General features: G+C 34.9%; 1 long non-coding RNA gene across 1 annotated transcript; it reads left to right on the top strand.

Moving 5' to 3' along the window:
* The first annotated feature begins 9,780 nt into the window (after positions 1–9,780).
* Positions 9,781–36,008, top strand: LOC118500666. The gene is made up of 2 exons (XR_004903243.1): positions 9,781–10,979; positions 34,136–36,008. It is a non-coding gene; the product is annotated as an uncharacterized LOC118500666 (long non-coding RNA).
* The last annotated feature ends 36,081 nt before the right edge of the window (positions 36,009–72,089 follow it).

The raw sequence follows: 72,089 nt of genomic DNA on the forward strand, positions 1-72,089 counted from the left end.
AGAAGTGTAATGCTTAGGAGTGAATCATCTAACTTATTTACATTTAAAAATATTGAGCTACAGAAGTCCATTACAATCATCTTGTGTCAAAAGGTCATGACCTGGGTGGCTAAAGATAGTTTCTGAGATAAGAGGATCAGAAGAAGGCAAAGTCAGGAAAAGACTATTTATGCCAGAAAATGGTATATGAACTTGAAAGGAAAAATGAAGAAAGAGAGAAAAATTGTGAGTGTTTTGCCATGTTTAAAAATGTTCTATAAGACTAGGTAATGAGATGAGGGGCAGAAAAGAATGGAAATGTGCTGCTAAAGTCATGAAAGACAAATTTTCAGATGAAAAGAATCTAAAGTTGAAAATAAAAATAAAATTTTCACTTTCTATCCTTTGCATTTCTTTCAGAGCACTACTCTGGTGGACAAGAACATTAACAATTGGAATGCAAAGTGAGTTGGTATAATAAGAAATATCAAAACTCTCATTTTAGTAATCAGAGGCTGAGTCACAGAGGAGAGCCCTGCTTGAAGCCCATTAACACATCATAATAACAACCACCTGATGTAATGAAAACAAATGAATTCCAAAGAAATAGAAAATGTAAGATTGGGTCATTATCGCACAAGCTAATGAGGAACAGACTTTAGCTGTTGTCTTGGGTTCCAAGGAAATTTTTCAGTCCGCCGAGAGCATTTTACACCAGGAAATATTTCATTCTGTTTTGGAATTTCTCCTTGGAACATGTTACAAGACTATTTTCTTGCCTTCAGCCTTCGTGTTTTAGTTTAGCTAAGCTGAAATCTCTGTCTGTTGCTCATTACTTTATGTGTGACTTTACAGAAAATGAGGATGTGAGGGAGCTGGGAGGAAAGGCTTAAAATGTTAGTCTTCTAACTCAAAATGCTCAAGTGACAAAGAAAAAGAGATATGCTGAAAGGACCTTTTACTCTTATTTATCACATCCCCACCCTTTATTTTAGAGCTTAATCATTGCTACTGACAACCACTCCCAGCACAGTGTATTGAAAAGGGATGTGTACAAGTTGAAACATATATGACTTCAGGTAACTCAGGATTCTAATCCATATGTGGTAATGGTAATAATTCATGCTGTTAGGAGGATAAAATTGTTATGACGATAAAATTATGTGTCTTCCTATATATTTCTGCCTAGCTCCCCACACCACAGGTAGCATAGATCATTCACATTTGGACCACTTCAAAGACCCTCTACCTTTTGTCCTTGCTTCCTTCTTTTTTCCAATCCAGCCCACTCTCACCACCATTTTTCTCATATTGTAGTTTAAAGCTTGTAGTTTAAAGCTCCTCCCTCTTCTGCATTTCTCCCAACCATTTCTTAGCCAAGGGGACATTCTCAAATATATCACATATTCCCACTTTTAAAAAAAATCTGAAATATAGGCAAATCTGAAATATACTACAAGTAATGCCCATTTTCTTCCCATGTAGTTACAGTTCCACTTTTTTCTTCTGTATAATTAATTTTGTTTTAGCATTCCAAGTGCTTAAATTAGCTCCTAGAACCTATTAGATGCACACAAGTTTAGATAATAAATTGAAAATAAACTAATTCAGAAGCTCTAAAATACTATATGAATGTTAGCAGTCTTATTCAAATATCAGATCTTCTTTTGGTGTATTAGTAGTTTCTATCCAACCCTGACACCCTGGAATGTCACAAGCTTATAAGTCTGACTGATATGAGTCAAGTTCTAATTTTATTTTTTAAATTTATATTGCTGGACTAGTTATGTAACCAATCTCAAACTTAGTTTCCCAATCTATAAAATGGGGACAGCTATACCTTCAGGATAAATAATAATGCCTACTGCATAGGGATACTGAATAGTGTATAGTAGCTTATATAGCAGCTGACTGATGGAAGGTACTCAGCCTACCTTCCTCGTCTGACTAGATTAGTCTGGGTATAAATCTCGGAGACCATGAAATCTTTTCCCATGGCTTGCTAAATACATCCTGTGCATTTTGTTGTACCATTGTATTCTGGGCTAACATTACCTGTGACCAATTTTTACATGAAGACTTACATGTACAATGAGACATAAAGCTTCAAAACAAAGCTTGTTTTTTGAAGCTTGCTCAAACAAAGCTTGAGCATGTCAACCTGCTCAAAACATTCTACATTGGCTTTTCACAATGTCAATCAACAATCAATCCTCACCTTTGATTCTTTGAAATCCTTTCTTTTGCAAACACACCCAGAATATAAATTGTTAAAGTGCTGTAGAAATTTTAATGTTAGTAAATAATGCAAAATAATCTCAGAGTTTGAAGGTACGTTAAACATAGGAAGATAACACATCCTCCTTTGCTTGGGATTGATCTAGTTTATGCATGTTTTTCTGGCACAATTGCTTAATAACACCACTTACTGCTCTCATTACTCTGGTCCTGGTTTGGATGATAAATTATAGGGTTATCCTACATAAATATATTTGTCTAAATTCTATCTCATGCTTCACATCTTTTTGCAATATCCTTATCACATGGTTATCAGTTCGTTTGAACTACTTTTCTGACAGGGAACTTACTACCTCCTCAGGCAGCCTAATACATTGTGTTTTGGTTCTGATAGATCTTTCTTAAAATAAGCCAAATTAGGTCTTTTTTTTTTGCTTCCACCCACTGGTTTTCACTATACCCTAGGGTTATACAGAACAAGTCTAACACTTCTGTGACATGACAGTCCCTCAAATATTTGAAGACAGCAATCATGTCCTGCCTGAGGGTGCTTATTTCCTGGTTTTGCGTCTCCATCTCTTAGTTCAATTGCTGCTCATACAACTTGGCATAAAATTTTCTCACCATTCTGATTGCTCTTCTCTGAATGCATTACATTTTATCTTTATTCCTAAGTGAATTGCCCAGAACACAGAAACATAATACAACTCTGGTTTGGCTAATATCAAGAGGAATAGAGACTGCTGTTGTTGGGTACTATGCTTCTAGTAACAAAATAAAAAATTCAGTAGTTGTTTTACCACAACAAACTACATATATTTTTTATAAACTTATAATAGCAAAGTCATGTTTTCTCCATTCCAGTAGTTGTGCAGTTGGATTTTGGCATTCAGAGTGCACTGTGAATAGTGACTTTCAAGGTAGTGAAGGCTTAAACAGAAATGATTATTTGGGGGAGTATAGTTGCCAGTTCAGATTCTTGTTTGGGATTGGAAAGTCTGGATGTTTTCTTTGAGAGTATAGTAGAAGAACCAAAATCAAAAAAGGATAAAAAACTTGGGTTTAGAGATATTATTAATACACACCAATGCTATTGATTCTTTCTCTTTCCTGGGGTAATGGGAGATTAAATTTTGCAGTTCCCTGTGCCGTTGAGCAAGGTCATAAAACTAGTGGTGGACAATGGTTTTGACAAATGGTGATGAGTATCACCTATATGTTGAAGCACCAAAGCAGAGGCATATAGATTTTCATGTTTTCTTCCACTGTCAAGGGGAACTTGGAAGCTTCATGTTGAAGTAGAAGTGACATACTATTAACACAGCCTGAAATACTAACTTATCACAGGGAGACAGCTGCCATGTAACATCATCAACTTGTATAGTTGCTAAGTTCTGCACTAACTGTGAACTTGTTACCGAAAGAAAGCTTGAGTCTATACACATGGAAAAAGTTGTTAACAATGATTCATGGCTTCCGTTTAATAAGCTCACTGAATAGTATGCACTGTGTCAAGCGCTATGCACAGATTTTTTTCATCCTTCAAATGATACCATCGATTATTACTACTGGCTCTAAAACTGTATAGATGATGAATAAAGATAAAGTTACTTATCAAGGGGATAGCTGGTTAGATTTTAACAGGGTTATTGGTTTTGAGCTCTGTGTTCTTTCTACTTTATTATGGTTCTCTTAGTATTCACATAATATAATTTTGATGTCCCTATAGTCATTCAATCTTTCTTTTAATAAGCTATTATGGAGCACTGATTTTGAAACAAGCACAGATATTAGATATTAAGAAAATTAAGACAGGTTTCATGTTCTCCCACTTCTCATTCCCTTCCTTCCTTCCTTCCTTCCTTCCTTCCTTCCTTCCTTCCTTCCTTCTCTCTCTCTCTCTCCCCTCTTCTTTTTACTGGGGGTTAATTCTCTTCCATCCTTAATATTATATTCTTATGAAATTAAATTAGTGTAAAGGTCTTGGTCTCTAATGTTTTCTTTGCTGTGATTCTCAGGAAATAGAATGAGGTAACTGATTGGTCAATTTGTGAAAACTAACAAAATTTTTAGACTAACTCCACCTTACCTCTTCTTGGGAGAGAACCTGACTTCTATTGAGCTCAGTTTTCCCTGTGTTTCAAACTAGAATGCTGGATAGAAAATTATGTGTGTGTGTGTGTGTGTGTGTGTGTGTTAATTTCCATCATCTCACATAGTTAATTTTTTCTTTTAATTTAAACTTTTAAGTTTACAATACTTTCTTCTTCTTATCTCAGTGGTGTATGTCTTCCTTTTTAATGATAAAAACAAAAGATAAGAGAAACTGAACACACATTTATAAAACATGCACACACACAACACACACAAACACTTTCTATCTAGCATTCTAGTTTGAAGAAGAGAAAATTCCACAGATTAATTGATATTGAAGCAATTGGTAGAAATGGAGAGGAATTACAAGAGAAAGAAACACAGGGCAACTGTTTTATCCATAGTATCTGCCTTCCCCTTTTTTTCTGCTTGGAATCAGAATCAAATGGTTGTCCAAGAAGCATTAGCCAGTATGTATGGCTCGTCCCTTTAGCCTGAAGAATCATTTCACAGTTGCTTAATAGATTTCTTACCAGAAGGCTTACTGCAACTCTCTTTCTCTACCTTCAATGAATTATTTAGAGTTTTCTGAAAATTAAACTCCTAGAATTTAAGGAACTTGAAAATGAGTCACTTTACATTATCTCTATATTTTTATGTTAAATTCTGTGTGTGTGTGTGTGTGTGTGTGTAATTAGACTATGTACAAACTTATAATTTCAGGTCTGGCAGGTCAGTTAAAAAAAGGCCATGATTTATTTTTTCAACAAGCTATATAATAGATAGCTAAAGCTACTTAAGAACTGTGTTAGAGCCTGCATAGTAGAGTTTCTTCTAGTTATCATAGAAAACTAGGCCAAAAACTTCGTGGCTAGTCAGAAGTAAGAAAAGACAATAATGAGTAGCAATATATTTTGTTTTATAGTAACTTTCCTGTTCACTGGAAGAAAGTAGCAATTTAATAACTGAATTGAATATAAATACCAAGTTGTATGCTTTTCTGAAGAGTTTAAATAAGAACAAATTGCCTTTGTTTATGAAATGCAAGCCATCCATTCATCTAAACTTATAAAACCAAAGAGATGCTATCTAAAAATATTTCCTGTATAAGGTAGGTATTGCTGGCTGGAGACAGATTAATAGCCAACTTGATTCTGCTCTATCATTTAAGCCCATAGTATAATAAATGACAACATTGAATAATCAAAATAAAAGATTTTTTGTAAAAGCTTTTATTAAAAAAAAATGATTGAATGATACTAGAAAATCAACTGAGGTATACTGATGGAACTTATGATGATTTCAGAAACCTTGTGCCTCAGAGTTTGTGAAGCAGCATCCAACATTACTAAGTTGCGTACACATGCCAAGAGGTAAGTTGGCAAATCATCTTCTGGACCGAGTGGTGTATTTGACAACTGAAGAGCATACAGCCATAGAATCAAAGCGAACAATAAAGTCCTTTCCTTCCAGACTTGTTGAAAAGAAATGGAGACTTGCTCTCTTTTTCATGCACTCTAGGATGATGTTAAAGGACTGCAATAATTTGAGTCCTCAGAATCTTGTCAAAATTCCTGAATTGATTCTTCATGGCTGTGCCTCCTCGTGCTGTAAAATACCAGTCATGCTGCAGCGCAGAGCGGGTTGCGCTTCCCACTGACTGCGGGGTGTTAGAGCACCGGCGCCACTTCAGGACCGCCGTGATGGTTTCTGGTGCTGCAGGGAAAGTGTGCTTCCTCTTTATGTTGGATGAAGTGTCTTAAATAGGCATTTAATTTATTCATTGTAACAGTTGCTTTTGTTGAATAAATACCAACTGCTTATTAGAAACCTATTTATTAAAGACGGGCAGTTATGTCATAGACACATATCAAATTTATGGTACTAAATCTCACTTAACGTTTTGAATATTCTATTGGGCATTAACATGCTGTACTAAGATGCCTGTATTTATTCTATCCCTTCAAATAAAAATAACTGCTGTGGAATAAATATAGATAATTTTTTCCTCTTGGGCTTATTTATACAATGTTAAAAACTATGTAATAGTTACCCACTTTAATTTGTAATGGTTGAATTTTTTAATAAATGTGTTTTTAATATTCAATGATTAATAATCAACAGAGATCAGGTACCTTATTAAAGCCAAACTAAAAGCTGAGATATTTATGACATTTATTATCATATGTTAGTCCAAATTCTCTTCGTTTCCCAGGAGCTCTCCTGGGAAAAGGCTGAAACTCAGTCACTAGAAAAGGAATTATTTAACAAAATCTATGTGGTCAGTGATTCAGCTGACAAATTGGTAGCTAGGATTCTCACCCAATAAACAATGAATGAGAAAGTTTTGTCTTTTTAAAATGTGCCATGCTCTCTTGTTCAAGCAGCTGACAGTAATTCCACATGCCTCCAGTATACTGATGGATAATTGAATTAGATCTTTTCTAGGATACAGCACTGATATTTTATTAGTAGTATTATTTTGCACTTCTACATATGCAAGGAGGAGAGCCTCTCTGTACTGAGGCTGATGGGGCTTTTTATATGGCTGCTGACATTTCCCGGCCTTCACCACGAGAAGGGGCTACCTAAGATGTGGCATTTCCTATACCTACCTGAAGTCTATGAGTTCAGACATTGTGACTTGTTTTTTACTGATTCTTGCATTTACTGATTTAAAAAAAATGCTAGAGATGTGTTTCTGTTTTGTTTTTTAATCCATCTTGCTGGATTCCTTTTTAGAATAGAGCTGTAAAAACAAGTAATACAATTTATAAACATAGAATATATAAATTCCAGTTGTTGAAAACCATATAGTCTGTGTTTTAGGATATCAAGAAACTAACTTTTATTACAAGATTGGCATTTTAAAATGGAAGTTGGAATTGAGTAACTAACAGAAAACAAGACATTTAGGGTAAAACTAATCAAATTAGTACTCAGTCCTATCTGGCCTCCAAACTAACTTCATTGAGGGTAACTGTCTCCTACTGGGCATTAGAATATTTTCATGAGATCACTCAAAAATTTTTAAAAAATCATTACAAATATTGCTCAAAATTCTTCCAATATAATTTATTTCACTACTGAGAAATTTGATTGGAATAATCTTTTGTAAAAGTCACAAAAATTTGTGTTTTTTTTAATCCCTGTGATTCACTTGATCATCTTCTCTAGACAACTCATGTGCAGTATGCGCTGTCTGGGACTGGAGCATTTTCCTGGCAAACCATGTTACATGGTCAGTAGAGTACGAGCTGCCCCCCAGCTGGTTAAGTGGAAGCAAACCTAGGCACTTCAAAAGAGCCAACGACCTCTTTTTCTCTTACGGAGTTCAGTTATAATCGATGGATGGAAAGATTACATTCCTGCTTCTATTCACACACTCCTTTTTCTTTTCATTAATATTGATTTAGTTGTTCCTTTAACCATTAAAGAACATTATTGTATTTCCAAATCCTACCTTTAAAGAAATCTAGAGTGATCTTTTAAGAACTAAGAGAACAGATGGGTCTACCTCTCTTAAATTATAGTGGATTGGATTCCTGTCGGAAAAACCACCACTGGGTTTTTCTGTGCACTTCATGCAGGAATTGTTGGACATTTTTTGAAAAAGCCAAATGGCTGTTTCAATTTTGGAATCATAATTGTAACACAAATAACCATATAGTTATTAAGTATGTGAGTCAGGTCTTATAATGAACATCTTACATATATTATGTTGTTTAATCCTCAGAACAAATAGATTGCATCCCATTTTTTGAAAAAAATTGACACTTAGACCAATTAAGTAACTTATGTAAGATCACATGACTATTAAGTGTTGACCTCATATTAGGACCCACATCTGTGTGAAGCCTAGGCTAGTGTTTTTACCAACACTTTAAAATACTTTATTAGTGTTCAGAAAAATCTAGTTTTTCTTTTGTTTGTTTTGTTTTGTTTTAACATGACTATAAAAGCTGTTGACCACTTTTCTGGTTTGGTACTAAGTGTTTCATTGTAATTTGGAGTTTATGTAACTTCCCTGAAGTACAAGCAATCAGAATAAACTACTTAATTGTGTTTACCACCAAGAATTTTTAGCACAGTAGAAGAAACCCATGTGAAATAGTATTTATCACATTGTGTGAAATCACAATTACTCACTTCTCTTGCTAATAAGTCTTATTTGTTTTCCAGTGCCCAAACTCGTATCTGAAATAACACAATATGTGCTCAAATATTTACTGAAGAGAGGATAGGGGGGAGGGCGAGAGTAGGAGGTGAGAATAGAAGGTAAAGAGACAGAAAAGGGAATTTGGAGGAGAGTATAGAGCCCTGGAATGAGATTTGGCTCTTGAGTGTCATTCTTTGAATATGTGACCTGACTGATTACATCTACTAGGCTTTATTAGTGTGTATACAAAAACAGTGAAAATAGATTTTAAAATAAAAATAAGTTACTGCCTCATGCCAAATATTACATCTTTGATATTACCAGAGAAATGCAATAACAGCTAATTCATTTTAATTGATTATTTATTCCCTACTTGGCACAAATCCTTCTACTAATAGGTTCAATAATTACATGAATACATGTGTTAAATTTATATGAATAGCTTCATTGTTGGAAAAAAATAACCAAGTATCCATAAGACTCTGTCTCATTTAATATTTTATAGGAATTTTGAAGAGATAACAGCAAGAGATAGTAAAACAATAAAATACCTGTGTGTTAAGACAGATTTTATATCAAATGGACTTAAGATTTTAAGTAAATGAAGGCCATGAACAAGGTAAGAAGTTGGGAGAATTGTTAAGTTCTAAAATAAAAAGATGGAAAACAGAGAGTGAACATTTAGCAGGGAAGTGCACATGTAACTCAAAGTTTGACAAGTTGTCTAATAAAATGAATCATATTTTCTCTCTTTATTTGAACCAGATGGCCCCTCCTTAATTAAAATGAATGCATGGTTCCAAAGAGTTCACTGCAGTCTCCCCACGGCCCATCTGTGCCACAAATGATTCTCACTTCTGGGAGAATATATTGTCTTCCTGCTATCACCAGAACTTTCAGAACAACCTTCATTACAACTCTGTCTCCTTCTTTTTCTTAGTCTAATTATCTTTCAAAAATAATCAGAGTTGTAATTTAAATACTACAGTACATAATTAACCACACCAGTTAACAGAGAATGAGAAATAGTCGCTCTAGGCAAGCATCAAAATTAATACGTACAATCGGGAATACATCTTGTGGCGTAGGAGTATCATCTGGCTAGTATGCAGAGAGGAGCAGAGCTGAGCAGCCCGGCCTCCTTTGACCAAGCTGCTGCTTTGGGTAAGGTTTATGAAATCCCCGACAGTCAGCCTGCTTTTTTCTAATGCTTTGTCTTTCTGTTTCTCTAGGGGAAATTTTACTGCAGCTCCCCCATGACCACCTCTTTGATGCTCTTAGAAATCTCTAGTTCCTTTCAAGTGAGAGCATTTACAAGTATTTATTGCTCTTACTGTTTCAGTCTTAGCTCCATGGCCATTTGTAAAGGGTTCTCTGCCGGGCTGTCTCCCAGGCATAGTCTAGAAAGGTGGCTTAGTTGTGAACCCTGAGCCTAAAGCACTGGGGAGGAGGAAAGAAGGGGGAATGAATGGCAAATAAGCTATAATTAAGTCCCTATGGGCCACACAACCAAGATTCACATTAACACTGCTAATTGTGAAATGGCGCTGAACAGAAAGAACCCCAGCCCAGCTAGGAGGTTCTCTCTGCCTTTCACCCAAAATCGAATTTACCAAGAGTTCTGTGATAGTGTGGGTTTTCAATACTAGTCAGCTGAAAGAAATTTATTAGGGTGATGCCAAAATGATGCTTCCCTCAGTCATCGTCAGGAAGAACTTGTCTTCTGAAATTACTACTGGAGGGAAAGTTTCATTCCTCCTTAATCTCTTAAGAGAGCAAAATGTAATTCCAGGCTGCAGCCCAGGGTTCCATAAGAAGAAAAAGAAATCAGCTGAAGTATAAATTGAAGAAAAGAAGAAAGTAAAATAAGAAAAGAAATGGAAAATTGGTGATGATTTGACAATCAAGTAAAAACACTTGGTTGGCTACATTGTTAATTTTGTGAACTTTATAACAACCTTTGCCCACATGGGCAGCTTCCCTGCTGATTCAGTATGCTCAATTTGCTGCTCTCTATTCTTTTTGGTTGTTGTTGTTATTTTGCTATTCCCTTGTGTTCCATTGTTGTTATTGTTGTTGTTGTTTCTTAAGAAAGGGCATAACTCAATGGATCCATTTGTGGGATTTTTTAATTGGGTCCATTGCTTCTGCCATGAAAAGGAGAGGGAACGCTGGCATTTTTTATCAGAATCCTGGTGCACCTTTATTGAAGGTGAAAGCTATTTTCTAAAAAGGTCTTCCCCTTAATGACCCTAGAACGTAAATTAGAAAACATGGCTACAGTTGGTGTTTCTTGATCGGGTCCATTCTTCTTGCCCAGAGGCTGTAAATGCTACCTAGCATTGTTCAATTAGATACCACCTTTTTCCTTAGAAATTGAATATTTTTGTGCAGATTTCACTTTAAACTGCCTACCGACGTGGATGCCTGTACCTGACTGTACCCTAATATGATAAATGTGCTGAACTCACGATGGGAACAACCATTTGTTGCATTTGCCTTTGACTGTGTAAGTAGTACTAATATCTCTTTTCTTCCAGTATTTTCTCAAAATTAAGATTTTTTTGTTTAATACCTCAAAAATACTCATTTATCTGTTTTTTAATATAAACAATTTTAACAGATGACTTCTTTTTCTAGTATTTAGCAACCAATTTTACAGACAATTAAATTATACTAACAAGAAGACTAATCAACATTTATTGCGAAACTATCATTGATTTCATTGTATATGCATTTTATGCTACTATCAAATATGCCAACTAGAAGTTTGTGTATATTAAAATACCTATACCAACTTGTACCCATGGCTATTAAACAATTAACCCACTTTTCATGGGTAATCAACCCACAATAATTTGGTTTGGGTGTTCATTACCCAGATTAATTCAAATAAAAAAGACACAGTAAGGCAGAAATTGGATAAGTGGATAGTATCTAATCCCAACTGTCTTAATTTTCCACAGGGATGTCTGAATTGGATTTTGACTAAATACCTTTCTTTATCACAGCCCCCCAATCAAATACAATGTGATTTTCTCTATTTTCTAAAATAAGTTTTTTTCTTAAATTCTATGAAGTTAGTAGTCTTCAAAATTCTCAAGGACTGAGGTTATAAAAATCTATAACCCCCAAAAGACTCTACAGAATTAAAAAATAGTTTTATTTACATATATATTTTATATAGGTAATGTACAAAATGATACATATAGAACACACATTGGAGGCTTCTTAAAGATATAATCAATTTTAGATTCTTAACAAAATTCTAGCAGTAATGCTGAATTCTTTTGATTTTTAAAGGAAATTATATGTCATTTCAGGGTATTAGATCTGTTTTATAATTTAACTCCTCTCAAAAGACCAACGCATCTGCACCTTCTAATAATTATATTTAGGAAGATTGAGTTTTTACCTATATTTGGCTCTATCCATATGTAAATATATAATTAAAAATAACCTAAATGTCTAACACTAAGAGAATTTTAAATAAATTTTGGTATGCTTATGCATTGCAAGCACTCACTTAAAACAATATTTATGAAAATTAATAACATGGACAATGCTTACATGTGATACCAGTGGTTTCCAGGCTTGGCTGCACTTTACACTCACCTAGAGATCCCTTCAAAAAATGAATGCAACTGACTCCACCTCTAGGGGTTTTGATTTAATTGGTCATGAGTGGGATCTGAGGATGAATATACTTTAAAATGTCAGCAGATGGTTACTTTCCGTGATAACTAGGATGCCAATTTATAAATATAGTGTAATTAAAACTGTGTTAAAAGTCTCCAAATCTTGTTGGGAATGAACAGATAGAGAAAGAAATGATTTCAAATAATATGTTATTATGTTTAGAGGGTGTAAGTTTGGATGATATTTATTTTTTTATTTGATATGTTTAAATACTTTGTATAGCTTTTGATGAGCTTGTACTTATTTAAAATAATAGTAAAGGCAAATCATATTCAAAATATACATTTTAGGAAAGAAACTCTTAGAGATATAAACTTAGGACAGATTCAAATATACTGACATAAAGATTTATTAGATGCTATAATCTTCCTTCTGCAGACACATGAAAACAAACACAGACTGTTGTACTCAGAGGATGTACTCACAGATGGAAATGTGATGTTGTGTTTTGAAGACCTGAACTGTGCTCATTCGTATGTCTTCTGGGCAGAATATAGGAGCCAACATTTAAGTGAATGTGACATGGGTAAGGAGGAAAACACTGGTGGGTCGGCAAGTAAATGAGTTTTCAGGGCCAAGCTGCTCTACCTGGACCGAGTGTTACCTACTAAGAACAGGAAATGGTTTCCAAAAAAAAATTCTGAGACATGTTAGGAGTGTGTCAAAATAGCACACAAGCTAAATACTTCCTGCTCCACCTGAAATGAAAGATGTTTAGAAAGCCTTTTTCGTAATGGTAGTATAACATAGATGCATAAATATTTGGTACATGGCATTGATATTATGTTCTATAACTACAATGAAGTCTTCTGGGTTTTGTTTAATAATAAAAAATAAAGCCTTTATATTATTGTAAAGATTAATTTTATGGGTCAACTTGACGGAGTCATGGAGTGCCCAGACATTTGTTTGGTCAAACATTCTGGGTGTACCTGTGAGGTAAGGGTGTTTCTGGATGGTTTGCTGGTAGAGTGGATAAAGCACATTGCCCTCACTAATAGTCAGCCCTCATCTAGGGTACTGAAGACCTGACTAGAATGAAAATGCAGAAGTAAGAGGGAACTCTTCCTGCCCGAATGAGCAGTGATTTGGGCCTTTTCAGGTTTTAGCTGAATGTAGAGCTTGTCAGCTTTTGGACTTAACCTTATAACAATGAAGATATTTTATTTTCACTAATGTTTTTGGTTCCTTTTCAAATCTGCTTGAACATTTTCAATAGTCATTGTTTTGGAGCCCATTGTTTATTTCTTTGAATATTTTTGTATAAACTTTATACTTTGTATTTGATGATTGTATTATCTGAAGCCCTTGGGGATCTAAATGTGATATTTATTGTTTATGCTCTTAATATTTTTCTCACTCATGACGGCTCATTTCTTTGTGTCTCTGATGTTTTTCTTTCTACTCAGCCCATACTTGTGGCAGGAAAAGAAAACTCCAAAAGTTTCTTATGCTCTGTAACTGTAACACTTGCAAAATTTCACACAGGACTGTAGAAGCTGACAAGTCCTAACCAAAGCAACGCCAGTTACTCAAGGTCCTACACAGACTCCCAAGCTCCTGTGCTCTGTAGCTTCTGCAAATTCCTCCTGCGTTTTCCCTGTGTCTCCCATATAAGGTAGCTGGACCTAACTTCCGCATTCAGCTTCTGTAACCTTGCTTCTCCACATAGGTAGGGAGCCCGGGACTAGTTAAACCCCGGGAGAGTGAGGATTGGTGCTCAGAGGATTTGGATGTTAACCACCCCCTCTGGGCCCCCGGGTAATAAAGTTTGTGCTTCGTTATCTCCCCGCATGTGGGTGGATTTTCCACAACATACTTAGCAGGACTTAATCTGGATATATCCCAAGAAGACAAAATTGAGATGCTTCCCTTCTAGGTGGAGTTTTGTTTGTTTCCATTGGCCATAGACAGTCTAATTTTGATTCAGTTTTTGTCTTGCAGTTTCTCCTGCTACATTTGTTCTCTGGTCACCATAAAAATGAGCTCACCTGACCTTAGACCTATAGTCATATTGCTCAGAGCACACAAATACCCCAACAAAATGGTTTCTTTGGCAGAGACAGACAGACATATTGTTTGGCTCCCCTTGCTACATACAGGAGAACATATTAGTAACCACACTTTTACTAAAAATTTAACTCTAGAATTTATGTGGAGGGGAGAGGGATCTGCACTTTCATCCTCTCTCACTACTTTTGAGAGAGCAAAGGCTGGTCTGCTTTTCCTAAATGCTGACCTTTAACAACCCGTTCTAAGTTCTGGAATTCAGTTTCAGCCTGCATTACCACAACTTCAGTATTTACTTATCATTCTGGCTTCAGAATTCTACTCATTATTTTTTAGTCTCTGGGAAATTAGTTTTCATGTTTTGAAATTAGTTCATTTAAAGTAAGTTTCTAATACTTAACTAGTATTTAAGTGTTTTTCAAATGAAGGGCTTTTTTCAGATGATTTATATGCCACCATTGTACCACATAGAACCGTGAATGCTATCTCTCCAAGAATGGTCTTAGAACAAGTCAAATTCTCCTGTACAACAAACAATACTTCATGTATTTGAAAATAGTTACTGAGATCAATTTCATTGTGATTTCTTTCTTCATAGGATCTTTCTTACCCATCATTTTTTTTCCCATTTTATATTGTTTCAAGACCACTCCACATATTGGCCTATCACCTCTGTGTATATTTCAGCTCAATTTGTCTTCCAAAAACTGAAGAAATATATATATAACTACTACAAGTAGGGCTGGAAAGCACAGAGGAGAATACCACTATCCCATCCTCAAACTCATTAACATTCTTAAAGGTAAATTTGCTTTTGTGTGTATGTTCACAGAAACATAGCACTTCTCTTGTATTTATGATCTCTTCAATATGTCTTTTTCTAGATTTTTGCTAAGCCATACTTCTAGATCTCATACTTGTAGAGTCATTTCTACTGTGCTGAACACCGTAAATTCATATTTGTCTTTATTAAGTCTCATTTTATTAGGTTAAACTCATTGTCTCATCCTACTGTGATCTTTCCATTCTTTAAAGAATTTGCAGTTAGTCAATATTTTACACCCCCCCCACAAATTTTCCTCAGTTAAATTTCATGAATATCAATTTTTAATATTTTTGTTCCTAACTTCAAGTTACCACTATGAAGATATTTCCAAAGCCATTGTGTGTATTTTGCCTAGCTACAGAATTTTAAAGATAAAGTCCTACTTAAGCCAAGGTGAAGATTTAAGTCTCAGAATATAACTGTATAAAAATAAGATACACATGTAAATGTAAACACTGCAGCCTAGATTAAAATGCAAATTTACTTTAAATTTTATAACTACCACAAACGTGCTGGGCTGGCTGGTTAAAAATTTATTTAATAACTTATAGCATACATTTAAAATGTCTTTGAAAATATAGTGCCACAATGAGTATTAGAGTTGCAGAAAATTCACTACATCTCTAATAACCTTTGTTTCCAAACCATTCTTCTCTCTCCTAACCTTAATTAATTTGGTTAAATCAAAACACAGTTTTAACTACATACATGAAAATAATTTTTTTAAAGATTTTATTTATTTATTTTTAGAGAGGGAAGGGAGGGAGGGAGGGAGAGAGAGAGAAAGAGAGAGAGAGAGAAACATCAATGTGCAGTTGCTGGGGGTTATGGCCTGCAACCCAGGAATGTACCCTGGCTGGGACATGAAAATAATTTTAATAACAGATCCTATTCAATTTTCCAATCCCTCCATTATTTATTACATATTATATTTCTGAGACTATTCTAAGTTCTGGAGATAAAACAGTCAAAATCCTTGCCTGGATGGGCCTAGTGGGAGGGCATATAGTAAACAAAAAATCACAGAATTGAATAAGTAACAAGAATATATAATATGTCAGATTAGGGAAAATACTATGAGAAAAGGACAATAAATAGGCAATGTCTTTGGGGTTAGAAGCTGTAATTTAGATTGGTTTGTAAGAAAAAGCTTCATTGAAAAAAATGACAGTCAAGCAGAAACATGAAGTAGGTGAGATAGTGGGCACATTTATATGTGGGGAAACACAAAATACAGAAACCTTAAGGCATTAGAGTATGTGGAATATTCCAGAGTATCTGGTATAGGTTGAGCAAGAGGGAAATGTTTAGAGTATGAAGTTTCAATGGAATGTGGTCAGATTTTGGTTATAATTTGAAGGTAAAAATAAATAGAATTCATCATCAGATTGGATTTATCATATGAATGAATGAAATCAATGAGGGCACCAAAGTTTTGGATCTGAGCATCTGTGTGAAGGAGTAATCGTTTATTGGGATGGGAAAAGCTGGGAGGAAATCATGCTTCTTGGAGAAAGATGGAAGGTTTATTTTTATTTCTCCTTCAGCTTTGAAGAATAAATTTGGAGGGTGCAGATTTCTAAGTTGTTGTTTTTTTTTCTCTCAACATTTTAAATATTTCACTTCATTCTCTTCTTACTTGCAAGGTTTCTAGAGAAAAGTCAGATGTAATTCTTATCTTCATTCTATCAGTAAAATAAGTTTTCCCTGTCTACTTTCTTGTTTTATCTTTGGTTTTCTACAATTTTAAATAACATGCCTAGGTTTGACTTTTTTTTTAATTATCCTGCTTAGTGTTCTCTGAGATTTTTGTGTTTATGGTTTGGTATCTGACATTAACTTGGAAAAGTTCTCTGTCATTATTGTTTCAAATATTTCTTCTGTTCTGTTCTTTTTCCTCTCCTTTGGCATTTTAATTATACCATTTATAGTTGTCCCATAGGCCTTAAATATTCTTTGTTTACCTGTCTTTGTTCTCTATACTTTTGGATTTTGATTATTCTACTGAATATTCTTTAGCTCAGAGATTCTTTCCACAACTGTGTCTAGTCTACTAATGAGCCCACCAAAGGCATTTTTTATGTCAGTATTTTTTTTTATCTCTAGTACTTGGTTCTTTCTTAGAACACCTATCTCTTCTTTCATATTTTCTACTTTATCCAGTAGCCCCACACCGTATAATATTAGTTCTTTTAAATTCTCTGTCTGATCATTCAAACATCTCTACTATGTCTGGTTCTGATGATCGTTTTGCCTCTTCAATTTGTGGTTTGCTGCGTTTTGGGGTGCCTTGTAATTTTTTCTTGATAACCAGACATGATGTACAGGATAAAAGGAACTGCAGTAAATAGGCCTTTAGTAATGTGAGGGTGAGCTATGGGGAAAGAAAAAGCCTTCTATAATCCTGTGATTAGGTCTCAGTCTTTTAGTGAGGCTGTGCCAATGGACTGTGAACTTTGTAAGTGTTTCTCTGTTGTTTTCTCCCCACCCAGATGGAACAGCATTGCTGGAGCCAGCTGGAGTTGGTATTTTATTTCCCCAGGTCAGTGAGGCTTTGATAATACCCAGCAGGTTAGGCTCTGCTAAGCTAGTTTCCCTTGATGGCAGGCCCTGTTAAAAAGAACAGAGTGCTCTCTTGTATTTCAAAATGGTTCCTTTCCTTTCCCCTTTCCACTGACAGAAGCTTCAGGAGTTTTTTCCTCCAATATTAACCATGGGAATATGGTTGAGCTGCTGGAGATATATCTCATGATATTGTGGGAGTCTCTCTGGAGTTTTTAACTCTCTGAATTGTTCTCACCGAGCCTCCAGCAACTTGTCAATTACATTCAGATTTTACTTCCCTGGCATTGGTTCCCATGGTGGCTTCTGTGCCTCAGTCCCTCCCTGCTCAGGTAAGCTGTGACACCCTGTTTCTCAGACCTCGGAAGGCAGCAATTTGCCCTGTGACCTCTCTCTCTTTTGGATCAAAAAGAGTCGATTTTTTCTGTTTGTTAGGATGTAGTGCTGACTTTCAAGCTCCTTACATGTAGAACAAGAAACTGGATTTTTAAAAATTATATTGTTAAGAAATGCTAAATGTCTAAAACTCATTACACATCGTTATAACAATGATGCAAACTCTGACTATATTCTAGTTTAGGAATGTTTGTGAAGATAACCTGTGCTATTAATTTTATTAAAATTGCTGTTCTTTTCCTTTGTTAATGCACTTATTAATTCACTTATTTATTCACCAGAATTTGTAATAAGTAGGTATAGTCAAGGAAACCAGGGTTTGCATTCTGAACAGATATATGCAATTTAAAATATTAACAGGTAAGTAAAATAATTTTAATTAGTGGCAGAAAGGAGGCAAACATGATTTATAGATTTTTTTCTTTTCAGGAAAATTTGGGGTTCTGTGACACTTTTACCCATTTTTGTGGGGATATTATGCTACTGCTTTGAATATGTGTGTGTGTGTACACACACATACATACTGGAATGTGCATGTGGTCAAAAGGAATTTTCTTGAGTATAAATTGCATTGTAGAGGTGTTCTGCTCTGTGGCTAAGAGAAGTAGCCTAAGGGAAGACACCCCCATGTCGTCAGGCATCACCTGCACCACCTGCCTCCCTGCAGGCAGGTGTATAACCTCCCAGGAGGAGGAGGTGAAGTGGAGTAGTTGGCTCCATTGGCCAAGGCGAAGATTCAGAGATGAAAGAGTCTAATTTCAGCTGAGAGATATGTCAAAGACTTTATGAAATGTAACTTTGGTTTCCCTGCATAACTAGAGTTTGCAACTGAGGTCCCCCTATGTCTGCTACTCTGCAGAATTACTTGTGGGAAATACCAGAATTTTTTGGTAATGATTTTTTTTTGTTGTAGCCAGTAAAATAAATTCAAATAACTCACTTCCGGTTTTATAGGCATATTAGTAGTGAAAGTTGTTAGGTTATCATGAAGAAATATGACACATGAAACAAGAATATTTTATGGTCCAAACCTTTATAGTTTCTTTCATTTTTTTACTACTGTACTGTTATGCAGTTTTGAGTTTATGTGTGCTTTATTTCTGTGGGGGAATGCATTTTTCTGTTTTGTGTTTCTGGAACAAGTGTTTTAAAGATCTTATTTAGGACAGTCTGTTTTTTCCTTGTATCTACATCATGGTCTCATGATTTAATGAGAAGAGGGGGAGCTATCTTGTGTTGGGAGTTGGTAAAATTTCTATGGTTAAGAGAATTAAGTGTGTGGGCAATGGGGAAGTCATAATCCACCTAAAAATTATCCCCAGCATTAAAATAGATGTGGAAGTTGAATGAACCTGAGTCTGTAATGTGTTCATTGTCTGCTTGATTGTAGAGTATGAATCTTTTGGATCAGAATGTGATTTTACTTTCAATCTTATACTTCTGTGATTGTGTATCATTTAGGCTTTTTGAACTTCCATTTACTGAATATCACAGCAACCATTAAAAAATACCAAAAAAGGGCTTTGTCTGGTGTGTCTCAGAGGATTGAGCACCAGCCTGTGAACTGAAAGCTCACAGGTTCGATTCCTGGTCAGGACACATTCCTGGGTTGCAGGCCAGGTCCCTGGTTTGGGGGTGTGCAAGAGGCAACCAATTGATGTTTCTCACATTGATGTTTCTCTCCCTCTCTTTCTCCTTCCATTCCCCTCTCTGAAAATAAATAAAATCTTTTTTTTTACAGTATCAAGCAAGGATCTAATGTATAACCTGGTGACTAATTTATAACACATATTGTATAATTGAAATTTGCTAAGAACCAGAATTTCGATGTTCTCACCTAAATAAATAAATGAGATAGTAGATGTATAATTAACTTAATGGGGGGGGTATCTTTTCAAAAAAATATACAAAATGATAATAGGCCAAATCCATATATCTAGTCTACTGAGGAGAATGCAACCCATCTATCTGGGAATTTGTTAAATGTTCCCAGAAGAGCTTATTGTGTTAACAATATTATCTGTACTAGAAAGGGTTACATTTCATTTATTCAGAAGCTCTAAACTGTTTGAAATATTCTTGGTGAATTGTATAAGATAATTTTGGCCTAAGGATGTAAATCAATACCTAAAATTAGGCATTTTGTCTTTCAGGAATCTTTGCTATGATTCTCATAAATGAGACTCTTAGGGACAATGATCTCCCATTATTGCAATGATGTTAAACACTAGAGACCTAACTCCGTTTGCAGCCCAGTATGAAGCAGGGGCCTTAAATATGGGGAAAGCAAATGTCTGTTGAGTGGGTCATATAAGAATTTATTTGAAAAGGTGTGGACTAGTAGTAATACAAACATTTCAAGAAATCACAAGTCTCAGGAGAGGTCAGTGGTGAACACCACAAAAATTCAAGTTGAGTCAAGGAACTAGGCTCTCCCACTTTACCTGCTGAGAATCTCATATCTAAGTGGTGCATTCTTGAACAAAATTTTTTTCTGAGAGCTTCCCTGCTCTCTCCAGTGATTTTGCCATTGTTTGCTTCGGCCTCCACAGAACCTCATACCCCTCCACTCTCTCCCATGGTCTAGGAGCTCAGAGTCTACCACCACATCAAGTTGGAAAGTCTGCATGGTCTTAATACAAAACCAGAATCAAATATTAGGGTAGAGTCTCATGTTTTTGTCACTTCACTATAGAAATAAGGAAGTTGGTTTATCTGCTCTGCATTATTTTCCCCATCTTTAAAATTATCAAATTGTACCTTGTAAATACAGCTTATTTAAGAAAGACCAGACATACATTTATCATGGTGGTAAAAAGATTTGCTTTGGGACAGGACAGATTTTAAATCTTGGTTCAGCACTTCACTGATAAGTTAATTTGGGCCAGTTGCTTAATTTTTTCAAACATACTAATTTTGTCAAGTTACTTAATTTTTTTAAACCTCAGTTTCTACTTAGTTTGGAATGAGAAACTTCAGTAGCCTTGATCCAAGGAACTATTAAGTGTGTGTGTTGTAATGTTAACATTTACCTATTAAATATAATTATAATTATTTTTATCTGTAATAAAAAGAATGCTTTTTTTCATGCCTAAAATATTTACTAAATAATCAATTTTTTTACTGAAAGACAATGTTACCTTTGTAATATTTTGTTTCCTATATACACACATTTTATTTCTGGATGCCCTTTATGTAGATTTTATTTCTTTGGCTATACCATACTCTTTCATTACAGTGAATTTACAATAGCTTTTACTATTGGGTAAGGTAAATACCTCTGTGCAGTTATTTCTTATTATAATCATACATTTTTCACAGATATTTTCTTTCAAGTTAACTAAAATTAATTAAAATAATTGCATTGATGTTTCTATGCTAACTCCAATTTGGATAATAATTGGCATATATTTTATATGATTGGAACTTTTCTGCTAAACTCTAGAAGTATGTATAAACATCTGTATTTCCATTCAAATTTTCAAAACAGGCATTTCACATGTAATGTGTCTAATATTAAGCCTTTGCTGCAGTCTTTTTCTTCCCAGTTAATGGTAAATCTATGTGAACTTAAGCCCAAAACCATGATGTTACTCTTAATTTCACTCTTCATAACAAATATCCCATATCAGGGCTTTAGTTTTCAAATACATCCAGGATACAATCACTTCTCACAAGTTCTGTGACCCATGTCATCTTTACTTCTCACTTGGACAGCTGCAACAGCCTCACAACCACTCTTCCTGCTTCTGCCCAGGCACCCTTTAGTATGCTCCACAGACAAGGAGAGTTATCCTCTTAAAAACTTAGAACGTGTCACTTCTCTACTTACAGTCCTCCAGTGACTTCTGATCCTATTTGGAGTAAAACAAAATACTTGCTGTGATATGATCTGCTTCTTGTACACTGAACTCATCTGTTCTCTTACCCTTTGCTCACTCCACTTCACTTATATTAGCTTTCTTACACACTTTCAACTCAGAGACATTGTACTTTTCCCCTCTGCCTAGAAGTGTCTATACTCAGATGCTAACATGGTTTGCTCTATTAACTCATTCAGGTCTGCATTCAAATTTACCATCTCATTGAAGCCATTTGGATTACCCTATGAGAAAGCGTTATCTTTACAACAGTTTCTATTTGCTTTTCCTGCTTTGTTTTTCTCCATAGCATTTTATTGTTGTTTAACATGCATTTTGTTTATTTTGTTAATTGTCTGTATTCCACATCTATCATTACTTCATTTTCAATATGCAGACTAGTAAATATTTCTTGAGTTGATGAATGATAAAACATAAAAAATTAAAATTTTTACTGATACACAGGAACACAACATGTTTTTTAATTTTTTTTAGGTCTGTTTCATGTCCTTCAATACATTTTATAGTTTTCATTAAATGAGCCCCATCTCTTTCTTAAATAATTTACTCCAATATTATTTGAGTTTCATCATAATTGTAAATGGGTCATTGTCCATTTTGACTATTTATAGCTAGTTAAGAAAACCTACTAATTTTATATTGTCTTATATCTACCCAGTATACCAAATTATTATATTAATTCAATTAGTTTGTGACTGGACTGTATATAAGATTATGGAATTACAGCATTTCACTCATGGCCTATACCTATTATGTCATGGCCTCCTAATGGTTCAGATGGAAAGTCTAGTGCTAATTTGATTCCCATAGTGGATATAACCCCCTTCTCTACCTCCTACCCCTCTTTTCAATGGGTTTATGTGTTCTCTTTTTAATATGGAATGTATAAAATTTTATTAATCCTGCTTAGAAGTTTGCAAATCTTTTCCTTATTCCAAATCAAACCCTTCATCTCAGGAAATTTTTCTTCTATTATTGTCTAATTATTAACTTGTTTGGGTTTTGACCTATTCCTTTTTTCTCCTTCTGGCATTTCTATTCCCTAACCAGTTCCAGATATCTGTCTTTCTTATCTTTTAATTTTCCCTCAAGATTCCTTATTCTTCCTATTCTTGATCTGTGTTGTGAAATTTCATTTTTTATTCAATCTTTAAGATCAACAGTTCTGTCCTGGTAGGGTAGGTCAGCATTATCCCAATATGCCAGGGTTATGGGCTCAATGCCCCATCAGGGCACATACAAGAATCATCCAATGAACGCATAAATGGGTGGAACAACAAATCTCACTTTCTCTCTCCTTCTTTCTCTCTCTCTCTTAAAAATAAATTTTAAAAAATTTTAAAGGAAAATCTTTCTCTTACCATTAAAGATCAATAGTTGTATTCTTAACAGTGATCCTTCTCATTTCCAGTTTCTTTACTGACTTCATAATTAAAAATTATATAATACGTGTTCCAGAATATATTCTGTTCTTTAAGTACTTGTCCATGCATCCTAGTGATTTTTTTATGTTTTTTTTTTCATTCTCTCCATCACATCACCACATTCATTTTGGTTGCTGCCAACTATTCTCAATTAACACTTGATCTTCCCTTGGTAGCTTAAAGTGATGCATCATGTTCTTCTCTTCTTTGTATGTTTTGTCAGCATTCATGAGGGTCTACAAAATAGCAGCAGAATTTTAGAAAGAAGGCATAGAAATTGATATTTGTGGCATAATTGATAACAAATTGATATGTATCTTTCTGTGATGAATGGGACCTAAGCCGTTAACTGATTGCCTGCAAATGAATCACAGCCGATTCCAGACCAGCGGGATTGAGATTAATGTAGCCCACCCTGAAATTACCCTGCAGGCCAATGTGTGTCCTTTCAACATCACGAACAGTAAACAGGCTGCCTTTTCTCCAGGGATTTCAGATTTTTGTGTGTTTGTTTTTTATTATTACTTTTTGTTCATTTGTTTTGGTGTCTGGATTTGCCTAGAGATCTATTAAATCCCATGGTTGATCTTGGCCTAAAGAATAGCAAGTTCTCTTCCTAGCTCATGCTTGCTTACACCCACTGATGCAGTACACATGAAGTCTCTTGCCTGCCTTCTCTCAGTAGATAGTAGGAGAAGCTGTAACTGCTGGTGTGCTCTCAAAGCTCATCAACACACTTTCCCTGTGTATATGTGGCTTTCCCTGTGTATCACACACTTTCCCTGTGTATACACACTTTCCCTGTGTATCCCTGTGACTCTAGAAGGGGAGACAGAAAGGAGAGTTCAGAGACCATCCTCTGAATTTGCTACATTCTCAGGTGCTCAAATTCTCTGAGACTATCAGGTTTGAACCAAATGATAACAATTCACAGATATTTTTGTGTAAACAAGCAGTAGTGACCACTGTCATATTTATGACATTTATTATGATAAAGAATCCTTTAAAAACTTCTTAGACAAAAAGGCAGCCTCACACTCTTCTTTCTGCCAGCTGTAAAAACTTTGTGGAGACACTATTTACTTTCTGCTCTTTTCTTATTTTTCTGAATCTTTGGCTTTGATGAGACTGGAGTGAAAATCATGCAAGGCAAAGAGCTGAATATAGAGCTTACAACAAAGAAAAGTGGCAAAGAGTGGGGAATATAAATTTTGTGATAATTTGTGAAAAAATGACTTAGAGAAAGATGTCTTATCTTTGTGTCATATAACCTCTCACATAGTTCTTGAATGTTGCTAACCGTGCTAGAAGTACAATTTCCAACAGGTAAACTATAATCTAGCCAATACTGAGGGAGTTGTACATGTCAGCAGAGAATCATATATGACTTTACCTGTCAAGAGCTGAAAAGTAAACATATATTGTTACTTTACTGAAGTGCATGGAATTTAAGCTTCTTGTTTTATTCTCTACTGTGGCATTATCAGAACTGAAATGCACACCATTTCCCTACTGAGTCATTGTCAATGCTTAAGAATATGTTTTCAAGCTGAAACTACATCAGTACCCACAGTTGTACATTATATCAAAAATAAAGATGACATTTACTTTCCTCCAGAGCTGTCAAAATTCCTGATGCTGAAGAGTTTATCTTGGAAAATATAGGTTCAGTCCTGCAACCAGTAGGAAATGGAGAAAGCTCTTTATTTTACAATCAATTTCATCTTAATGATGCCAGTGTTTTTTATAACTGTGCAGTAAGAAAACTTCATTGATTCACCTTTGTGTATTTTGGAAGATAAAATTAATTACCTGTATATGATATGACAATTTCAATATCATATTCTGTTAAAACAAGTTATATTTGTTTATCAAATATTCAGAAATCAAAGGTGATCCCTGGCAGATTGAGTGACAAAAAATTCTTTTGAGTTTCTAAAGAAATTTTCTATTTTATACAAAGACTTATGTAATTTGGAGCTACAATGTTATTATACATTATTATGTGTCTGTAATGGACAAGTAAGTAAGTAAACACATGTTTGGTTTGACCCAACGAACTTAATTCCATTGTGGTCCTATACTTTACTTTAGTTTTGTAGACTTTGTCTGTTGGATTAGAAATATTTTCCCTCAATTATACCTCATAAACCAGAAACACTTTTCCTCAGTCTTTCTTTGTGAGCAACATTTAAAAACAAACTACTTGTATAAACCTTCTGTGTTTCTCAGATGTCAAAATCAGTTGCATAGGTGCACACGCAGTTCCTCACACTACACATGAGGTGTGTTCATTACAGTAATTTACCTTACATGTTTGGTTGTCGTCAAATGTCAGTGATTCCTTGTTAGCATATTGAATGCTTTTTCTATATTTAGTAAATTTGTAACAATGTTTCTGCTAGGAAAGTATGCTCTAGTCAATGAATTTATTTTATTAAATAACAAAAAATCATCTGGTTATTTTATATTACCTGGTAACTAATAAGTATTAACCTAATTGAATAGGTCTAATATGGCATCATTACTTTTCCTCCTTGTATTAAGTGTGAGCTTGTGTTGAACAGATAGTTTTTGTGCCTGTTTTCCATAGCACTTCTAATAGTATCAGTTTCTTCTTGGTCCAAACAATGTATGTAATTTTCCTTTGTAAAGAAACTAATACAGTTAATCCCCATTATTCACAGATTCCATATTTGTGAATTTGCCTATTAACTAGGTTTTACTTGTAACCCTCAGATCAACACTTGAGGGTTTTCAGGTCATTTGCATATATGGGCTGAATGGCCAAAATTTTGAGTCATCTGACCGCAGCTGGTTCTAGGTGAGGTTCAACAAAGCAAGGCTCTGTTTTCTTAGTTCAAGTTTTATATTGTAAGAATTTTCATTTCTCAGTCTATTTACTGCCACCATTTCACTTTTGTGTGTGATTGTATGTATGTGATCTCTTTAAAGTGGCCCTTAAACACAGTGCTGAAGTGTTGTCTAGCATTCCACAAAACTGTAATGTGCCTTCTAGGGGAAAATACATGTGTTACATATACATAAGTTTTGATTAGTCATGACCTAAAGTGTTCTCATCCATGAGTCTTATGTTAATGAATCAAAATGGTACATCCTGAAAAGGAAGAAGAAATTCACCAATCTGTACATGAGACTGATCCAGAAAGTGATAAAGTAACATTTATAATGTGTGATAAAACTATGAAAGAGGTGAGAAAATGGCTGAATGTATGGTTTTGACTGATTGAAAAAACAGTATAGTACACAGAATTGTTATCATACTGCAAGCCAAAGAAATTTATGGTCATGTTAGCCAGAGTTAGGAGAAAATGGTAAATCATTCTCCAGTTATGCAGGCTGGATCACATGTTTCAAAAGGTGATAGGGCATGAAAAAGCTAAACTTATAAGTAAGCAGAGTTTGCAGATCAGGAGAGTATGGAAGAATTTAGAATATACCTATTAATTGTTATATAGGAAGGGAATTATATAGTGATTATCAATGCTAATGAGACTAGCTTATTTTACAAGCATGTTGACAAATGACCCATATAACACAGATAGTGTCTTTGTTGATGAAATGTTGTGACCAGAGGCTTGCAGGCACCTAACCCAATATTTCCCCTTAGAGAAATAGTTTAGTATTCACTAGTTTGGTGTTTGTGGTGACACCAGAAAACATAAATACCATGGAAAATGAGATTTGACTATCAATAAGTAAATACGTTCCACTATGCTCAAATGATCCATAGAATTATAAAATACAAAACTACTATTTCTTGTCATAAATAACCATGTCACTTAAGCTAAAATCTCTTCTGTTTTTAGTCACTACATTATTTATCATTTAGCTTATTGGGGAGAAGTATCGCATAGACTATCTAATTAGTAAGATTGAGGAGGCCACTAAAAATGATAGTAAGTGTAACCACATGACATATACTTTCTACGTCAGTCAGGTTCTTCTAGATTAGCTGCAGTAACAAATAATCCAAATACTTAAAAGACTTACCATGACATCACCACTGTGGTAAAGGGAAATGAAACATTGTATGTCACTTGACAGTTCTTAAAACTATGTCACATGTCTAGAATCACATGCTATTTCTTCTTATATTTTTATTTTTTTGCCAAAGAAAACCACATGATTATTCCTGTGAACAACAGAACAGAATGTTTGGTGAATAGAAAACTATTGTATCATGTTCCCATAACAATCATGATCAAAAAACAAAGATAAAAAATTCAGCAATGTAAAAGGTATTATAATATGGGTCCAACATGACACCAGATGTGTTGACCCAGATTCCTTCCTTAAATACCTATATTAATTACTATGCAAACTATTTAGCATAACTTTTATACTTAAACCCATTCAACAGCTCTCACATCACCAGAATTACCCAGAATTCTCTAGCTTGCTATCAATATCACTTTATAATGTGTACCTTATCATCTATTTCTCTGTGTCTTTCCATTTTCTGACTTTCTGTTGTGCATCTGCAATATTGATTGAAAAATTCATACCTTTGTGCTTTTGCTCATACTGTTTTTTTTTCCCTGCCTTGAATGCATTTCGTGTCATTCCTTATTGGCCTGGTTAACTTTCTGATCCTTTAAAATTTCCCTGACTACTGTTTCTATCCCATTGCAGGTACAATTGTTTATCTCTTCTTATTCTTCTCATGATAAACTATCTTTATCTTGAATTGCATTAAACATATTGTTACACATATCCACCAGACTGGAGCTTATTTGTGGCATAGGAGTTTTGTCTTAATTATATTTGTATGCCAATGTGTATCATAGAGTACCTGGAACATGTTATATATTATTAGTTATTTATAGGATAAATAAGGAAATAAATCAGTACTGTAATTTAATCAGATGGCATTGTATGTATACAATTTTGTACATCAACAAAATTATAGTAAGCACAGTAAGATTCAATAAATCCAATAATATTCAAGATAAGTATATACTCATAGAAGTTACACATCTGGGAAGTTTATAAACTTTATAAATTAATGTTTCAACTGAAGAGTGAATGTTTATGACTATATTTATGCAGAACTTATAAAACAATTTACAGAAATATTTTCTGAAAGCAGTCTGTAAAATTAGCATAGAGTTGGGTTCTTGATAAACTTGAAGAATTCTCTAAGTTGCTTCTGAATTATGACCAGGAATTGCTACTCAAGGATAATTTTTTAAATGAGAAATAAGAACCTGCATGCAAGTTCTATCATAATAATTACACAACATTCTGTCCTGATTAATGAGGAAGTAAGAAAATAATATCTATCTTTTGAAGAGTGTAATAAGAAGATCCTAAACCAGAAGTTACATCAGTTCTTTCCTGTAGTAATTGCATTTCACAAAAACCTTCATTAACATCAGTTTCATATACATGTTAAAATTTTAAAACTTGAAATTCTAAGATTTATTTAAACTTCCAATGTATTTGTAGTTTCAGATCCTATTATTAAATGTTGTGCTTTTTTAAGACTTGGTCTTGGATTTCTTTTTCTTTTTTTTTTATTATGTATTTTCACCATGTCTAGTATTTTGGGTTTACCAAAATATCTCAAACTCAATATTTCCAAGCATATAATCATATTTTTTGCTTTCTAAACCGATCCTCTTCTTGGTGACCCCACTCAATAAATCACCACCATGCATTTAGATGTATAAGTCAGCCCTGGCTGGTGTAGCTCAGTGGATTGAGCACAGGCTGTGAACCAAATCATCGCTGGTTTGATTGGTTTGATTCCCAGTCAGGGCACATGCCTGGGTTCTGGGCCAGGTCCCCAGTAGGGGGCATGTGAGAGACAACCATACATTGATATTTCTGTCCCTCTCTTTCTCAACCCCTTTCCCTTGCTCTAAAAATAAATAAATATAATTTGAAAAAAAGCTAAAGAAAAAAAAGAGAAACACTAGATATGTAGATCAGAAATCTGGGAGTCTTTGTCCCTTTTTATGCCTCCAGTATGGAGTATGTCACTTTCCCCTGAATATTTTGCTTCTTAATTAGATTTTTCAGTCTTCTTCTCTCAAGTCCCAGAACCACTACTCTAAAGCAAGCTACTCTGAACTCACACTGGGAATACTATAACAGCCAATCTCCCTTTTGACCCACCATCAAATGTCCTCCTTTGTATTAGGCTTTTCCAGGAAAACAAAACCAATAAAATGAAGAAATAGATAAGTAGATACGTAGATAGATAGTTAAATTAGCTAGCTAGATAGATGGTAGATAGATAAAGAAAGTTGTTTTATTTGTTTTAAGGAATTGGTCCCTGAACTTATAGAAGCTGGAAAGTTCAAAATCACCTGTTGGGCTGGAAACTCAGAGAGGCTGATGCTGTATATCAGGGGTGTCAAACTCATTTTCACCGTGGCCACATCAGCCTCGCAGTTGCCTTCAAAGGGACAAATGTAATTTTAAGACTGCATAAATGTAACTACTCTTTAACTAAGGGCAAGGAGCTTGGCACTGCTGCCAGGTAGAAACAAGGTACCAGTCTGGATAAAACAAGTGGAGGGCCAGATTCGGCATGTGGGACTTGTGTTTGCCACCTGTGCTGTATATCAAGTCAGAAGGCTGTCTGCCAGCAGAATGTCTTCCTGCTAGAGGGAAGCCTGTATTTTTGTTCTGTTTAGGTCTTCAGCTAATCATATGAGGCCCTTTCACATTATGGAGGACAATCTGGTTTACTCAAAGTCTGCTGTTCTAGATGTTACCCTTGTCTAAAAACACTCCCTTAGAAATATCAGGAATAATTTTGAGCACATATCTAGACACTGTGGATCAGCCAAGGCGACACACAAAATTAGGCATCACAATACTGCAGCCAGATTTATATTTTTGTGTCACAAGTCCAGTCATATCCCCTCTTTCCTTAACAGGGCTGCTCATAACCTGGCAGTTTGCTTCTCCCACTTCCTCTAATAGTACTCCTCTTCCTTTAATGTCATCTCGATGGAAACTTTTCTGATCTTCCCAAGTATGTTGACAGGGTTTACAACAAGCCTCCCCAAAATGTGCCATATGAACTTACAGACTATAGAGCTGAAGGCAACTGAGACCTAACAAACCCAAGAAAAATTTTACCCCTGCCGTAATAACCTAAAGAATTTAGATAGGTTCTTGTCCAGAAAGGGAAATAATTTTTTATCTGAATGATTTATATTTATGGCAGAAAAAACATTTAATTACAAGATATCTTCTCTTCTTATTGTCTTGGAAATTACCCTTCTCCCATTTAAAGTCCCAGGCCCCTATCCCGTATTTTAGCTCAGTATGGCAAATAAGCTTAAATGGCCCAATGTGTCCTTGGGTCTGATATCTATGTGGGGCCCCTGTATGTACATAATTGAATTTAATTTTCTCCTGTTGGCCTGTTTCACATTAATTATTAAATAAGTAAGAAGAACATGTAAGAGTGGGGCAAAAACTTTTCCTTCTCAACACTGGGCACCTTAAGAGGTGGATTGACCTTCTGTGACAGCGTATTTTCAAGATGGTAAAATCATGATTCTCATCAAACATGAAATAAAAACCTGTTATAAATTTTATTTAGTAATTTTAGTAACTTTCCATTCACAGACTTCCACCCTGCTCCTTGGCTCTAACTTTCCAGGTTTTTGTTATATTCAGGGTAAGCTTGATCTTGTTTCCCTACCATAAAACCCCTCCCACTGCAGTAGCCCCTCTGTATGCCTATCACACTAGTCCCTCATGAGTAAAATGTTATTATTATGTTACATTATTACTTAGAGGTAGCAAGAAATAAGTATATAACATAGAGCTGGGATTAGAAAGAATGGAAGAAATGAGCCTCTTAACTCATAAAACTATTGTGGTTCAGGAATTACTTTGTAAAGGTTTTCTTGGAATGAAGAATATATTTTATAATGCAAAAAATGTACTAAATGGTAGATAAGATCCCAAAAGAAACTCCCAAATATATATATTTGTTCTAAAATATGTGAATTATTAATATGTCATAATACCATCACTCTTTGTTACTTAATTACTGTTACTTAATTACTATGATTATGATTTATGCATTTGAATAACTTGTGTTTGGACACATGAGTTTGAATTTGAAGACATTGAGGAAGTAGATGAAAACATGTTGGCAAATTAAAATTTAAAGTTAAAGAACTCCACCTTTAACTGGAACATAATCAACAAAAGAAAAAAAAGCAAACAAAATATAACCAGAGACACTGAAATTAAGAACAATGTAACAATAGCCAGAGGGAAGTGGGGAGGAGACAGAGGGGAAAGGGTTTTCAGGAACTACTATAAAGGACACGTGGACAAAACCAAGGGGGAGGCTGGGAGCAAGGGAGGGAGGTGGGTTTGGAGGGGGTGGGGGAAGGATGGGGAGAAAATACAGACAACTGTAATTGAACAACAATAAAATAATTTAAATTACAAAAATCAAATTAAAGAATTTTCAGCGACCTTTGACATCGAAAACATTGAAGTTTATCTAATTTTAGAAGTTAATTTAAAATATGTATTAAACATCAGTGTGCCTAAATTTATGCTAGGTCTGATTAGTCCTAAATAAGAATACTCAGTCCCTACTCTTCAGATACCCAAATCCAGTTATAACTTCTGTTTTCTCCTCAGAGATGTATTATGAATTCTACTCTTTGGCTTATGACTCAAGTTTCTTGATGTCATGTGACTGTCTGAAGAGAGAACTAGAGGTAAAGGGAGAGGCAGAATAATGTTTATTTTTGTGTATGTGTGTGTGTTCAACAGGTGAGAATTATTCTAGACAGGAAAGAAAGAATAGGGGTTGTATCAGTTCCCTCGGGCTGCAATAACAAATTACCACAAAACTGTGGCTTAAATAAAAATTAATTTATTTTTTTACAATTTTAGAAGCTACAAGTCTGAATTTAAGGTGTTGGTAGAACCATGCTCCCTCCAAAAGATCTAGAGAGATCTCTTTCTTGCCTCTTCTAGCTTCTGGTGTCTCCAGGTGTTCTTGGTTTGTGTCTGCACCACTCCAGTCACTGTCTTGGTCTTTGCGTAACCTTATCTCTGTCTCCATGTCTTCTTCTCTGCTGTGTCTTACAAGGAAGGACACCTATCATTAGATTTAGGGCCAACTCATAGACTCCAGGAGGATTTCATCTCAAGATCCTTAATTGCACCTGCAAAGACTCTCTTTCCAACTACAGTGACATTTATTGGTTCTGAGGGTTAGAATATGGACACATCTTTTAGAAGGGGCCACTATTTAACCCACTATAGGAGTTAAAATAGGAATGTTATATGAAAAGACAATTGTAATGGCTCAATAAACTAAGCTTAAGAAAGAAAAAAACACAAGAGAGAAAGAAAAACAAGAAAAGGGCTTCTGGAGAAAGAAGAGGGCTATGAGAAAAGGTTGAGCAGACTCTTCTCTATAGCTTTTACTTAATGTTACAATTGGACCAGAACACTTCTTGAGTTTCAGAGAATCTAGGACCAGGTGTCAAAGGATGTGAAGTGCTTTTGGGGATGGAGGTAGAAAGACGTGAACATGTTTCTAGTAGGATCTTTATCTACTCTGGAGTATATACTCATATTTACAAAGCAGAGGTTCACTCTTTATGGGGTACCCTTGAAATAAAATAAAGGTTTGTCAAATTAGCTGACTACCAATCAGAATAATCTGGAGAGTTTAAAATCAGAATCCTAGAATCATCACCCAACCCTATCAGTTCAGTTGGTCTGGGAGCTACTTACTCCATACAGGAGAATCAGAGAAATATGATAAAATGTAGTCAAAAAGATCCTTTAAAGGGCTTAATCCTGCTTATTGCCTAAGAGTAAATGAAAGTATAGCAGCATTTGTAGCAGTCTTTGAAAGTTCTGAGATTTGCATTCTGTAGTAGTAAGCAAGCGTTAAGTAGTTTTATACGCAGGAGCACTTGACCAAGTGTTTTTAACAATGGCAGTTAAATTACATTGAAAAACCCAGATATTTTTAGGGAAAAGTGACCTTTTGTGTGTGTGTGTGTGTGTGTGTGTGTGTGTGTGTGTGTAGAGACCTTATAAGGAAACCTGGAATTTGTGTCAGTGTTTGAAGGCATGCCCTATTCAAGTTTCCTTAGAAAGAAAAGCATATGCTAAAGAAGCATATATCTTTTCTCCGTGTCCTTTTCTTTCCTCTAACATTGACATTAGCAACCTCAGTCTCAGCACAAGTATTTACAACAACCCAGCAGGGACCAGCTTCAGTTTACATTACACTTGATTCAGGGATGTACAAAACTCATGTGCTTTCAAATGTTTTTTTTTTTTTTTTTTTGCATATAGTGGCCATCAGCTTTCAAATATGTGCAATCTGCAGGCAAATAATGCATAGTTGATTTTCATTGAAACGGATTAAATATTAGTTCCATAAAAATAAATGTGTGCACATAATGTCATATTAACACTTGCCTCAATTTGTGCAGTAAAGACATTAGCACTTTTTCCTTTACAATTTGATAAAGCACCCAGGGCTATAGTTCGAAACTTCAATGTACTGCTCATCCTTTATAGACACCAGACCTCAGCAGGAGAACTATCCCCAAAAGGAAGGTTTGGAAAGTACACCAATGAATAAGTTGCTGAAAGTAGATGGAATTCTTCTTGATGGAATGCTTCTGTGACCTCTTAAAAAAAGACCGAATTCTGTTTCTCTAATTAATGCCCACTATATTTAGTTGCATTTGTGATGTATAAATTGCACAAAGGCTTCCACTCTGAATTATAAATCATATTTCTTTCTCTTTCTTCAACTTCTTGAGAGTAGACTGAGGTGGATGCATCTCTGTAACATCCTTGCCACCTGCCTGTCTTATAGATCTTTGCACCAATAGCTGACCTGCAATTGGGACAAGAAATTTGAGATGGAGCGTGGCAGCCAGCCCAACCATAACTGCAATGGGGAAAATCTGAAGGATCAGAGACAGGAAAAGGATGGCAGCTGCACTGTCTCATAGGATGTGCATTGGGATTCCCTCCACTGAAATGCACTTGAAGGACACTGAAACTGAATATATTTGGACTCCAATCTTCTTAGAGTTGGCAGCTATGGAATGTTATTTATAAAGACCCGTTAACTTACCACTGCTTTAGAAAAATATTAAGCTTTGCATTGCATATGTATAGTTGGGCATGCATTCATATGTGCAGGTATTTATTTCATAAGAAGTTAATGAAAGTATAAATGGGAAAATAAATGACATGTAGAATACAGAAAAAGACAAAAGAAAAGGCATGTGCCTAAAAAAAAGGAAAAGAAAAACCTGCATATTTGTCTATTTCTCTTCTTTTGCCACAAAAAAAATTGTACCTAAGTGCCAGTGTTTGATGTCCTCTTGATTACTGAATCCTGGAAGATGTACTTTGAAAGACTTGGATGTTAATCTGAAACTAATTCAGGCCTTTTGAGTTCAAAAATTGGATTGGAAATCTTTTAAGAGCGGGCTTTCCCATAAGATTTCCATTACTTCTATTCTTACTGATAAGCCCCAGGTATCAGAGAAGCATCCATTTATGTGCTATCTTTGGATCCTTCACTACAAGAGAAGATGTACAGGGAGAAAAAAGACAGGGTTTGCTTTGAATCAAGTTTCAGAGGAAAGTTCCCATCAATTCGAATTTTGTCTGAAGCCACTCTACAATAATAGCTTAAAGTCTTTATTAGATACTGGTACGATGCTACCTTCAGTGGAGTATGCCAACTTCAAGTGAGGGGGTTGATCTGTTCTAATGGATAGGGCTAAGTTCTGGCTCTGTTCCTGACCTATAAAATTGATCTTGGATAAACCATTAATTTACCTTATTACTCAGTTTCCTTACTTCTACAGTGCAAGAAGTTACTTAAAGAAGCGTACTCTGTAACATAATTTGAATTACTTGGTCAAAATTGACATTTATGTATGTGCTATTGTTATTAATACTAAAAAGCACTTTTAATACATGCTGACTCTGAGATAGATTTATACTTTTCAAATCAAGATGTTTATTAGGGCAACAAGCTCTATAATAAAGGGAAATGTATGTGTTTAGTTCCACAATGTCTTCTTTTAAAGAACACATATGTACTTTCTTATGAAGTGCCTAAGAATTACGTATTATCCTTCTTCTATTTTCCCATCTGAATATTGCTTCTGCCAGAGGTATTAATTTGCTATCATCAGAGGAACTTTATTTGAACACTAATAAAATATAAATACCTTAATGCTAAGTTATGTAGATGGAATATTTTTCCCACTCCATGTCCCAATACCACACCTGCTCAATAAAATGACAGGGGAGCAGTATATATCTTTTGTCTGCTGACAGAAAAATAACAATATGAGAAAAAGGACTGACAATAGCTTTTATTTTAACCCCAGCACATCCTCATGGAGACCTCAATTAATAGAATTAAACTCCCTTCTTGAGAATCATCAATGCACTTTAAATATACATTTACACTGCCAAGTAAACCCTACAAGCATAAATGAAAAGTAATTGCTAGAGTTTCAAATTCTGAAACAAAAAAGAACATTTCCCCAAATCAATTGCTACATATAGGTCTGTAAATAAAAATATCACGAAGGAAATGTCTTCCTCAGAGTGATGTATTCCCAATGGCATAGCATAATGAGCCTAGGTATCTACTGACACTGCTAACAAGCTGATTGACAATTCAGGTTTATTAAGCATGGATAGCAGGGTTTTTTTTTTTTAAAAGTCCCTTATACAAAAATAATGCACAGTTGCATAAGTTACTTCCCTTGTGTTTTCTTTGTGAAAGATGAAACTTAGAATGCCATCAGCATTTATATATAGAGTGTTCTGCTTTATTTCAGAGACTGCTTTGCTTCTTCAAGCTGGTGGTGCTCTACAGATATAAGTGGAAATAGAGTACGTAGTTTTATGTTTTTCTGAATGTCAAAATCTAAGACACTGACATTCTACTACAATAGTTAAGAAGCTGTACATTATTTAGTAAAAACTATGGCATATTTGTGGCTATACACTAGGAGGAAAGAGCTATACTTATATGCTAAAAGCAGGAAATCTATATATGTACAGGAAGTGAGAAAGGAATTGAAATTTCTTCACTATATTGTCTATCATGTCTAAGAAGTAATATATTGCAATAAAAGCAATGTCATCTGTTTTTAATAGTTATATATTTTTGTTTGGAAGGATAGAGGAGAGAAGGAACAAGGAAAATATAATATGATTGCAGGTAACACTAAGAGCCTATGTGTGTTAAGTAATCATAAGTTTTATCTATATGGTTGTGTATTTTATCTTTCCAATTTCAGCTATACAGGGACAAAAGAGTAAAATCAGATCTAACAAGGGCTGCTAGTTTGCCAAGGGATTGTGTTAAAATAGTAGAGAAAAGCAAGTGGGGTGGGAGTAAAAACAAAATATAATAATGATAATGTATTATGAAATGTGACTTACGTTAGGATAAAAGAGAACAGGAAGAGAATGAGGAACTGGGAAAGTGTGATGGCATCAATGGATTCAAGGTGCAATTGGAGTAAAGGATTGTTGGACTTGAGATAATATAAGGAATGAACAAGAAAAGAAATGGTACAGCTGGGATATTTGAAATTGACATCATGGAGAGTTTGCAGCTATTGACAAGAGGAAGGCCATTAGGATGAGTGTGATGGTGTTGGGCTGGAATTGGGTAGAGAGCAAGTTAATTGGAGGAGAAGAGGTCAAAGATTAAAGGGGCTAGGGTATTGAAATGATAATCTGTATGAACATTGTTATTACCAAGAATGACCACTACCAAGAATAGGATTGGAAAGGGTTATCAACAATCCAGGTGCAATTTATGAAGTGAGTATTGTTAGTACATGGTGTATTAGCAGATAGTTACAATGTAGTGCATGTTTTGGTCTGGAATAAGATTCAAAGGAGGTAATTTTTTTCTTGATAAGTGAGGGAGAATAGTATGAAAGTGGTAACATGAAACAAGGAGGAAAGATATGTTAAATTCAGGAATTATGTTCTGAGAGAGAAAACAATCACCATCTGAGAGAGCTTCACAGAGAACTCTACTATTAGAAAATAAGATTTTATTTGGAGAAAAAATAAACAGAATATTCACAGAAAAGATTGAGATTAATGTTAATTTTGATGATGATGAAACCTCTTAAAATAATAAACTATTAAAATTATATAGGGTATACTCTCCAACTATGAAAGAGTTAAATTTTAAATCAATTATTAAAGGATATCTGGAAAATTTTTAAATATTTAGGAAAAGACAATACCTTTATCAATAATTCAAAGGGAAATTAGAAGAGATTTTCTCCTAAATGAAAGTAAAATACCAAATATCAAGATTGTTTGTGATGAAGATAAGCAGGAGCTAGAGAAAAAAATTGCTAATTTAAAAGCTTATATGAAAACAAAGAAAGATTTTTATATCAATGATATGTTTCCAGTATAGGACACTAGGGAAACAAAAGCAAATTAAATCAAGACAAGTAGAAGGAAGATATTAATAAAGATTAGAAATAACTGAAGAAGAAAATAAAAACATAAGCAATAAAAGTAAGAAAAGATAAAATATGGGGAATGTGGACTTCATCAAAATTAAACATTTTTGTTCTTCAAAGAAAACAATTAAAAAACAGATAGGAAGTTGTGTTTCTGGAAATGATTTTTCATACATGTATCTGAGTTGTTTTCTATCCAGATATATAAAGATCTTCAAAAATTCATAAGTGAGATAAAAATCTAATATAAATAATGAGTCAGTGATTGAGAATATATTTTACAAAATAAGATATATGAATGATCAGTAGGCACATAAATTATTCTCGACATCATTTGTAAATTAAAACCACAATGATTTACCACATACACATCCACCTCATTGGCTAAGACTAGAAATATGAACAATATTAAGTGTTGACAAGACGGGGAATTACTGGAATTCATACACTGCAGGAGAGAGTATGAAACTGCACACTTTGGAGAGCTGTTTGATTATAGCTGGTGACGTTAAGTTTACACTTAACCATAGAAAGAAAGAAATTACAGTCTTAGGTAAGACTGTAAGAGAAATAGAAACATATAGCCATAAAAGACATATAGAAATGTTCAAAGATTTTTTAAAAAATAGACCCATGACAATCAAGGAATGAATGGATAAACAAAATAGAGTATATTTGTTGATGTAATATTACTTAGCTGTAAAAAGATATCAATACAATATCGTTGATACACTCAACAATACAGAAGAATCACAAAAACATTCTGAGTGAAGGTGATACACGAGGATCTGGCAAGATCACGGGGGAGAGGGGCAAACCACAGAGGTGGTTCAGAAGAGGCCAGGCCCTGGAGTGAGGGAGGAGTCACAGGAAAAAGTGAGGTCGATAGATTTTTCTACCCCCACCACGTAAGGGTAAACAAACTAGCACAGCAGCATCATGTTGTCCCAGCAACCGAGCCAGCATGGTACCATGACACAGCAAGGGAAGCTTGCACAGAATTTTCACAGGCTGGAGAGGTTGCAGTGACACATGTACCATGGAGGTTAACATGGTAGCACAGGGAGGGGCACATCTGCCACTCTAGCCTACGGGACTGGCTGCACAAGTTGGATGCTTCTGGAGTGCATGGAACTGTAGGCCGAGAAATTTAGCTGGGAGTAGAGAAAAACTTGCTCTTCTCCTTTCCCTTGCAACCTGGTCTGGGAGCTGAAGTGACAGCCAGGAAGACTGTATGGTCTGACAGCAACCCGGACCCTTCCCAGCATAGGAGGCAGCCACAGCACAGGTGATTGGTGCTGTGCAGTCCGGCTTGGGAGCCGATGTCAGGACGGACTGAACGGGCACTGAGCCAGTGAGCAGGAAGTAGGTCACTGGTGGCATGCAGACTCCAGGAAGATGCCTAAGCCAAACTGTGATCACGAGCCAGCTAAGTTGCCTGGTTTCCCAAAGGATGGTATTTTAAATGGGAAGAGGAATTCCAGGTGCAGCTCTGAACTAATCTGGCAGAGAGTGGCAGGGCTATTTTCTTTGCAGAGGGAATGGGCTCTGAGGCAGAAGCCTACCATTCTTCCAAAATGGAGTAGTTTTTTTATAAAAGAGTCCTTTCCTTTTTCACCAAACCTCTGCCTTCAAAATTTATGGGCAGCAGGACCCCATCTCTATTTGGTAACAAAAGTAGTCATTCATGTAAGACTACCCACTGTAAATTCCATTATATGAATTATAACAGAAAAATTAATTTATAAAGAGGGAAATCATATCAGTGATTACTTGTAGAGAAAAATGAGAGTTATTTGAATTTAAATGAGGTATTAGATGACTTCATGGGATGGCAGATATTTTCTGTATGTTGATCAAGACAGTGATTACACAATAGACACATTGTACAACTCATCAATAATTTATATCAATAAAGTCAAAAAATAAATTACTTATATATAATATGTGTCATAACATTTTTCAAGGATGTCAACAAGAAAATATAAATATTTTTGTTTTAAGATGACAAAAACATGTTTTTGTTTTGTGTCTTTTATAATTCTTGTGATTGGGTAATTTGAGGTGATGGTTAGCTTTTTAAATGTTATGGCAGTTTCACAACCAATGCGACATTGTTATTAAAAATATTTCTATTAATTTAATAAACTGAATAAGTTTTTAATGAAAATATGTCTTGTGGTTCTTAAATGTGTCTAAAGAAAATTTTACATTTTTGGAGATTTACATATTCTCTCTTGGTGGCTAATGAGCTTTAATTAAGTTTAATTAGAAAGTTTAGTATAATTACAAAAAAATGTATCTCATTTGTTTCATCTTTACACCATCACCTCTTTCTCCAGAGGAAAAAAACTTGATTTCTGTTTTACAGAGAAAGTAATAGAGACAAATACAATGATTGAATAAAGCATCACATTTTATGGTGTACATGTTTCTTGGAATATGGCATGTTTAAATTAAGTTAAAGAGCCTTTATTGTCTTTGGCCCAGTGACATTCTATAACCCAAATAACTATTACTTTTGCAAAAGTATTTTTTTAAGAAATATTTGCTATTCAAATGCCTTCTTTTGATTTTGATTCTTACATTTTCTATTTTTGTTTGCACGAGATTGGCATCACCAGCCAGTCCCATGTAGGTGGGAAAAAACTGCCTGAGTCTTTCTGGATCCACTGACTGGTAAGATGCTTGGTTTTCTTTCCTTGTCTCACAAATGATTTCCCTCCCCTTATTTATTGAGGCCACAGTGTACTTAAACAGGTGAGGTTATGTTTATATTGAGAGAAGCTCTATCTGCCCTGGTGTTTTACCCTCTCCTTTTAAACCATTTCCTTTAATCTCTAAATGTAATTCACCCTGCAAAATATTTCTTTAGTAGCTTGGAGAAAACACTAATAAGAAGAGATGTATTTATATTTTACACACACACACACACACACACACACAATTTTTTGTTGCATATATTTATTTATGTTTAAATCTCTTAGAATTAGTGAAACTATATTTAGCCTATTTTATTATGTTTCATGGAGTAGGATTGTGCAATAAATATTAGTGGGAAATAAGAAAAATGAATATTGGACCTTTTCTCGATGAGAGAATAATCATTCTTCTAAAATGAAATGAATTTCAATTTATGGAAGATAATAAGGTCTAGAAAATGGCACTCTCAAAGAATATAATGAAAATGACATTTCAGAACAAGGAGGAAATTCATGAAGAAATCTAGCAAGATGTGGAATAAGATGACCTTAAAATGAAGATATATTACTTCAGCATAAACAGAATTCAGAGTTTTGTAAAGTAGAGAAGTAGTATTTTTGTCTTTGATTGCATCATTTACTAGTCTGAAGACTAGACTAGTCTGAACCAACAAAATTATCTTCTATTTACTACCAAGCTGAAGCAAAGAAAGATGAGTTTATCACTAAGGGGCCCCAATTTCAGCATGACTTCAAAATTTGAGTAAAACTTTATTTAAAAGAAAAAAAATGGGAGAACTTAATATAAAACAGGTTATATTGTTTCTTTATATTTGAAAAATGAAAAACTATGTTTTAAAGATTATTTTTTCTTTCTCTTTATTTTCATAAGGATATAGAAATCTCCTTTTTGGATAAAAGTTTATTTTGTAGACTTGGCAGAAAATTTGGATAAATCATTTCATTAGTTCTGTCATTGGGTTACTAAGTATAACAAGTAAAAATAGGTATGTATATGCATAATATATAACATATATGGTGTATATAGCATATATAATATATAGCATGCAACACTATATACCATGGTAGTATATCATGTATGATATACACTGTAGTGTGTGTGTATATATATATATACACACACACTGTATACTACATATAAAATACTGTATTTTTGGACTATAAGATGCACTTCCCCCCCAAATTTGGGAGGAAAATGGGGTGTGTCTTATAGTCTGAATGTAGCTTTACATTTACATTGGTGAAATATTATGTTATTTACATTATTACATGTCTTACCACATTTTTTGCTTCAAAATTTTTTTTCCTATTTTCCTCCTCTAAAACCTAGGTACATCATATGGTTGGAAAATATGGTATATACTATACCATACTACTGTATGTACTATACTGTACTATAGTATATACTATAGTATATAGTATACTATATATACACTTCTATATATATACTATATATACATGTATAAATATAAAAGTATATATGCACTTTTATAAATATATAAAAGTATATATATTTATATATATGTGGCATATGCAACATATAAATATATATTTACTTATATATAAATATATATTTACTTTTATATGTATAAAAGTTTATATATAAAACAATATGTAACAAGTATACAAGTTTATATATAAAACAATATATAACAGGTATACTTGTTATATATACTTTATATATTTAAAAGTATATATACTTTTATATACATATATCAAAGTACTTTTTACATATAAAAGTATGTGTATATGTATATATCTATATACACCTATATATGTGTATATACATACATGTATAAGTATGTGTATAACTATATATGCATATATAGTGCTTTTATAGAGAGAGTATTATATATATAGTATTTTATATATGTATGTATATATGTGTGTGTGTGTATACTTTTTTCTACTGGATACTACAGATGGTTGTGCCTTTGGCAGTTCATAGTTCTCCTTTAGAAAAATAATGTTCAGTATCATTTATAGAAATCAGAATATAAATTCTTTGTCTGAATTTATGTTTGAATTATAGATTCAATGGCCAAGTGATCTATGTATCTCAAATATTACTCTTGTTCCACGTTCTTGTAAGGTGACTGAAAGAATTCCCTGTCTACCAGGTAGGAGAGCAGGATGTTATTGGGAATATCTGACTTCTGGCTGACACTCACGACCTCTCTATGGAATACCAACATCTTTCCATGGAAATCTACAGATCTCCTTTGTAGGCAACAAACCAACCTACAAACTTCAATCTGTAAAAGATATACAAATAAAGTGTAAGATAAAGGATATACACATTACTTACTTAGAAAACAGCTGAGATATTGCCTCATATCCTGAAGGTGGAACACACAAGTCATAAAAATTGGGAGCCTTGTGAAAAACTTTTCAGCATAAATTTCTTTCTTATTACATTCAGTGATACTAGTAATGCATGTTATTTTTCACTATATTAACTAACACTGACTGTTCACTATGTGCCAAGCACTGTACTAAGCATTTTCCATGAACTATTTTAAGTAATACTGGCGAGAGTCCTGTCTCAACCCTTCATAAAGCTGAAGTAAGCATTTCTCTCTTCTGATTTGTGTCTGACTTCATCCTTCTTGAGGAAAACTCCTAGTCCAGGTGAGTACAAGATGGGTATTTGTTCACTCCTGCTCACATTCATGGCAACAACTGCTGTGGTCAGACTCATAGAGAACTTAAAACAGTGATCATGCATACCTCTCTAATTTAGGGAAATGAAAAAGTAGTTTAAGCAGTCAGGAGATGTGTGACTCAGGCCTTTTCCTTAACCTTTCCAAGCTTCTATTTCCTCAGCTAGAAAAGGAGATACTCTCTAATCCTATACACCTAAAGTTTTATGTGTTAAGAATTACGGAATGCAAGCTAAAGTTTTCTGTCAGATACATTTCTCTATTACCTGAAATGAATGCATAATAAGGCATGCTTTTTTATTATAAATATTTTCCCTCTGAGAAACTTCTATAAAATTCATATTTTTATGTTTATTTGGCCCCAAATAATCATAGAACTTGGAGCACAGTGATTGTATATTAGGCAAGTAAACAAACCAAAAGGGGGCAAATGTTTCTGAAGTGAGGAGAACCCACATACACATTTTATCTGTGTAAGGAAAAGTTCGCGTATTATCTGCAGCGCACTCTTCTGCATTATCTGACCCTAATTATATGGCAGCTATTTTAGGGCTCTGTGAGTTGTAGATAACTGATAGCAGTGCAAAATAATTTTGCCTATAGACATGCAAATTGATACTCGCTGGTAGAGGAAAAGCCTGTTCACCTCAGGAGATACTAGTTTTGCCTCCATGTTCTTTTCCATATTCCTACCTGTAAAGGTGTCTGTCCTTGGATTCTTCTTTGTATTTGTTGTAACACCTCCTCAGTTTCCTCATTAATGGGTCCCGTAAAAACTTCAATATGTGATCATTTTTACATCTGTATTAGTCATGACTTTACCCACTCCCCCTTTTTTGAAAATTATTTTTTAACATGCAAAGCTAAATTTTGCTTTCATCTATCCTTGGACATGCTTGTGCACTGATATTTAATGCACTGAACTTCTACCCTTAGCACCATGGCAAGTGCTATCAATGGGGGACAACAAGGAACAGCAAACCCAGTGTGTAACCTGAAGAAAAGAGACTGGCTGATTCCGGAATATCATTCCCTTTCCTGTAATATTCTCACCCTCTTTTTTCTTCTTTTTTTTATTTTCTTCTGTCTCATGAAGTAAAATAAATGAGATGATTATTTCATTATGATAAATGATACAGTATAGGTAGGTTGCTTTCATTTATAATACAATTGAAAAAATATTTGAACTAAAAAGATTATTTTTCAATGCTTCAAAGATTAAATACCTCTTCTTGTCAAAATGGGAGAAATGTGATATACCACTTTGTTCTGATCAAGATTTTCCCTCTAAAAAATTCTCAAAGTCTAGAATGCCACAGAGACAGGCTATAGAGTGAGTCAGTGGTTGTTCAGTGTAGACAGAAAGGGATTACGAGTCTGAAAATAACTATGGTGTAGGACTGCCAATGATGGGTTCAATAACCATTGCCTGGATTGACAGGGGAATGAAAATGAAATATATGCTTGCCAGGTTATTTGGAGGACTTTTTTCTGTTCATGTCATTATATATTCTGAACTAACTTTACGTTGTGTTATTGTGATAAAATGAATTACAGATTAAAAAGCCAGCCTTATGGACAGATGGGCAAAGCCAAAGGGGACAGGTTCATGGGTGGGGCAGGGGGCATGGTGGGGTAAAAATGGAGACAACTGTACTTGAACAGCAATAAAAATAAATAAATTTAAAAAAATGGAAAAAAGAACTGAAGCTATTCTAAAAAAATAAAATAGCATTTACAAATTTAAAAAAGCTAGCCTGAAATTCAATAATCTAAATCATTTTCTATTCCATTATAATGTTCCATGTATTCTCTAATTGTATAGAGGAATAAAAGAAAACCAACACAAAATGGACACATTCAAAAATTTCTGTTAAAACTGGACAGGATCTATTACTTTGACTGTGGCTTTTATGTTTCTTCATCTTGAGAATAATTTTATGAAATTTGTAAAATGACCATTGTGCTAGGACACTTACACAAATCATAAGTCACAATACCACCTCTACACAAGCAAAGTGAAAAGTTGATGAAATTGTCTGGACTTCTTTTTAGCCATTTCTTCACTCCTTCCTGTATAATTGATTAAATTTAATAAATATTTATTGAACGCTTTGGCACTGGGGATACTGCAGTGAATAATAAAAGTTTTTTTCCTCATAGTCATAAATTAGAATAAGTAATTTAAACTTAAATATAATTTTAATTTAAAAATAAATTTAAAGCCAACAAAAATTTTACACGTGTACATACAAAAAAATTAAAATTCTGATGGTGATCAGTTCTACACAGATAATTAACATAAGGTAATGTCATAAAGAGTGAATAATTATCCTATAAAATTAGACCTAGGAGAAAAAGCCTCTCTCAGGAAGGGCTTTTATTTAAGCAGTGATGGCAAAATGGTACAGTCCTGCAAAGATGTTGGAAGCAGAGCTCATAAGAAAATAAAGAGCAATAATATTAGACCATGATGTAGCAATTCTACTTTGGGTATATACCCAAACAAACTGAAAGAAGGATTTTAATGAGATATTTGAATGCTCTTGTTCATAGCAGTATTATTCACAATAGCCAAAAGGTAGAACCTAAGTGCTTGTATACAAATGGATGGGTAACCAAAATGTGCTATATGCATACAATGTAATGTTATTTAACCTTAAAGAGGAAGGAAATTCTAATGCATGCTACAATATGAAGGAACCCCAAGGCTAATATGCCAAATGAAATAAGCCAGCCACAAAAAATACTGTAGAAATTCATGTACATGAGGTGCCTATAATAGTCAATTCATAAAGAAAGGAAGTAGTTTCCAGGGTGTGGGGGAAGAAGAAAACAGGGAGTATTTTCAGTGGGTATAAGGTTTTAGTTTTGCAAGGTGAAAAGACTTCTGGAGATTGGTGCACAACAAGTGAATGTTCTATTCCCTATTAAACTATACACTTAAATACGGTTGAAATGATAAAGTTTATATTGTGTTTATTTTATCTCAATTGAAAATATAAAATAGAGATGTAAAGAAAAAAGTCACATTTCTTTTTAACAAATGAGCATAATATTTAATATGTGCTAATTTTTAAGATTTAAAATTATACATAAATATATGTAAGATCACACAGTATTTGTTTTTTCTCTAACTCATTTCATTTAGCATACTGCCTTCAAGTTTCATCTATGTTGTCACAAATGGCAAGATGTTCTCCTTTCTTCTTTTTTATGGCTGAATATATGACTGAATAAGAAATATTATATATAACATATATAATATATATAACACTTCTGTATGAGTTCTGTGGAAATGGATCGGTTCCTGGCCTTGGCTATTATAGATAATGCTGTTATGAACATGGGAGTGAAGTTATCTCTTCTGCATAGTATTTTCATTCCCTACCAACGTATTCCCAGAAGTGGAATTGCTGGGTCATATGGTAATTTTATTTGTAATTTTTTGAAAGCCACCACACCATTTTCCACAATGGGTGTAGGATTATATGTATAATCCTACCAATAGTGCATGAGAGTCCCCTTTCCTCCACATCCTCACCAGCATTTGTTATCCCCTGTGATGATAGCTATTCTAACTGGTGTGAGGTGGTATCTCATAGAGAATTTGATTTCCATTTTCCTTATGATTAGTGATATGGAGCACCTTTTCATGTACCTGTTGTCCATTTTTATGTGTTCTTTAGAAAAATGTTTATCCAGGTGTTTTGGCATTTTTGAAACTGGACTATTATTATTCTTTTGCTATTGAGTTGTATGAGTTCTTCATACATTTTGGATATTAACCCTTTATTAGATATGTGGTTTATAAATATTATTCTCATTCCATATGTTTTCTTTTCATTTTGTTGAATGTTTTGCAAAAGGCTTTTTGGTTTGATGTAGCCCCATGCTTTATTTTATTGCTTATTATTTAAGTGTTGTTTACGCTGAATCAATTTTTAAAAGAATCATAAGGGATTTAAAAGCAGGTAGTTCTATGATTTGAAAAACACCTCTAACAAATAGAGTTTGTTCGGTACATTGATAGAGATAGATAATAAATCCATAAATGAATCTATTGAATCTATAAATTAATAATAAATCTATAAATGGATAGATGATAGATAATATTGAATTTTAATAACATATTTTGCTCTAATACAAAGCAAAAATAAATAAGCAACTGCAGTTGAACCCTGAACATGAGTTAGGGGCACCAGCCCTACTTATGGCCAAAACTCCTTGTATACCCCTAGACTCCCCTCAAATTGAGTTGTTCCTTAGTATTTGCAGGGGATTCATTCCAGAACTGCTGCTGATCCCAATACCCACAAAGGCTCAAGCCCCCTTTGTATAATGTCATAGATCAGTGCATACAGTCAGCCCTCTGAATCCACAGATTCCCAACTATGGATTGAGACAGCACAGGCATTTATTTTTAAAAATCTCTGTGTAAGTTGACCTAGGCAGTTCAAACAGATGTAGTCCAAGGATCAACTATTCATTAACATGAATGGCAACTCATTGCTCATGGAGAAAATCAGTTTCTTAGCTATGTAATCAGGAAGCAGGTAACTAGAATTGGAGTTAAATGCACCAAAATATTTTATTGCTCACAGGCTAAAATGTCAGAGACATTAAATGTATTTTTAAAACAGCTTGAATTTTTTAGAAATAGTTTTTTCTATAGTTATATCCTCTGTACCTTTATTTTAATGCCAAATAATTCATAAATATTATATAAAATGTAAGTAAAGCTCTCCCTGCACAGTTTCCTATCCTTTACCTTACTTACTTCCCCAGAAGTTATACCTTAGCATTTATGTGTGAGCCTTTTGAGAACTTTGTTCTTTACATTTACAAATTTGTAGTTTTTAAAAACTTATTTTTGAGTGGAAAAATATCTTACATAAATGATATCACCTACTACATTTACATTTTTGTGACTTGTTTTTACTTAATATGTCCTCTACATCTCTGTATGCCAATGCATCACAGTATGTCATAAAGTAGCATTGCCAAAATGCTTTAATTCCTATCTGCAGACCATTAGGTTATTTCCAGATTTTGCTACACTAAATAGGTATTTATAATAGTATGTGTGCTATATAAAATATACTGTATATATTAATATCATGCTATAATGCTGTATAAAACATATGTGAAAAGTTTATATGGCTATATATTTATATACATATATGCACACACGTTAGGATATATATGATTATATATATCTCTATCTATATCCCTATCTCTCTGTCTCTATATTTATCTATCTCCAACAGATTTCCATTGAGAGCATATCATGTGTTTTGGAAATAGGAGTGAATTGATAAACTGACACATATGTAGTTGGCATTTTAGTGTTTTCAAAATCCAATAAATAAATGTGTGTTTAAATCATATTCCCTGTGAGAATAAGGGCTATAAAGAAAAAGAAGTGCAATAAGAAGAAGGGAAAATTCAGAAGGGTGTTATTTTTATGTAAAATGGTCACTGTTAGAGTGTATGTGCAATTTAAATTTTCAAAAATGCTGTTAAATTTTTCTTAATAAAGCTCTACTCAAATGACTTCTCCTTGTCTTTACTCAATATTACTATAGGGTTGGCCAAAAAAATTATTTAGTTTTTTCCATACAATGGCTCTAGCAGAATTTAGTTGTCTTTAACATCATTTGAAACATTTTTGTTAGATTGTATTGTGACAGCTGTCATATCAGTGTGCATTTTAAAAAACTTGTCAAGATTGGTGAATTTTTGTGCAGCCATTTTAATATTGAAGATGGTAGAAGATACGCAACATTTTCAGCATATTATGCTGTATTATTTGAAGAAAGGTAAAAATGCAACTGAAACACACAAAAAGATTTGTGCAGTGTATGGAGAAGGTGCTGTGACTGATCAAACATGCCAAAAGTGGTTTGTGAAGTTTCTTGGTACTATTGACAGTTTGGCCAAATAATTCTTTGCTGTGGGGATATCTTATGCATTGGAAGACGTTTAGCAGCAGCCCTGGCTTCTACCTCCTAGAAACCAGTAGTGGGAGATAGCTGACATACACAAAGTATCCAAATCAAAAAAGTTATTTGTGAAAATGAAAAATGTGTCTCTTCTTTTAAGGAAAATGCTAAATGACTTTTTGGCCAACCCAATATGAGTCATCTAGATGTAAATTTCCTTCCTTCCTCTCTTCCTTTCCTGTTTTTCTGTAATAGTCTCTCTTTTTATTGTAACTCTCCTTTTGGAAAATCAATGAGATATACTAGATAGGACTTTGGGTTGTGAATTCATTTTCTAGATATTTCTCTGTAGGCATCTGGTGAGGTCTGAGTAGGAATAAGTATTGATTCTACTGTGGGTCCCTGGGCACTACCTACCAGGGACTAGTTGATGGTAATTTCTTGGCTTGGACTGTTTCTAGAAAATTCAAATAGCAAACCTATGTGAGGTCGGGTTTAATATTATGGGTTTACTAATAAAATTTTTCCCCCATTTGGATCAAAGGTCAAAACAGATGAGTTTCCTTTCATTTTCTTCCATTGGTATGTGTGATTTCCTGTACTTAACACAAAATAAACTATTTCAGTTAACTATTTCAAAATGTCATTCTGATCCTATTAATCCCATTGTTTAAAATTACCAAATATCTTTTTTTTATAAGAATAAATCCCAAATTTCTCAGATGATTTATCCCTTGCTTACTTCTTCAAGCTCAATTATCATTCTGTCCTTCGTTCTAGTCTCCAGCCATACTAAGAACACATCAGGGAGTTTGGCCTTGTGGCTCTATCTTTCTTGCATGCTCTTTCTTCAGATCTTCACATGGCTATTTTCCTTTAATCACTGACTTTCATTTCATTTGTCTCCTCTTCAAATATTCCTTCTAAGGTCATGCTTTATAAAACATCTCTACTGCCATCCCAGCTCCATTGGTGGGTTTTGGTGGGTTTATCCTATTTGTTTATATGCTAGCAGGGTTTGTATATGACTTTCTTTAAAATATATGTCTGTCAGTAACTTCTTTTTTAGCTCAGTAGTCTCAATTCCTAGAATGGTACCTGTAACATAGCAAAGGACCGATAAGTATTTGTTGTAAAAATGAGTTAGTGGATAAATAACCCAGAGTGGTCCCAATATCCTTTCAGTGTGAAGCCTGCTGAGGCCAGCAAGAATGACTATTCCCTGAATGGCTCTATTTTTACATCTACTAGTTACCAGAAACCTGAACTTTGAATGTACATGTTCTATCATCTAAGTCAAACAATTTTATCAACTGTTCCACCCAAAGATTTAATCTACGATCTTTCTAACCATCCTGATGGAGCCAAAAATGAATGAGAGAGTCTGGTTAGAACAATATGCAAAAAAAATGCCCCTTCACAAAATTGTACAGATGTGCCTGTCTGAGGCTGAGTCTTAGTAATAGCCTTGGAGAGTATGGAGTACAAATTCAGTGCACACTATTCTATTTGTCTATGTCTGTGGGTCTCTGTAGAAGTGATGATTAAATGGAGTTTTCTCCCAGCCTGAAAACCAAAGGTAGAAAATCAAAGGAAGAAACCTATATAGACCTACTGAAAAAAGTAAAGAATCAAAGTATAAGAAGTCTCAAGAGGGGATCTGAGTTCTCACTGTTTTGGAGGATCCAGAAACCAGTCTGGTGAACGGACAACCAGCACCACCACATCCAGGTGGATGTATAACCTGCAGCTGGCAGTGTGGATGGTCTCCTTGTCTTCATATGAGTCCGGTAAGGAACCTTCAACACTGCAGCATAATGAATTGAAGAAAAAAACATCAGGAGGTGAACGTGGAATCTCCCATGCCACTGCTAGTTGACATTAGGCTTATCTTGTAGGCCAATGGTTTCCAAACAGGGACAATTTTGCACTTCCTCAGGAAAGCAGGGGTTTGTCAATGTCTGGAGACTTTCAGTTGTCACAACTTGGGGTCCTTCTCAAACTTAGAAGGTAGAGGCCAGGGGTGAGTTAGATATTTTACAATGCACGGAACAGCCCCCACAACAATTAGCCAGCTCAAAGTGTCGATAGTTCTGAGGCTGAGAGATCCTGCTGTAAGCAAGTACTGGCCTCTTAGTGAAGGTTTTAAGAATGAGGTGGCATATGGAAAATATAACTTAGACAAGGTTCTGTGATTGTCTGTAACAAAAGCACACCTAAGAAACAATATAATGTAAGATACAATGAACATATGGTCTAAACCTCAGGTATTCTAGTTTATATATTACTATATGAATAAAATATGCAAATATAGAATTATAATATCACAAAGTAGTTATTTATTCAATACCACAGTTGATACTTTGAATCATTTTACATGTTTAAAAATCTAGATAAATAAATGTTGGATAATTATTATAAACCCATAATGTTGTTATGCATTGTTCTAAGAGCTAAAATAACATCTATGCTTGTTTTGTTTCCCTTAATATGGAATAAGATAATATTAACAACTAGAAAATTAATAATAATTCAATGCATTACATTAGATGACTGTTAAGTACATATGTGAAATTAAAATCTTAAAGCACCACGCTGTTACTTTGCAAAATGACATTATTTAAAATAATATCATTATAGTCAGGTGAAAGCAACAATGTGAAAAGTTACACTCTATTGATTTTATTGCAAATGATCAATGTCTCTTATGATCAAAGAGTTTATGTTGATGCTAAATTTCACACTTTGTTCTTCAGTTTTGTTTTTAAACCAAAAGGCTTCCAGTCTCCTTTTTCTTAAGTGATGCTCTTTAGTCTGTGTAGCAACCCAACATGGAAAAACTATAAAGGTGATGATATTTGCATTAGGAACCACAAAAGAATTTGAATTGCAATAAAAGTAAAGTGAATTCGAGTGCTTTCTCAAAATGAGCCAACTCAGGTTTGAAGTCAGCAAACTAACTTTGAGCTACTCATGTACTTACTGTTAATTGAGAGGAACTACGCCTTTCTAATAGCTGTCTCCTGTTATACATTTAAGAGTATAAAGGCTCATGCTGAGTTCTAAATCCTTCACCTGGAGCTATATTATACTGAATGTTTAGTTTAATTTCTAACTAATGAGGAAATGATTATTGATCTATGAACCTCTCTCCCTTTTACAATGTTTCACCCCTGCTTTTGCGTCACAGAAAAGATACGCTTGCAATATAGAATTATTAGGAAGTAAGTAGTATACAGTAAGTATTCAGTATATATTTGTTAAATGAACAATTTGTTGAATAAATCAATCTCTTGTTATGGGCAAGAAATCTGAAATGTAGAAATTTTTGTAAAATGTTCAAAATCTTTTGGGTCTTCTTACTTCTACTCCAGCATTTTCTTCACTATGGACACTTCTTGAGATTAGATTAGACTTGTTAGATAGTCTTAAGGTCAGAGTTTCCAAAACTACTTGGTCAAGTGATATGTTCAGTGATATTTCTATCAGCTCCAAAATAAGAAAAACAAACCTACTCTCAATATAAATTTACCTTGATTTTTTAAAAAATATATTATTATTTTTATTGATTGATTTTAGAGGGAGAAGAAGAGAGACATCAATTTATTATTCCATTTATTTATGCATTCATTGGTTGATTCTTATATGTGCCCTGACCGGGGATCAAACCCACAAACTTGGTGTATTGGGATGACACTCTAACCAACTGAGCTACTCGGCCGGGCAATTTCTCTTTTGAGTAATCAAATTCTGGGTTTTACTGGGTTCCACTATTCTACCCATCAAGGTAATTATATTTCTTAGTCTCTCTTACAGATGGGTGTGGCCATGTAAATAAATTCTAGCCAATATTTTGATAGTGGAAGTATTATGAGAGGCTTCCAAGATGAGAAGGAATGAACACTTTTCCTAATCTCTCTGTAGTGTAAAATGCAAATACTATATTTGGTGATCATAAAGCCATTCCTGCAGTCTCAGGTAGTACTCTAATAAGACAGTGGCAATTTAATAGAAACCTGCATAAGTAATGAATAATGTTCTCCACACTAACCCGGACTACCTACCTCCAGACATTTTCTACATGCAACAAAAATGCATCCCCATCATGTTAAACCACCACTGTGTGCATGCTAGAGTGACTTGTGTCTTTTTACCTAGCTGACTCTAATATTACCTCATTTAGCAATTTAAGTTTCTCCTAAAATTCTTATGTATTCAACTCAAAGGCTCAGTGTCTGTCAGGAGATATCTTCTGTGTTCATTTTACATTTTGGAAGATAAAATATCTATTTACCTTATGAAATTATTTTAAATAATAGGCATTAGGTATTTGTTTATGTTATTTGAAAAATAAAAAGTTGGCAAATTTATTAAATTCTGAAGATTGTATTTTTATATTTTACTAAAATGAAAAACATGGAAGATAACCATTTGTCAACCTTACCCAAGTAATGAGAAATTTGGAACATCTAATTGAACTCATTGAGATTCTACAAAAAAGCCAGTCATTTCAAACAATGCCTTTGTGTTTATATATTTTCACATATCTTTGCTATTGACACGATCTCCTCAATAATGCAGAAAATATATTTACTTTTTTTTAAAGATTATTTATTTATTTATTCATTTTTAGAGAGGGAAGGGGGAGAGAGAGAGAGAAAGAGAGAGAAAGAGAGAGAGAGAGAGAGAGAGAGAGAGAAAGAGAGAGAGACATCAATGTACGGTTGCTGGGGGTCATGGCCTGCAACCCAGGCATATCCCCTGACCGGGAATCGAACCTGCAACACTTTGGTTAGCAGCCCGTGCTCAATCCACTGAGCTATGCCAACCAGGGCTATATTTACTTTTATGCAAGATCTAAATGCCCGACCTTTTATTATTATTGATGTTAATGATATTGACTAAATATAAAAGTCATACCATGAATTATACAGGTCAATGGCTTATTAATTAGTGGCAATTTGGGATGTAGCAGTAAATAAAGCAAATAGGATGATGATAATTCAGATATTTGTTACTAGGTGATAAAAAGCTTTCAAATGTCATTACAGAAAGCTGTTCAGTTTTCTTTCAAAGCCAATTAAGTTTTATATGTAAAAATATAACCCCTGACAAAATTTTAATCAAGTAACAGAGTTTTTGTTTCCCATTGGTGAACATTGTAGAATCTATTTTATTTTTTATTCTGACTGCTAGTCATTAAATCTAACTGTCTGTCTGTCTGTGTCTCTCTCTTATTTGCTGAAGGAGGAAAGCATATAGCATTCTAGGAAAACATTAATAATTGTAGGCTTAAAGCAATATAATATTAAACAGGCTTGTGTATTTACCTACTTAAACAATGTGTCTTTTAATGAAGATTGTATAGATTCCTTCTTAAGAAAAATAAAGAAATTGACAAAAATAAATTTAGAATCCTGACTTTTTGATCTCTTTCAGATAGGCACTTCAATAGCAACTTCTCTTTTCCTTTATTTTAACTAATAAAAACTGTAAAATTATTCTATAAACATTGGCTTTTTGTGTAAATATATGATTAAACACTTTTAATTGCTTAAAACTTTATTATTTTAATGAATAGTTTTATAATATTATGCATAACATATATACTAACATTATACTTATTTGTTCAAATAAATTTATCTATCATCTATATTTATTATTCACTAGAAGTTGTTACCAAATTTAACTTCCTATTGAATTACTCTCATTGAAAGGAAACTTGATTCTATTAATATTTGCATTATGCAATTTATGCTAAATACAAGAGTCTTGAAATTGAACAATAAGCTTTGGGGTTCTTATAACTTGAAATTTAAGTATATCTGTAATTATGATACTTTGTGAACTTTATGCTGTTTCAATACCCCATGATGTTTAATTTTGTTCTTTTAAATCTGGTACATTTGCTTTTTTAGCTACTGACATTTAATATAAAAAATATGTGTCCTCAAGTAACTATAAAAGTCTTCTATATAGTTAAGGCAAAGCTGGCTAATCTTTCACAATATGTGTTTTAGTATCTTTATGTTTACACCTGTAAAATCTCTTCTTATAGCTGTAATTATGTAGGTGTCTCTTATAACTCTTATTTGAGAAAGAGTACCATACTATACTTAGTAAATACCATAATGACTTCAATATATTTTTTCTATTATTTTTATGATCAGTTCAACTCACTTTTCAGACACCTGCTTAGTGTTTTTCAATCTTAGAATGACCATTGTACTTTTCTGGGGCCAAGAGAGCAGAGTATTTCTAAATGACTACAATTTCCATTATACCAAAAGAATATCCTCTCAGGGGATTATAAAAGCTGTAATTTCATCTCAGGGTTCCTATGACTAAACTGCTTGGGTTTGCTCCTACAATTTATGATATTACATGTACCCTTAAAGGAATTATGGACTTATAATATCCCTGGAGATATATTATTATTCTTTATGTTATCCGTGTTTATGTCTAAAAAAGATTTTGCAACTGGCAGTTGATGGAAGAGCAGATTTGTAGTTATCTCTTCAATGATTTTTAGCAATTTAAATGACAGCTCTATCTTAACAAAAATGCCTTTCTACAGCAGTTCATTCCGTCCAAAGTCTACATTATTTACAAAGTTTTAACTTTTAATAGATACCTCAGAATTCTTCACCGAGCCTTTAAGACATATTAACAAATTAATATGTCTTATTAAACATAATCACGGTATTCATTTAATAAAAAAGTATTCACTTAGCAATGAAATCTGTTTTTTATTTCAAACTATGCTGATAAAAAAATGTGTGTATGTGTAGAGATATACAATTTTTAAAGATTTTTTTCTTCCCTGAATATTGGCCTCATTATGTTCCTAATGAATTCTAAATCTATGCAGAAGTGATGTTAGTTACTTTTAGCATTATTAGCTATCACAGGAGAGTTAAGTAGTCATTTCAGAGTTTGAAAGTAGAGAAATTTTCCTACTTAATCTCACCAGTATTGATAGTTTGAAGCAGCTCATCCTTTTCTGTGAGGAGCTGTTCTATGCATTGTAAGGTGCTTGACAACATCCCTGGTCTCTGACTACGAGATTATAGTAATGCATCCCAACTGTGATGACCAAATATGTGTCAGGATATTGCCAGATATCTGTGCTAATCTCTGTATTAGGTGGTGTTGTAACATTGACCAAGACAGGTGTTGTCCTTGGATAACCTTTTGAGGTAGTTAGGGAAAGTGAAAATTTATTGATACTGATATATTCAGCATTCCTTGCTTCTTTTTTATTCCTATCAACACCTAGAATTTCCTTTGGGGAACATTATCTTTAGCATTTTGTAGTAGCTTTATAGTTTGGGATTGAACTGCATTCTCCTTGGTCCAATAAAACTTGGTATTTTTGATCAATTGTTAATCAAAAGATGTTCCTTCTCACTTTCTCCCTCTGAATCTGGGCTGGAAATTATGTGCTGGGTTAAAAGAAAAACTGTTGATGACCATCTTTTGAAATTATAAAAGGAAAAGCAAAGAAATATAATTGAACCAGTGCTCAGTGACATCATTGGATGTCACTCTAAAAATCAGATGTAGTTCTTAAATTTCCTATTATATAAACCAATATATCCCCTTATTTTTAAAGCCAAGTTCATATTCTAATACATGCTATGTTAGGAGTCTAAACTTACCAAAAAAGCTATATTTAGAATACATACGTATAAATGAGCAAATAAAATAAAGTTTAACAGTAACACAATTAGTGAATGGCTGACCTGAGATAAACTTCCAGGGCTGTTTGACTATAAAATTTGAGAATTAAAGATATAATTCCCATAAAAGTACAAAGAACTGTAAAATTAAAAGTGTTAAAATAATGTCAGGTTTTTAGTTAATTTTTACTCTGAGTTCAAAAAATGGCTACAAAATTGGTTTTCATGCTCCTCGGCACAAAAGCACAAGTGAATAGTAAGTGCTACAATAATGAGGGTGATGGAAATGAGATTCTCCCTTGCACTAGTGATATGTAAAAATATTTTTATAGAATTTGATATTTGAACATGGTAGGTGTTTAATAAATTTTATTGTGCTGTACTCAAAATGCTATTGTTTTAACCTGCCTACAGGATGCACTGTGAAAGACTATTGGCATTAAAAGTAAGTTTTTTAACTTTGTAATAATAAAAGATGATTACACACAATAAAAGATGCAAATAAATTATGTAATAAATTCAGCAGCTATTTACCCACATTTCCCACCCCTTGTCTTCCTCCAACACTTTCCCATCTCCTTTCACAGATACACAAACAACACACACACACACACCTAAAAGGATGTGATGAGGCTGGCTGTGAAAGATATGGTATGATCACTCATCAGTAGTGTAGAACCTGTGGGTCTTTGAGCTTTTCTGGTTCCTGAAAATTTCAATGAAATAGAGCTTTTGGGTTGATGTTTGCACCATTCAACAGCTTAAACATTTTTGAAGTGTGGACTTCCACTTGTTTTTGGAAGCCTATTTCAGCACCACTTCTAGGTTTGTCATTATATAAATTTTTCCCATTGGATTATTTTGAGCAATAAAACTTCATTTTCCTTCACCCTCCCAGCTTTCCTTTTTTTTAAAGATTTTATATATTATTCTTTAGAAAGAGAAGGTAGGGAGAAAGAGAGAGAAACATCGATGTGAGAGATAAACAATGATTGGCTGCCTTTCCTATGCCCCCCAGCTGGGGACCAAACTCACAACCCAGGCATGTGCCCTGACTAGGAATTGAACTGGGGCCTTTCACTTTGTGGGATGACATCCAACCGAGCCACACTGGTCAAGGCAACCCTCCTAGCTTTCCACCATTTCACCCTCTGACAAAGTTTATTATGCCTTCTCTTTGGTGTTTGATCCCCTTTCTGAAGGCTCTTACTTTCTTAAGTGTTCTATAACAATCACTTAAACTTCAGTTTGTTCTGTATTCTGATACTCTTGATATTTCACCATATTGCCTGCTAAGTTATAATTTTGGAAAAACCTACATGTCTACCAAAGGAAAATTCTCCTCTGTTTCTCCTTTACTCACAAACACTTCTAGCACAAAATGTGTAGGTTTTCCACACCTAGCAAATATGAATGACACTACCTGGAATTTCACAGACCCTACAGGTTAGGAGTGTAGTTCTACAAGACTTTCTTTCACATCAGACACCAATTGCAAGTCACAAATTGTCACCTGTACTTCTGACCACCTGGCTGTAAATGAGGAATTTATGTGACCTTCTTTTTGAGTTTGAAAATTTGCTCAAATTGTTACAGGGTGCAGCCAAGAGGGGGGCCCAAATAGGCATTTGAAATGCGGTCCAGAACTTAAGGTGTTCAGGAGATTTTGGGAAGTCTCCATCCCCCTGCCCAGGGTGTGGGTTGGGGGAAGGGACAAATGGAGCAGGGCCATTGAGAGCTGTTTAGCATAGCAACAGCCTTGCAGCTAAGCTCTGGTGTGGTCGTTTGGCATATCTATAACCTTTGACTGGTTGCATAGATATGTTAAGTAGCTGTGATCAGCTCTAAGCCAGGGGAATGGAAGTAACTTCCCCACCCAGATGTAACTGGGGGGGCAGGTCACCTGAGTTACAGCGCCTGCGTGGGAGCTCAGAGAGGATTGGCTCCAGGACATGGGGCCACACCTGCCCAGACTCATGATGGCAGCCCAGTAAAGCTGGAAGGATAGGAGTTCTGGCATGTGAAGCCGAGTGTGGGAGGAGTCGGAAATGAGGCTGCAGAGGAAGATTGGCCGCGGGGATTTAAAACCCAGACTTGGTGGCCATTGAGGAGGAGAACCAAGCGCAGCCCTGAGAAGAAGCACTCGGACTTGACGGAGTGTAGACTGCGGCAGCCCTGAGACAGAGAACCACACATCTTTAGCAGAGTGGAGACTCCCGCATCCCTGAGGAGAAGAACATGCGGCTTTAGGGGAGGAGAGCCATGCGCAATCCTGAGAAGAAGAGCCATGTGCAGCCATTAGGAGAACCACTCGGACTTGACGGAGTGGAGACTCCTGCAGCCCTGAGGGAGAGAACCACGCGTCTTTAGCAGACTGGAGACTCCCGCATCCCAGAGGGAGGGAACCACGCAGCCTGGCAGAGTGGGGACCCCCACAGCTTTAGAAGGGGGAACCACCACCTGGTTTTAGCAGAGATCCCGGTGACTCAGCGGAGGGTGCCGGGAACCCAGGGAGGTCTCCCAGTCGAGAGGGAGTACTAACTGGGAAGAACCAGAGGACTGCCTAAGCCATGGACTTCTATTTCCTTTCCTAAGATACGGTACTCTGGACTGGGCAAAGGGGGAAGGAAGGAAGGACTGTGTCTGGTTGTGGGTGTTTTTAGGGACTTTGGGATTTTGGTGAAGACATTAGGTCACTACTTTAAGTTTGTATAGCATTAAATAAATGTTTCCTTTCCTTTTCACAAATCTCTGGCATTGAGAGACGTCTTTCCTCTGGCGGCGGACATAACGGACCCGGGGCCTTCTTTCAATAATAGTATATCATCCCAGGCCCCCCTTGTTGTGTTCTGTAACAAAATGACTCAATGAATTAGAAACACTGCTTAGTTACTAGGTCACCAGGCTAGTTATTATCAACAGACTGGAACTCAGGAACAACCGGATGGAAGAGATACACTGGGCAAGGTATAGGGGAAGGGGCACAGAGTATCATGCCCTTTCTGGACGCAAGGACCCCCAGCACTTTGATGTGTTCAGCAACCCAGAAGTTCTCTGAACCCTTTTGGTCAGAGTTTTTTATGGAGGCTTTATTATCATACAGGCAACATTGATTAAATCATTGGCCATGAGTGAAGAATTCAACCTCTAGCCCCTCTCTCCTCCCAGGAGGTCAGGGGATAGAACTGAAAGTTCTGAACCTTTAATCACTTGGTTGGTTCCCCTAGCAACCAGCCTGCATCCTTAGGGATTTTCCAGAAGTTATCTCATTAATAAGAACTCAAGTGTGGTTCACAGGGTCTTGCTATGAATAACAAAAGACACTTCTTTTACATGTTCTCTTTCTTGGCTGCTTCAGAATGTGTACAAAAATACTATAACAAAAGATGCTCTTATTCTTATCACTTAAGAAAGTACAAAAATTTTAGGAGCTTTAGCCAGGAACCAGGGATGAAGAGTGAAATACACACACACACACACACACACACACACACATATACATCTATATATTCTTACATATATATTCTTATATGTATATATTCTTAAATATATATTAATAAATAAATGCATAAATAAATATCTTATTACATCACAATGTCACACTGCTATTCCTCCTTTCCCCTCTCTGTTTTAGCTGTTCACTATCCAAGCCTCTGGCTTTGTATTCCCCACTGATTTCCGGGGAGCTCCTAACATTAAGTTCATTCCTATGCCCTATTTTCCCTTTTCAGACTTTTACCTATTCTCAGCTATCTGGTTCTTCATTGTAAATTCATGACTAGTTGTTTGTTTATGCCCTGAGCTGAGAAAAATTTAACTACCTATATTCTGAAATATTACTATATGTTGAGATGATGTGGAAAGTCACTTCTTAAATTGTTCAAGTGTTTATTAACTGAAGCCTTGAATGATTACCAAAAACACCTTCTATCAACTTAATAACTTTAAGGCAACAGTCAATGAGAAAGCTCATTTATTGTTCTATTTTGAAGAGACATAAAGATAGAAGTTAAGTGGTGGCTCGAAGTGAGTAAATAACTTGTCTTAAAACTATCTTTGTATTAAAACTGACTTCCTTGGCTCTGCCTGGGTACCAGCAATTAGGACTCAAAGTTTTTAGGTTTAGTTCCACTATTGCTCTAAGCCAAGAAAATCTAGGGTTAGTGGAAGAATGTGGCACATTTTCATTGTTTGAAACATCAGTAGATCTTGAGTCAACAGATTTAAATTCAAAACTGGAGTTCTCTCTACACCAGCTATATGATTTTTGACAAAATAACTTCTCTGCACCTCATTGTTCTCCTTCCATAATTGAGAATTGCTTTCTTTTTCTGGAATTATGGGTAAAAAATAATACAGAGCCTGACTATAACGATTGTCACACGGTAAATTCATGATTTGTACTACGGGTTAATTCTGTTTTACCCATCCCATCTACTACACATGAGAATATAGAATCATGTTTCCTTTACCATCAATGTTTTGTATACCTCCTGGGTATAACTTGCTGAGGATCTTAATGATCATTATCTTGCAAACATTCTAATGCCTGCTGTGTGTGTTTAGGTTGATTTAGTGACTTTCTTCTTAGTTTCTGTTTTAATAATATTATGAGAAATTTACCTCTACATTTCTGCCTAGTTCCTGCTCATCCTTTCATTGGAGACCAGATCTTATGCCTGGGTTCCTTGACACTGTAGTAGTCTGTTATAATCTATGAAAGCTTGTCTGAGCTTAAATATGGTAGATTTATCATTATTCCCTACCTGCCATGCCAGCTTCCTAAAATTGTAGGTCTTGAATATCTGTGTTGGGCAAATTTTTGTACCTTATGGAAAATGGAGATTTGAGCTTCTGGCCTAAAATAATTTCTCACCTTTCCATCTTCTTGTTTATAACATTTAGTATGACTAATATGTGGAGTTATTCTAAGTCTGACAAACGGAAACCTGTTGGGAACCGCCCTGACTGGTACCAGAAGCTATAACCCCCACCTAGGCTAAGGCTAAGGGAACGCCCTTGGAACCCTAAGCCAGCAAGGAGACAAAAGCTTATCTCCCTGGCAGGAATGCTGCTTCTGCTGCTTTATTCATAACTGAACCCCCAAAAGCTTGGTTGGTTAGCCAAAGACGGGTAAGATTCCCCACGGAGGGAACAACCTAAGACAGGCACGATCACTTTGGGAAGCCCCCCAAAAGAAGGACTTTGGGGGCCGTAGCCAAAGGGGGTGATGGACCCTCACTCCTCGGCTTTGACATAGCCTGAGTTCTCATCATCTGGGAGAAAATCTCCTTATCTCTTGGTTGCCTTAGTTTCCTTGCTCCACCTAAGCCTAAAACAATGACAGGGTGGTGCAGCTCTGTGCTGAAAAGGGCGGATTCCCCGGGTGATCAGGCCTAAGAAAGAATATGTAAATTACTGTGAAACCTTCTTTATTTAGAATGCTCTCAGTTGAATGAGAGGGGTCCAAGGAGGAAGTTAGTTTGTTCCTCAAAGTCTTACGGCTCTTTGACCCGGACTCAAAATAGACCAGCAGAGTTCCTTGTTTTCTATGGTTCCTTACTTCCCCCTAATGAGTACTGTACTTTACCTGAATTATTATGCAAAATGAGCCCAATAAAAGCAGGTATGGACGGTAAATCAGCACGCTCCCCAATAGGGGGTGGGTGGCCATTTCGTCCCTACTTCCCCACAGAAACTAGTTTGTCTCTGTGCATGTGTTTTTTCTCGGGTGTTTTTCGGCGGGCCATCTGCAGCGTTCCGTGGTCACTGCTGGCCGGTGACCCACACAACAGAAACCCTCCCTTTATTCTATATATTTTTAACAGAAGTATTTTCAAAACTCCAAGTGACCACTAAATTACTGTTTACAACATTCCATTCATGTTCAAAATGCTTTCAATCTTGTCATGCTGACTGTATTGAAGGTTACAGAGAAATGCAAAGCACAGAAGAGCTGAGACATTAGTGTGCCCTTTTGATACATCAGTCCATAATTATGTAATCTCTCAGGTAAATGCTCCACATGTTCACAAGCTAAATTGTTACTCACCTATTTACCCCTCTTTAAGTTACCTTCAATGAAAGTTTGGTACCATGGCTTGCTCATACATTTTCTTCATCCATTTGACAAAAATTGTGTATATACTTCAGAGAGGAAACATGATAAAAGCTTATACTTTTCCAAAAACATCTCCAAAAATCTTTGATTCTAGTAATAATATCTTGATTGTTTTTGAAACCATTTTCTGGCTCTATAATATATCCCTGCCACTGCTCTGTAGATTTGTGAAAATGGTGTACTTGATCTAAACACTTTCAAAACAACTGAACAGCGAGTTTAGATGCAGGGCTGCAGAGCAACTATTTTTGTGTCCATCTGCACTTGTCATTTCACATCAAAGCCAAAATCTGTGAATATATTCTATTTTGTTTCCATTATTGTCACACATAATGATTGCCCAAAAGCTTTCTTCAAAGCTATTTTTCTCTTTTTGGAACTTTTCTGGTTTCCCCAATAAGATGACATATTGGAGATCCTGCAGTGTTTATAACAATTTTTTTTAACCAAACTTAAACATGAAGCCAAAGAATTAGTTTATTTAAAAATTCCCTCTGAGACATAATCTCCAATGCTATTCTCCCACTTCTATTCACCTTGCTCAGTCTCTCCTCTTTTTCTGTCCTCTTACCTAGTATGCCATTCTTTCTCTCCATGCCTTCTTACCATGACCAAACTCCATGGCCAGTCTTTCTAATTATAGTTTTCTTAGCAACAGAGACTCCCACATCCTAAGCAATTCTTATTAGCTCTGATAAGACACATATTTGTAAACCCCTACTGACTGCTATTACTCTTATGACCACTGTATTTTTGGGTGACTATCATGAAAACACTTGTAAATTTCTAAATAACAGAAACTGCATTATTCAGCTTTTCATCTTTGGTTCCTAAATTAATGTTCTGAATGTATACATAAAGTCTTAGTGAATAAACTATACTAATTTATTCTACTACTCAATCATAATATCTACCCCCAACTTCATTTGCTATTGCTTATCAATATTTTTTTAAAGATTTTATTTACTTATTTTTAGAGAGGGAAGGGAGGGAGAAAGAGAGAGAGAAACATCAATGTGCAGTTGCTGGGAGTTATGGCCTGCAACCCAGGCATGTACCCTGGCTGGGAATCGAACCTGGGACACTTTGGTTCCCAGCCCGCGCTCAATCCACTGAGCTACGCCAGCCAGGGCTTTAATATTTTTATTAATGTCTAGTTGACTATCTAGCATACTAGATAGAATAACAGTTAGAAACTGTTTCTATTCTTTTTGAGCACTCCGCCTTTGTCTTTTAATTTTTGACATATAACCATGCCTTATTTTCTTCTTCATAAGAATAGTTAGGCTGTCTAATCCCCATGTAATTAAATTTTCACTATAAGAGTCATCTGTGTGAGATATTGGAGATACAGAGGTGAATAAGTTAGTCTTTGTTTTGAGATAGTCATAAGTAGTTTGTGGATAAATTATAATACAAGCAATATTTTTCAATATAATTTTAAAACTACATAAAATATATTTAAAGATAAATTGATTACTTATGTCTGGGTGGGTATGATGATGAAGGGGTTTTGAAAAGCCTCTCAGTTTGGGTTTTAAAGAGTAAATAAGAGTTTTGTATATGGTCAGAGTGGGGGAAAATTATTTTCTAGATTAAAAATTGTATTTCTATGCTCTCAAACTCATATATATTGATTTTTTCCCATTTTATTCTCTTGTGCCCTATATCTTACATCATGCCAATGCTGCATTGATCTTTATAGTCTTCCTTTTACATCATAAACCCATCCTTGTACATAAGGTTTAGTCACTCATTTATAAATTGAATAAGTATTTATTGAGGTACCTATGGTCCTTGTTCTATGCTAGCTGCCTTTATAAGATAGACACGGTCCCTGCCCTGATGCAACTTACTACCTGTTAGTAAGAATGAATAATTAAAGAGAATGTGTAAAGAAAAAATATGCAGTGATCATTGTTAGAGACATGGAGAAAGACACAGTGTTTTGAGACACATAATTGTAAAAGTTAAACTTAGTTCGTGAGTCAGAAAAGTTACTGTCAAAGAGAAGGTGGAGAGACTGAGATCTAAAGAATGTAAAAGATTGGCAAGAACTCATCAGCCACGTTAATACCTTCAGACTTAATCTTTGAGTAGGAGTGATAAAATGAATGACATTATCACATTGAACACTTTGAAGGTACTTATGGCTACATGTTAGAGGATTGATTGTGAAGTTGGAATAATTGCAAGGAGACCTGTAAAAAAGTTTTTATAGATGATTTGGCAAAAAATAATGGTGTCCAACAATGAGGTCATCAGTTTCTGTAACTTTACACATGTGCTGAATTTTTCACAATCTTGTTAGTATATTTCCTGTATTCTGCCAGTCTTCCAAACTAAAATATCCTTTCCTCTTTCATTGTCAAGTTTCCTTTAAAAAAAAAAACAATTGAGATTCATTTACTAGCTCTTTTCCTCATCACTTACTTTTTAGTAAACTCCCGTAGTCCTGTTTCTCTACCAAAGTTAATTTCATTGTAAGAGTCAAGTGCCAGACTGTGTGTGGGTTACATAAGGAAGACATTGTAGTACCTAACTGGTTGTGCTCCTCTATCATACTTTTCCTGATTTCAATTCAAATGCCAACTCAGGCTAAACAGTCTTTTCTTTCCACAGCTCCACAGAAGCAATTGTTGTCAAGGTCAAACAATATTCCCAAGTTTAATGTTTTTTTTTCCCCTGAGCATTGGCTACATTTCAGATTATTTTCTCCCCCTTTTTCATTAAGTCTCTAAATATTTGATTTTATTAAGATTTTTGTCATAAAGCCTCTTCTCTATTTCTGTTATAGACTTTGTTAATCTTAGCTAGTCTCTTATGTATAAATGCATTTGCAAACCAATAGCTATCAAATGCATATCTCTGGCCTCAATCATTTCCTTGAATCCTATCTTTATATCTCTAGCTACTTACTTGGTATCACCAATTAGACTTCTGAGATAAATTCAAAATCATCTAAACCCCAAATAATTCTCAAGCATTCCTCAAACTTGTGGCATCACCAGTTTCTCACTTCTTGATAACCGTTATTCACCCATTTTGTTTAAGCAAAACTCCATCCTTCCCCTTCCATCACTCCTCTAACTTAACCTCAAACACCTTTCTCTGATATTCCCACTTCTCTCTATCCCCACTGCCTCCACCCAAACTCAAACAACGTTATTATTTCTTGCTTGATAGGACTATGGCAATTGACTTCTAGATAATTTCTGTGCTGTTTTTACTAAAGTTAGCATTTTGTACAGTATCCAGAAAAGTCACTTAAGGACATAGTCATTTTACTTAGTTCTTTCAACCTTCTAATGACTTTCCTTTACACTTAGAAAAACATTCTAAACTGTCTGCCAAAGCTTACTTCTCTGATTTCATATCCAAACTCTGTACCTTCACTCACACCTTTGTCCTTCAAATGTATGCAGCTTAGTCCATTAGAAGGCCTTTGCGCTCAATATGTCCTCTTCCTGTACACCTTTTTCATTGATTCTGTTGTGATTTGTTTTATTTTATTTTTATCTTAGTTTCTTCTTTTAGATGTTTTACTAATCCCCTTATGTAACCTAGAATGACTACTCTACTCAAACATTCTGAATTTATATTACTGTATGAAGGTTCATTACTAAATAAAATTATATTTTTATTTATTAGACTTTTAAAATTCTCTATATCAGCCACTACCAGCTTGTAGCACCAATATAATATAAAGTTTTTTGGGTCAGTTATCCACTTACTGCTGTATGCTTAGCATCAAGGGAATGATACCTGGCTCAAAGAAGAATTACATTTGCCAAGGAATAAAAGAGTCACGATATATTTTTTTTATTTATCCATCTTCTTCAGTAAACATAAGCTACTTGAAAATGAAAAATGAATACTATATTTATAATATTACCTGGTATATGGTAGATAATTATTAAAAAATAAAATTAGTTATACAGAGTAGGGGAAGACTTTCAAAAGAGAGAAATATTTGGGTTGTGTCTAAGAGGATGATTAGGATTTCCTTACTCATGGAGAAACACTCTAGGGAGAAAAAAAATAAAGTCTTGAAGGACATATATTTTGGGGAATAAGCAAGGCATTTAGGGTGTTTGAGAATTATAATAAATATGTATATTTTTAACCACCTCTCTAGTGTCTCCAGTGCTAATTTCACTGCTCATGTATATTGATTCATTACTGTATACCCTAACAATCTCTAGTCTCTTCCTGCTCTAATCTATACAGCTTGGTATTGCCAAACTAAGAATCTTAAAGTGAAATTCTTCTAATCATGTACTTTCTCATCCCCAACTGGAAAACCTTTGTTGATTCCCCAATGCTAACTGAAAACATTTCCAACTTCTTTAATACACTGAAGGCTCTCCAAAAATTGTTGCCAAGCTTACCTCCTACTTTCTCTTTTCATGTGCTCTGTATTACAGCCAGAACTCAGTATTTGCATTTCTCTTTGCATTGCTAGTTTTTTCCAAACTTGGTGTCTGTGCTATATTTTTCCTGTGTACAATGTCCTTTCTACCATCTCTGCAATCTATACAACTTCCAAGTTTCACATGTAACATTAAGATGCTGGCTCGGAACTACGTAGACAGAAATAGCTCTCATTTCACTTTCTTCAATGGGCAAGCAATTGTTTCTAACTCATATTATAATTTCAGTAAGCCTTTCTTAAGTTTTCTATTTTTACCTGAGTTTATTTCCCTATTAAATATGACATTATTTATAATAAACTTTTCTGTTTTTCTTATAAGTATGTACTCAGTTGATATTTAAACATAAAGAACAAAGTATATAGAGATACAAAAGTATATGAAGACTGCATATTGCTGAATCTAAAACAAAGTAATAACCCTATGCATAAATGTAAAATCACAGTCTTCAGACAAAAAGCTGCGGGGAAGACTAAACAATAAGGAGGAAAAGAAGAATTGAAAACTTTCTTTTCAAAGGCCTTGCTATGGAAAACCCACCGTGATCAATGCTTCTCCTGCAGCTTTCAGAAAAACTCACTCGAGTAGGTGCTCTCATAATCCCCATTTTTTCCAAAAGAGGGAAATAAAATGCCAAGTGGCTAAGCAATACATAGCAGGTAATTTGCAAAGAAAAGAATTACAACAATTCCTACTGACCTTTAAAACTTGATCACTTGCCAAAAACACTAAAAAACTCACCCGGACTCCCCAAACTCTCAAAAAACTGAGCACCAAATATTTTAAGAACATAATGTTTTAAGTGGTAGAATCTTGTCTTGAAGCTGAATCTCCAACATTTCAGTATTGAGTGGCTTCTGCTATAGTGTACTGACTGCATTTATATTTCTCATTGTTTTTCAAATACAAATGAAAGTGTTGTTCATGATTCACTGCAACATCCATTGTCTAGCTTACAATTTTTTCCACCTGAGAAATAAAATTATCTAAGAAGAATAACAGTGATTTAGAAAGCATATGTTTCTAACATTAGATTTTATGTTCAGAGTAGATATTAAATGTCTTGAGCCAAACCACGACATATCTGAGTACTACTAAACAGACATCTGCTGTGCTTTTGGTTGGAGTAATGACAGTTGATATTGAAAATATGTCAGGTTTCTTATCATCATGGGCAGAATTCTTAATTAACCTGCTGATGCTGTCAATAACATAGAATGTTTCTTCTTTGGGAATGAAAGTTATATGATGAGCTCTGGATATTTCATTTCTGATAAAACCCTGGAGAGCCAGTGAGTCACAGATGGGAGGACAGTGCACTAAGGAAGGAGGTCTCTTGACTTCCTTGCCACAAATACAGTGATGGGCAGACAGCTCAACTGGTAGATATTCTGGTTTCTCTGTTTCTATTTCAAACATGTAAGTGTCTGAGAAGCTACAACCTATGCTTACCCCTGAATCTCTCATGTGTTCTGTTCTGCCCCAGAAAGGTCTCTAAAATAAAACTAATCTCAGTTCTGATTATAAGGAAGTCTGGCACTTAGGGGCAACACAGACCACTAGATGGTCTCTTGTTCAATGTTTTCAATAAGTAATGCATGCACAGAGTAAAAGACAAAAATAAAAATAACATCTTGTCCACTCTCTTAAGGTATAAAATGACAGTCTCCACCTCACAACTCTCAGTCTTCTATGCAGTTTGTTTTTTAACTTAGTCAAAGATTGGATGCTGAGTGTATTCTGTCTGCAATTTTCAACAAAATTGGCATATTTATTGTTACTTATTCTTAGATGTGCTTTAAAAAATTAACTGTAACATTGTCAAAGGGATTCTTGCAGATGTTTTACCCATGGTATTTTAAAATTTATTTTACTGTGCATTATTTCAGTTAATTTTTATGTAAACATCAATAGATTATTATCTTAATTTTTCAAAACAAAGAAATGAAAACTCAGAGAGGTAAGTAACATACCTGAGGTTACACACGTAGGAGGTGAGTTGGAGGAGCTAGGACTCAAATCAAGACCTGTCTGTCCCCCAAACCAAAAGATGCTCAGGAATACTACAAGGCCTGATATTGCCTGGGTGCAGCTTCACGAATTCAAATTATAGTGATTCTTGGATTTGCATCAGAAACCTATCTTTAATTCCATCAGCGGAACCTACACATTTTCATAAAAATGTGCTTTTAGCTCATTCTCCATCCTAGATTTAACAAATAAAGGCAAGGTGCCCAATTAAATGTTAATTATAAATAAACAATGAACACTTTTAAAATATAAGTATACCCTTACAAAATGGTAATAGAGGACATTCATAGGGCAGTTACCACTCAATATTTGGGACTTTCCTACACGAAGATTGTATTTATTATTTATTTGAAATTAAAATTGAACAGGATAATGCCCAGAGTTTCCCTGAGGGACTAAGCTCCAACAGCAACTGAGATGACTAGTTAGTAACCCCTGCCCCTTATTTTTTTTGGTAAGACTTTCCTCCCACCCGTGTTCATGTTTGCAGCCCTCCCAAATAAAATAACGGCTTTATGACCTTAACCTCTGGCATCAAGTCAAAGATAGCCAAATTGAGACATTCTCTTTACTTACACCAGTTTCAAATAGCTTATGATCTCAGCTGACTGTTTTAAACTTGGCACCTGAACCACGATGAGAATTTGAAAAGTTAATAAAATGCTATGAGAATGCACTTAAATGTCTAGCCTTATAAAATAAATTGTGGTTTTTAATTATTCTGCCTATATCTGTCTTTTCTTCTTCCTCTCAAAGGTGTCAAAAATATAAAGTACATATATTTGTACAATATTAATAATTATAACACTCACAGAAGTGAGGGCCATACATGAGATAATACAATGCTTTATAAGGTGCTCTGTCCAGAAGGAAGAAATGATCATTTTCTTAGGAAATTCAGAAATGTTTCCGTTATGTAAAATGCCAGATCTACTTAGGAACTTTTTTACATCATCTCTGTATTTTATGTTCTCTTGAGCATAGGTTTGATATTTACCTAAATTGTACTTGATCATCATCTTTTATAAAATATGAACTTCTCTAGAAATGGACTCTATGAAATGTTTAAAATTTTTTTCTTATGTCTTAAATTTAAATGGAAGGGGACAATTATCTTTGGGTTGTGAGTGCCATTTTTTTTTATCTCTTATCACTGACATGTGCTATAATTCAGTCTCAGTGTCCTGTTGCTGTTCATAAACCAACAAGCTCTGGTGGTTTATGTCATCAGTGGAAAACCTGAAAGTGAATTATAGTCCTGCCTGCAATCTCTATGTGCTGCACAGAAATAGCCAGTTTTTCAAAATGTGCAATTTAGAGACTTGGGAGCAACAGACTTTTAAAGCATATTTCTTGTGGGCTGTGTGAAAGTCAAAGTGTAATGGGGTGCAGAGCGTATATCGCACAACCCTTGATTGCGGAAGGGGGAAGTTGATGATATGTTTAAAATATATTGCATAACAATGACAAGTTAATAGCCATGCCTTTTTGAAGGAAAGGGGGTTGTTGCCCAGGGCGAATTGAGTACCTGACTGTGAAAACGCTCAGGGACTGGGGACTTATCACAGAACCAGGGGAAGCTTCTATAGCGGCTGCACGAAAGGCACGGAGCAGATACCCAAGCCAGATGCCGTGCATTTCTGGGAACTTTTGCCCTGACTAAAGATGGCAGCTACAAGAAGGTAAAAGTCACTGGGGAAGTGGCGAAAGTGGTGAACACTAATACATTATAGGTGGTGCTGGATATGAGGTCACTCAGGAAGCTCTGCGGCTGAGCATTTAAAGAAGGGTGGGCTAAAAGAGAAGAGGGAGAAGCCACGTGGTCTGGATTCAGGGGAGGTCTGGATTCAGAGGAGGTCTGAAAGACAAGAGTCACCGGAGCAGGCAGTTCGACAGCGGACCTGCCCAGCCATGTGGATTCATGAGAGATCCTTGGAGCTGAACTGTCACTGGGAATTCTGAGCTGCAGCCTTTTGCTTTTCTGTCAGATGGTACCTCTGAGTGGCATATTCTGAAACTGGCCTGGTTTGAAAATGGAGGCAGAACTATGTGTTTGGGGGCAGTTTTAAAGGGAGCGGGTCTTAACAGCAGAAATTCACCATTATTCTAAATCTCTGTGACCTTTAAATACATGACCTCTTTCCTTGTTCACCTGATTCTTGCATTGGAAATCACAATTCTGGGTGGCAGGCAACTGAACTCCACAGCTGTTCCAGAACAGCATTGGTGGGGTTCTGTAACAAAAGCTATGAGAATTCAAAATAAAACATTGATATAAAATCGGTTCAAAATATACCAATAGTGTTATGGGAAACAGAATTTTTTTTTAAGATTTTATTTATTTTTAGGGAGGGAAGGGAGGGGAGAGAGAGAGAGAGGGAGAGAGAGAGAGAGAAACATCAATGTGCGGTTGCTGGGGGTTATGGCCTGCAACCCAGGAATGTACCCTGGCTGGGAATCGAACCTGGGACACTTTGGTTCCCAGCCCGCGCTCAATCCACTGAGCTATGCCAGCCAGGGCGGAAACAGAATTTTTATTAATATTTGAGAAACAAGAGAGGGCTAAATTCTGCTTATTTCTAAACTTCAAAAGAGTTCCTAAAAAAAGTTAACAATTTTATTCAGTACTAATTTGGGATAAAAATAAATTGGAAATACTGACTCATGCACAGTAGGGGGTTCTTAGAATTTATGT

This window comes from Phyllostomus discolor, chromosome 5 (assembly GCF_004126475.2).
Source record: "Phyllostomus discolor isolate MPI-MPIP mPhyDis1 chromosome 5, mPhyDis1.pri.v3, whole genome shotgun sequence".
NCBI classification, from domain to species: domain Eukaryota; kingdom Metazoa; phylum Chordata; class Mammalia; order Chiroptera; family Phyllostomidae; genus Phyllostomus; species Phyllostomus discolor.